This window comes from Battus philenor, unplaced genomic scaffold (genome assembly GCF_028537555.1).
Source record: "Battus philenor isolate CCGP_79_NKW_IND1 unplaced genomic scaffold, ilBatPhil1.0.hap1 SCAF_10, whole genome shotgun sequence".
Lineage (NCBI taxonomy): Eukaryota > Metazoa > Arthropoda > Insecta > Lepidoptera > Papilionidae > Battus > Battus philenor.
In genome coordinates, this window is record NW_027181662.1 from 8,179,624 (window position 1) to 8,240,571 (window position 60,948).

The 60,948-nt window shown below is 31.4% G+C and overlaps 2 protein-coding genes across 2 annotated transcripts; one reads left to right on the forward strand and one right to left on the reverse strand.

The window, feature by feature from the left end:
- Positions 1-19,015: 19,015 nt before the first annotated feature.
- Positions 19,016-42,246, reverse strand: LOC137926950 (peroxidase-like). Its single transcript, XM_068770702.1, has 13 exons — positions 42,114-42,246; positions 28,336-28,516; positions 27,259-27,443; positions 26,589-26,765; positions 25,687-25,883; positions 23,921-24,119; positions 23,374-23,571; positions 22,889-23,039; positions 21,809-21,985; positions 21,042-21,192; positions 19,969-20,170; positions 19,726-19,834; positions 19,016-19,097 (listed from the first exon to the last, which is right to left on the reverse strand). The coding sequence occupies exons 1-13, from the start codon at positions 42,244-42,246 to the stop codon at positions 19,016-19,018; spliced, it is 2,142 nt and encodes a 713-aa protein (XP_068626803.1).
- Positions 42,247-45,918: 3,672 nt separating this feature from the next.
- On the forward strand, positions 45,919-60,269 carry LOC137925947 (peroxidase-like). Its single transcript, XM_068769447.1, has 14 exons — positions 45,919-46,134; positions 46,596-46,652; positions 49,257-49,368; positions 50,314-50,522; positions 51,408-51,554; positions 52,301-52,494; positions 53,971-54,169; positions 54,994-55,191; positions 55,256-55,406; positions 55,677-55,853; positions 56,753-56,903; positions 57,923-58,124; positions 59,307-59,415; positions 60,087-60,269. The coding sequence occupies exons 3-14, from the start codon at positions 49,262-49,264 to the stop codon at positions 60,172-60,174; spliced, it is 1,932 nt and encodes a 643-aa protein (XP_068625548.1). The 5' UTR covers positions 45,919-46,134; positions 46,596-46,652; positions 49,257-49,261; the 3' UTR covers positions 60,175-60,269.
- Positions 60,270-60,948: the final 679 nt, after the last annotated feature.

Below are 60,948 nucleotides of genomic sequence, written 5' to 3' on the forward strand. Positions count from 1 at the left end.
TGCATTTTCTCTATATACATTTTCACATGCAGGTCGTAGATTTTATCCTTTTAGTTTTAAGAAAAATTTTAAAATAAAATGTCACGAGGAATTTCAAAATATAAATACACCAGTTCACTCGTAATATTAACTCACTATGTACTATTAAGTACTTTACGTACTAACAACCTATAAGCCGATAAAGACTCGTTAGCGCAGTTAATTAAGGTTTTGTCTATAAATATTACTTAACATTCTTGTAGATTATCTTAAGATTTTCACAGAGGTAAGGTTTATTACTTGAAGTTATGTTATAAATATACTACGCTTAACATAGTGCACAGTACAGATGGCTACTGGGGCTTTAAGGTTTTGGAGTGGAGATGGACGGACCGGGAAGTGCAGCTTATGATTTCCACTCACAAGGTGCAAAGATGACCTTATTAAGGTAGTCGGAAGACGCTGGAAGCAGTCAGCTTATTACCGGTATTTTATGAAATCTATGGGGAACACTCGTTCACTGCCGGACCAAAAATATGATCATAAATATGCACGAGTAGGGCATTTAGTTAATGGCAAGTAATATGGGAACGTAGACGAAGCTGTGGAGAGTATGAATTGGCCACAATCCAGATGTCGACCTTGGAGCTTTTTCTCTATTGGATTTGAATGTATCGGACTATATGAACGCTGGTCAACGACCTCCGTACTCACAATTTCTCTACAAATAATAGATAATTAATAATAAGAAGATACGATAGGTAGTCTGTAATTGTCTGGTACTAAACTGAACATCTTAGTATAATACATCTCTGCACATAAGCCTAAGCGAAGATATTATCTCATTAGACGAATAAGTTCGCTACGAATTCGCTTACTTTGTTGAATTCGTTTACTTGAATTACATTTAATGACAGATATAATCATATGTGAACTTTTACAAGGGTTTCCTATGCTTTAAAAATTGAAGTAATTTTAACACGTTAAGTTAAGGGTTTAAAACACACAGTACTTGTGATTTACTTTCAAAGTTATAGAAACGTACAAATTTCCTTTGGCGTACGAATAGGTTCAGAATGGTTCAGTAACTACTATGGTGTGTATTCACTTAATAATTGATCTTGAAATAGTAAATGTATGTTACATTACAATTTTAAGTATCATAATTTTTTTATGATTAAAGTAGTTGTGGTGAACATTTATTTTATTATATACCTTACAATATTTATTGACTTTTAATTAAGCTAAAACGATCGTTTACGAAATTAAAAGGAAATTATGAAAAAGATTTAAGGCAAAAGTGCAAAATTTCACAAGAGCTTTAAATTTTTTCATTAAATAAGAATTTGCGTTCTCCTTGATCATTTCCGCTCGTGCTTCTTTGTTTAGGGAAATTTAATTCCACCTTCACTGCTTCGAGAAGCAACACGTTCGAGTTTCCTCGTGATATTGTAATTTAGCCTAAGTTATATAAATTCTGTACATTTCAGAGCCTTTTTCTTTATCAAAAGAAAAAAAATAAGCGAGGTTTGTAATTATTTATAAAAATGTTTTGTGTCCACATTTGTATTCGACGGGAGACTTTTATTATACTAGTTAAAATGAGGATTATTCCTTTAAAATGCGACGCATCTTAGGTATAATTAACAAACAAAAACCTATACCTATATAGATATATACATATCTATTATTCCATATAATTTATAATAAATATTTTTAGTAGATAAATCAAAAAGAACTAAGTAATTTTGCATTCAAATTGCTGTTAAATATGGGGGTTAGTAGCAAAAGGGTAAAAATTAAATATTAAATGTATTAATAATGCCATACAAATGCCATAAAGTCATAAAAAGATTAAATGAACAATTTAGTCCAAAAGAAGTAAAATATATGGTTGGCTTCTCATATCACTAAGGGGTATAAAAACAGTTTACGACCTATTCTCGGACCTACATATTATGCACAAAAAAAATTCCTAAAAGTCGGTCAAGCCGTTTCAGAGGAGTACGGCTCAAACATTGTGACATGAGAATTTTTTTACATAGATAAATTTATTTGTAAACACAAGTCGATAGCTATGTAATAAAATTGAACAAAAGTTGAATTTGCATTTCTTTTCATTTGTACATTTACTAATGGTGTCTGTTTAGCTTGAGTTCCCTTGTTTCAGGAAATTGCAATTAATTCAAAGTACTCTTGGCAATTAAACGAACTGACTGCGGCGAGGGATTCTGTTTTAACTAACATTTTCTAAGTATATATTGCAAGTTGCTTTTTTACAATTAATATTATTTAAATTACTAAACAAGTAATAAATGCCTGCATTTCCTTTACGATCCTTTACAGCATAATTTAAATCGTGCATAGTGATGTTTAGCTTAACTCGAATTATCAGATTACCAGACATCTCTTCCGTCATTAATTCAGTTATGGAAATCAATACATGTATCGGGTGAGTTATTCCGGTAGTTCTCTTTGAGGCATCTCATCTTTTATCTCTCGTTTTGAGCGCATAAACGGTAATGCTCTTGAAATTGTAATGTGTGGAACATCATTATTATTTCAGGCGTAGCACTTCCACTGCTAGACACAGCCTCTGCGGTAGATTTTTAAAGGGACCGTTTGCAAGCTGCTTGCATGGAGGGTCTTTTGTCGACCCTAACATGTACATGTGTCCACTGAACATATCACTTACCATTAAATATGCGAAAAAAAAACACGAAAATATACGAAAAAGTAGAACGAGTCACAGTTCATTTTAAATGTTTAATTAGTTATTTTTAAAATGAATATCACGTTATTTAACATTACAAATCCTTTATATTAATTAAATACAATTAACTATACGAAGCTACCGTTTAAATAAGTAATGAGATTTTAGTTTTAATAAAAACATAAGAATATATTAAGAGTAGAATTTATTCTATTCAGGTATATAGTATATCCGATGGTTTTTCATTTAACAAAAAAGTAGCGGTTGGTGTGTAGCGGTCAACGACTAAGACCTACGATCGGTCGTAAATTCGATTTCCGGGATACAATCTTATGTAATTCACATTTTGTGCATTTAATAACATTATTTGTTAACATTGACATAGGATTTTGTTGCTTTTAACAAATTTGTCTTATCTTTCAATCGAATACTTTTTATTCTCGGATGAGTATGCAAACTTTTATAACATAGATCTGAACCTAACAAGATTTGAGAAACTTGTGGGAAAACAACCAACTAAAACAATATTAAAATCAAACAGTTACTTAATGAATATTATTACGTCTTACAATCAAACATCTTGAAACGCAGTGTCTGAAACTGTACTTTATAAAGATTGAATTTTATTGCTAGTTAAACACTTTTACTGTCCAAATCCATTTCACGTAAGAGATAGCGGTAGACAGTTTACCTTTAAAGTACTTGTACGTCATGTTCTAGCCGTCTCGAGAGATAATTAATATATTAAACAAACAAACCCTTCTGCCAAACCCTATATTTTTAAAATTGACTAATAATTCTTCTTAGTCGTACGCTTTTGTTATAGTGATCGTGGTTATGCTTGGGTCGGTTCTGATGCCCCAGCTACTCTCATTCTGCGTCGCCATGTAGCTTGGTGTTGAGTTAAATGAGAGCATTTATTTATTGAGTTTTTAAAAGTACTTTTGATGAGATATATCCATCTTGCTGACTATAAATTTATAGTTTTAAATTCATTTATTTACACTATCATCTATTCAGTCATCAATATATATTTTAGTTGAAAATATATTGTGTGCAAATTAATTGAATAAACTTGGAACTTTATAGAGATGTTTATAAAACGAGGAGCTGGCTAACAATTCCTGCTAGAGGTAGGTGATGAATTAGTCGCGGAACGTCCCTGAATGCAGGTAGTGTAGGCCGGTCCTCACGGCGATCTTTGAGGAAGACCTATGCCTTGTAGTGAGTGTCCATCGCCTGCAAAGGAGAAGAAGTAAGCGATCATCATGGTGTAGTAGATTAACAATTATCTGCATATATTATTAGATATATATTGAAAAGGCGGCTCAACAATATTCAACAATGCGGGGTTGTTTTACTTAGTGAATCCCTCTACTCACAATCTTTTACACAAACTTATTGCCGAATAAAAGTTTTATAGTTGAGACCCTTTTATAAAATTAAAGATTTTCTCGTATCCTCAATTACATGATTGCTTTTAACGTTCCTTTTTGTATTTGGTAATTTTAAAAAAAAGAATTATTTTTTACGTATTATAATAACAACAGTAATAAATATTCAAATATTATACATAATAATTAATAATAATGAATATAACTGTTTATTTAACAAAATACGTACCATTCATCGTTCATCATTTCAAATTAAGGACATCCACTGCTGGGGCCTTCCTCCATAGACTTGAACAAGACTGGACGGTAGTGGCCTGCTTTAAGCGTTTTCTCACCGACCTAACAAGATCATCTGTCCAGAAAAAAGAAGAGAAAAAATTAAATAGAAAAGATTCAAGTACATTTATATTTTAGGGTGAACACAAACAAAACGCATGTCCATAGAAATTGCTGTTTGTGATAATATTTATCAGAAATATATCACATTTATTTGGTATTCTTATCGGCAATTTTTTTTAATCCCAAGCTATTCGCAGCCATTATTAATAATTACCGTGAATCAAATGGTATTATTCTTCGCATAACATTAATGAGATTTGTTTCTCCGTTTGCCTTGACAAATCATAACTAATTATTAATTCGTAACTGAATTGTGAAATTTGGATCGACTGAGGTAAAGCTCGGGTCGCTGTCGAGATAAAGGCCCCTCTATGCCTTTTCAGATATAATATTAATAGATTGTTGTGCTCTTTTCATAATTTTGAACATGTATTATTGGAAATACACTTAAATTTCTTTATCAACGGAACCCTTTTACGAGATGTATTTGCATATTAGGAATTTTATTTTTGATAACCCTTTGTCCTCGTATCGTTACGAGTTATGTTTGTCTTTGTTATGCTGCAACCCCTGTTTGGCATCGTGGAACGTAGCATGAAGTTTTTCAGGTGGTGAGCTGGTTTGGTCCTCTCTAACCTTTGCTTCTTTTCAATCAGTTGTTTGAAGTCTTGTTAGTTCTACTATGCTAAGTGACATAGTTGAAAGTCTAGTTTTGATTTTCAGTAAAAAGCACTTGTTGGTGCGGAGTGTAGCCCGTAGAATTAACAGCACCTTCTTTCAGCACCACGTCTCGAAAATGTCTATACACTCTCGATTTTCCTTTTGCAAGGATCTCGTTTCTGACCCGATGATGGTTTCATGTTTCTTTATTTAAAGTAATATCTAGAGGTTCTTAAGGAGATAGTTTTTTTTATCTTTTTCTGCTTCATTTTAATTGGTCTATAAACTAGAGTTTTATATTCAGTGTTATCAGGACAGGTCCCATACGCTTTGTATATATTAATTTTTGGACATATCGTAAATGAATAAAGGTAGCAGAGCGGTAGAGTATTAAGACCTACGATCATAGGTCACGGGTTCGTTTCCCAAGACAAAATCTTTTGCAATTCACACTTTGTGCATTATTTGTATACGGTTGTCACTGCTTATAAACAATTTTTTAGAGGATGAGCAGCCATAAGTAACTTTAAGGAAGGCTTATGCTTTGGAGTAGGCGTTTAAGTGCTGACGATGACGACCGTAAATGAGTAATTAACCTATGTAAGTTAAGTGAATTAATTTGACAGTATTTTTTTCTCAAATCTAATGATTGTTAAAAAACAGCGAGGGATTTTAGTAGAATGTATAATTAAAGTATTGCACTAGACTTCTAAGTTTCTACTGTTGGAATGGAGGCATCGTACCAAGAAAAGAAAGTATGCGAATCATAATCCACCGTGGTCTCAGTGGGAATTAGTTGATGTCATATTTATTTTTAATTTTTACATCTAACACATGCCTGTTCTCTCAGGATGTTTCCTTTCTCTACGTGTGAACAGTAATGTAATAATAATATACACAAGCATATCATTTGTGAAATGTAGGGTTGTAGTGTAGGGTTGTGTTAAAGATATACGATATGACAATGTCAAAAAATGTTATAAATTCGTATCAATTTATCGAATTATCTCAACGTTCAATAATATTTTTTGCAATAAATACGAACAATAAAAAACTATAAATTTCTCAAGAAAATAAAGAAAGGTCCTTTGTATTATTTTTATGCTTGGCTGACCGGAATCCGTAATATCGATATAAAATCTACTTACAATTTTATGGCACCACGCTCGCAAACACATGACGAAAGTAAGTTATTAAAAAACTTGTATTTTTATACATCTTCTACATCAGGTTGCTAAAAGTGATTATAAAGACAAAGAGAAATTGTGAGAGAACTACTTAGTTGAAGTTTAACCTAGCCAAATGGTTCAGTTTAATCGCTATTAACAGAGTTTTGAAGTTATTTAACTAACTCTACTCTACTGAGGGTATGGCGGTTACGTTAAACTAAACTATATATCTATATACTCATAGTGAATTTACATGGCGTGACGGTAGAAGCGGGAGGTATAATTTTACTCAAAATTTAGACCCCCCAAAAGCCAATTACAGCTAATTTCTGGATCTAGATTCTATAAGGGAATTAAAAGAATAATTTTAAATTTGAAAATTTTGGAGGAGGAATCTGATGGATGAAGTTTAACACTAATGCTTGCAAGGAGAGCTCTTAAAACTTGCTATACGGATCGTCTGCCCCGAACACCATACTCGTCTTCACTCCGTACAATACAATGTAACGGGCACCCATACGGTGAAAACAGAATATTGATAAGTTTAAACTCAGTTCTATTTCATAATTTTACAATTGAATTGGTGTCATTGAAGAAAGACACAAAAGTTGTGATTATTTTAATGACAATATTATTATTTTCAATCTTGAAAAAAATATTTTAACTTGTTTATAATTCACAAATATTATTCAAAGCCAAAATATTCTAATTCGTAATAAATATTAATATTATTATATTCATTCCAAAACCGTATAATTAACCCTATTTTCGTTCCCGTGTTCCATAACCTTTTGTTTTTCTTTGAAATCCCGATAAATGTACTAGAAATCACACAGGTTTTGAAAATATTTAACGTGGTAAAGTGTTTCATTATGTCGTAAGATGGTAAAGTAGTAAACCAGATGAGAACCAGTCGAGTCATGATCTCTATTACAAACACTCCATTAAACAGGGAAAACAAGATTATCCAAATGTAGTTCAAAGTACTTTCAAGATTCAAAATGCCGTTCTTAATTTTTACTACGTGTCCTTAAACCTTCGTGGCCAGTCGTTGATGGCTCACCCTATGTTTATATCTATTGGTTATTTGGTTATTAAGAAATAATTTAAGACACTCTAGATTCTATTGTTTACCAATTTTTAATATTTATTTATTTATCGAGTATAAGTACGGACTTAAAGAGGTATAATGGACACTTATATACTCGTATATAAAGTCTGCAAAAATTAGTGCGAAAATTGTGATTTTTCATAATTATTTATTGATTCATGAGTATCCATTTTGACTCCATTAAAGTAATTCCAATCACTTCCTTACACACTGCACATGCTTGTTCCAAAATTATTTCAATCTGCGCGGTCTTTTAAAAAATCTTTTTTGTGATCTTCTTTGGTTCTCCTATTCAATGTCGTCTTTAGCTCCCAAATCGTAGCGCAGCGTCATCCCTTCATAAGCCTTTTTACCTCTGAGGGACAAAGTCTTGAAAATACGTTGACTGTAATTTATTAGGTGTTATTTCTGATCAAAAATTCGCGCACAAGCTTCATTGTGACGTAAAAGACAATTTTTGTTATTCTACAAATTTTTATTAATATCAAAAATATTTTTTTGCTTTATCATCTTTTACTGGAATTTCCTGCGATATTAGATTAATTTTTACTGAAAACATTTCAACTTAATTTGAAAAATTATAATCATTTAGCTCTTTTGAAAGTAGTTATGTTTAACACTAATAGAAGTGTTTTAATTTTTTACATGCGTGCTTAATTTCATTGTATTCACATTATGACCATTTATGTCTTCACCTTAGTGGAGGCCGACCAAACTTGTTCAAGACGAGACAAAATTCCTTAAAAGTATATTATAAGCGGGGACAAGTAAAATTATTTTAACAAGAGTAATAATATACGCGTAAACATTTATAAAATAGGACCGGACAATGACATTGACGTAGTGCTATCATAAATTTAAAATGATGCGAAATTGTTAATCTTACATACACTGTTTAATTATATATACATAAGCTATTTATCATATTTAAATGTCGTTTTAGAATTCGTACCCAGCATTTTTACCTTCTATTAAAACATAAATTGTAATAGTGTATCTTTTGCAGGCGATAAAAAACGAGTTCGAAGATCTGGTAATGTAATTTTGGAATTTATAATTGATGGCAATCGGTAGTGCCGTTAATTAACATAAGTTTGAGAGTGTAACTGTAGTAATCACTTGAGGTTTGTGAGGGGCAGGTGGGTTTAGGGGACACAAACTTGAAATAAAGTGTTCTCAAATATCTGATACGATTAAGTGTGTTAAATCTTCGTACAATATTAATTGTAGTGTTAGTTAGTAGTTAGTACAGGGCATATCTTCTCAACTGTTCACCTTTGGGTGAATACAGCGCCTTCCGACGATCTTAAAAAGGCCGTCTCTAGATGCAAGCTGCTTCCAAGCGGTTGTACTTAAATTTATAGGAGACGCCCATATCCTGAACTCCCCCCGCTTATTCTTGTCTCAGCCTACCTCTCTGCCCAGAAACCACTCCTCCCCGCGGACCTTCTAACACTTACATCTCTGGGTCCATCTGTCCTGATTGCAGGCGACTTCAACTGCAAACACGTCAGCTGGAACCCCGGATGTACCAATGTAAACGGGTCAAAGCTCCTCAGCTTATCTGAAGAACCTAATTTTGCCATAATGGCCCCGCCGGCACCCACCCGGATCCCCATACACAAACCCACTCAGAGGGCGTCTACTCTAGACTTAGCCCTTTTCAAAAACGTCGCGTTACTAGTCAGATCATTCGATGCGCTTCATAAATTGGAATCTGACCACAGGCCTGTCCTTCTTAAACTGGGCCAGTTCGCTAGCGAGGTCCCTGTTACCAAAACTTGCGTCAACTGGCATAGATATAAACTTCCAGCACCTCTCTAGTGTACCTAACTCAATCGAATCGCCGGTCGAAGCGCTTCAGGCGATCTCCTCTCTCACGAATCACATCCAATCTGCCGCCGAAGATTCCACCCGGAGGATAGTCTTCAAACGTAAATTTGTCAACGTTCTTCCGGAGAATATTCGTCGGCTTATCAGAACAAAGAATAAGGCGCTGAGACTTTATGATAGATAGGCTGGTCAAAAAACAGCTGGCGGAACATAGAAACAATAAGTGGGATGCGCTGCTTCCATGAACTCGTTTCCGATGAAGCTGTAAAAGCCGCAAGGCTAACAGCAAAAACTTCACATGAGACAGTCAATACAATCCTGAACTAAACTACGGATAAAATGTCAAAAACTACATAGTTGTCTTCAGTTTTAAATTAAAAAATAAGTTTAAATAAAATTAAGATAAGGCTGGCTGAAGGTATTTTCACAAAAAGAATAAATATGACATCTAAGCATGTACACACTCATAACGAAATCTCTTTGGCTGAACTATTTTTGTTTAACTGCAAGCTGTTTAAGTACATATTATTATTAATTAAATTACGAAAGTCTTAAATGGTGAGATGAATTATAATATAATGTATATAATGTATTCGCTATAAAAAAGAAAAAAGTGAATAAAATGTAATTTCGAGCTAAAAGCTTTTCATAATAAGCGATCTAGGGAAGAAAATTAAAACATTCAATAATCTCAAGTCAAAACAGGAAAAATAATGCAGAGCAAGCCACGGTTTTTTTTTTTAATTTGTGTGATTTATGGAACTGATGCGGTATCATTATGAACAGCATAAAGATGCTCTGCTCTGGTTGCTCAATTAATATAATCTGTAATTGGGTTTTTTGTCTGTTTGAAAATATGGAATATAATCGGCATATTAGTAATAACGACGTAGTTATAGAATTAAAAATTGACCACAAAATATTTTAAAACCTTTTTATTCTAATTTGAATAAAAGTAGGTACCTATAATATATATATAACCCAAACACAGTCGATATTCTGGTAGCTCACGAGTACTGAAAGGAATGTAATGAACCGTATACTTATTTGTAACTATTTTCAGAACTAGTAATATCGAACCAATTTAAAGAGAGAATGGGTTAGGGTTGATCAGGTTTCACACACAGACAAAACTCAAATTAACTCTCAATAAGGCGATGGTGTGTATGCTGGGATTGAAGAGACTGTTTATTTAGCTTTTACCGTCAAGCAGAACCATATAGACAGCATCAAGTTAACATCAAGAGAGGGCTATTAAAACTAATTGTCGCGTTTTTTTATTAGAAGTCAAAAATTTCTACAGCAACAGCAACATATACTTAATTCAGTTTAATTCAATCCAAAATATTTTTATTGAAGTAGGCATTTACATGAGATTTTGAATCGGAAATTATTTTAAAATTTTAAATAGTAAGCTACCACCGGCTCGGAACGCTATGAGAAATGACGGTCAGAAATTTAGCAGTTGCTCTTTTAAGAAAAATTAACAATTTTACATGTGTATATATCAATCAAGCACGCCTACAAACCAGGTTCCACATAATATTCCGATCACCAAGAAATTTTTGAATATAAAATACAATAATAATATTTATTCAACAATAAAATGAAATTTACCTTCAATTTTAGATTTAAAACTAAGAGAAGAAAGGTCTATGATACCTTATGGTGTGTTGTATACTTTGAGAAAGATTTTTTTAACTTTTTAAAGACGAAATTTGAGCGTGTCGAGTTTATTTTCATTTCTTGTATTTATCATATGTCTATCACTATTTTTCATATAAGATTTTAAATTATGGAACATAAATAAAATATTATTAAAATAAATTGCTTACAAAATGGCAAAAAGCCCTCGAACGAAATGACACAATGCATTATAGTTCAATCTAAACCCAACCTATTACTTTGTCTGTTTGTGAAAAATGAACGACCGTTAAATGATTTAAATTGGATATGAATAATACTACGACCTTAAATTTATACAGATATATAAATTATATAGATAAGTTTGAAGAAATGCTACAGGGATTTTACCTTCATTATATTTAAAAACTCAACAAAGTAGTGCAATATCATACTTAAACCTCAGTGTCGATTCAATACTCTGTGTAATCGCTGTATAGTAATACCGATACACGTCGATAGGACTATATAATAACGTTTAATAAGAGATAACGGTATATTTAAGTTATTAACACGTGCTGTATTTTATTGTCAAATTTATGTCAAAAATAAATTTTAGTAAACACTTGAACCAAACAGTCGCAAATTTCTATTTCCAGTCACGAAGTTAGATTGCGTTTGGAATTGGTAAACGGCCAAGTTATCTCATGCATTTAAGGAACGATAATTGCTCCACGATGATAACCTAAACTATACCTTTGTTGAATTGAAATTTCTTTACAGATTTGGAAACTCATAAAACTTGAATAAATAGCGAACTAATTTATTTGTTCATACAAAACAAATAAAGAAAACAGGAGATTTAGTTGGATTATTATATCTATGAGGGAATATCCAGCAGTGAACGTCTTGCGCGTTAAAAGATGATATAAGAAGTATAAACGACTATAAAAAAAAATTTACATTAAAATCCACAAAATAACATTTTCATTACAAAAATTGTGGAAGAAAATGAATCAAATTAAAACTTTCTAAATTTCTATTGACTGAATGATTAAGTATATTATCATCAAAATTAACAAAATCGTTTATTTACTTAAAACTCCCGTCTTATCATAAGATCTTTATTAAATTCTATCATAAATCACAAACTTTTCGGTTATTGTATAATGTATAATATGTAGATTGCATCGTAAATACTGATTTTGTAAAAGATTGTTGTCGGAGTTTCATAGGCTATTGAATATTATAGCATAAAATACAATGTACATTACAGATTTTACCTTTTTTTCCCTTAAAGGTGGCCTTATTCTTATGAAAATATTTGCCAACATAATATTCACCCATTCTCGAAACAAATAAATGTGGAACACACGTATAAGTAAATATCTACGACGATGGAAACAAATCGGGAGCAATCTAGGCACTTTCAGGATTAAAATCTTTTCGTATATACATGTACAAATTCCGGGTGCAACCTTTTACTCAATTAATTGGTTTTTGTATTACAGTCGTAAAATTCGATGAGTTTTTGTAAGAAGAAAATCTATGATAGGAAATAAAAGTCGTTAAATAAATGATATGTAGCGAAATAATCACAGTTGTCAAAATGCTTTCGCTTATCTGTTAATCCATCGGTCTACGTATGCGCAAAGTCTAAGGATGCGCGGCTTATGAATTGTAGGCTGTTGTCCAAACCGCGTCTCACACCAAGTGCGGCGTCAAGTAACATGTGTTGTTGTTTTGTGAATTTGTATTAAATCTTTAGTGCTTGATGGAATATTGAATTAAAGACCATCTTATATTAATTTTGAATAAATATTTAATATGTACAAATGAGTGGTGAAAGTTTTATGTAAAAATGATTTCATTCGCATAAAAAATAATTTATTACGGCGTTGGTTTGTCTGAAGTTGTAGGCGGATGACTTTTAAAATAAACTATCTTTCATCCAATCGTTTTAATTTCTCTGCTCCAGCTCGTTAGGTGTTGTCTCTAATATTGCCTACCGAACCTGTTAAACTCCACCCACAGATAAACCAGTGTAGAACGCATGGTACCACGACTCCGAGGAAAGCATAGTAACAACAACGATAGCAAAGTATCTACAACACGGACGATTAGTACATTAGTAAGGTTTATTTGAGCTTTGTCCAAATGTGAGGTCACCAATTTTGGACAAAAAGGTAAATGCTTAGAACGCATGGTATTTTTGCAGTTACCAGAAATAAGCTATGTAGCGACGATATTTTTTGAGAAACAGATGTATGTGTTGCTAGTAGCATAAAAAAGGCATCCCGTACCTGCACTCGGTTTTCATTCCGATTTTGCCCCGTGTATCGCAAGAATTATATCATTTTAATGGCCAGGAACCACAAGACAGTTTGTGTTATTTCTATACTACCAATAAAGGTTATTTACACTGTCGTTTTGGTTATATATTTTCTTAAATGTAACCATGAGAAGATATTTAATTTTGTTTCATTTTTCAAAATTCTAAACTTTGTTTACTATCAAATATATTGTTTATGTAAAATAGACGCTCTATTATGCTCGTTACGCGATATGATTTTCTGTTAAAAATGCTTAACTCTCCGCGGCGCTTTTTGTATAGAAGACATTTTGACACAAGTTGCTATTAAATGTGAAGGTTGTTATTATTATCTGTTTTCTCTCACACAGCCTTGTCAATGACACACCTAAGGGCTTTACCTACAGTTTTCACTTTTCACGGTTGACTGATTTTATTTATTTCTTGCGACATTGTTATCACGTCTGTTGGCCTTTTATAAATGATGAAAACACATACTTACAATATATTATAATTAAGAAACTGTGAATTTCATTTTTTTAAATCTTTTTTTATTTTAACAATTATTTACATAATTTTTATCATTTTGACCGAACAAAGTCTACTACTGGACAAAGGCCAATTCTATATATTTGCAATAAGACCGGTTAGAAGCAGTCTGCGTCCCGCGTTCTCTGATGACCATAACAAAGTCGTCTCCTCACGTTTTTGGTGTGTTTGCCGCTACTTAGTCTCTACTCTAGAACCCAAAAGCACCAGCGACCTTCTGATCTGCTGTGTGACCAGTTGTCAATAACAATCCGATAGGCCATGTACTGACATACTTGACACTGACATACATACTACTTACGTTAGTCTAGAGGCTTTTTCTATCTTGATTCGGTCTCGCAGAAAAATCCCGTGCATAGCCTTCTCTATAGTTTGTTGCACAGCTATGAACTTGCTGATAAGGTCCGAAATAAAATATTTATATTAATATTAAAAGTTCTTTATTTTATTTTTAGCCTGCTTCAATTTAAAAAACTTGTAAAGATTTGCTGAGTACAGTATATAATGTGTACAAAATTGGTACAAAATTGTTCGAGACAGCAAGTTCTCAGTGTAGATAAATCCATTTTTATCTAAGACATCTGCCAATTCCTTACTTGACTTTATATTACGTGCTAATGGATACCATTAGGAGTCAGGATTAAATCTTAAGTTCTTCGGTGGTTTATCAGCATAAGCCGACTTGGCTTCTAACTAGAGCTCAATACGACGTTCTATGTCTCTTTGTAAGTATATCTTTATATTAATACCAATAATTATGTGTTTATAACTTTTATTTTTACCCGTTTTATAACTTGATGCTACTTATTGAAAGGAAAAACTTCGTTTTCGTTCTTAAGGTTAAAAATTCATTTCAAACGTTTCTATAAATACATAATAAAAATAATAATACTAATTAATAATTTAAAAACTTAATAACTATTATACTTAGTAACGATTAATATATTGAATAATTTATAAGTATTTTATTGTTAAATATAACACATATTTGTATATGTGAAGAACTGTAATTTAACAAATATATATGTAAGTTAAAATACTTAAATGATAAACATAAATGATACCAGTAACAGGTAAAAGCTTTCGGGCCTTCATGCGTTCATACTTAATAAAATAAAAAAATTCTATCAACATTTTTAACTAATACATTTCATTCAGCAATTAGGTAATATAATACATGAAAATTTAAAATTTATATAAAACATAGTTCACATGTCGTTTAACCCTATAACTGTAATACATATGTTATATAAAAGTAATGTCTCTTTTTTAGTAAATCAAGTAATATCCAATAATTAATTTTATGCAGAAACTATATGACAATGGATGGAAGCCATTTTTATGAGAAATGAAAAAAATATCTGAATAGAGGATAATTATCTATTAAAAAACGACTCGTCTTTGATAAATTCAATATGCATCTGTCTTTTATCAAGCTCTCTATAAAATAAAATATATATGAACTTTAAAAATATATTAAAATGCAAACATCATATGAATTGTACCGTTTTCACAAAGAGACGAAAATAACCTTATTTGTAAAAATAATTCTAATAATAAATACCATTTTTGTTGCAAACTCTAAATTTACTTTAGTTAGACTTTATGTGGGAGCAGCTTATTTTCTAGAATATAACCTTAAACTTGTATTTAGTGTGACGCAAATAGCGTCTGGGTTCGTTTTTGAGGTACTTTTATCTACAAAATATTGAGGTAGGTGTTTTTTTATTATCTATATTCTCGTACTTTCTCACACGGTTTGAGCGAAGAGAGAACAACCGTCTTGATTTACATGTAACTCGTCTTCAAGAATGACTACGTAACAAACGATGCACTCTGAGTAACGCTGGTCCAAATGGACACTGTTGACAAACGTCGCTTCAACAAGCGGCGTGCCGATTCATACGCCTAGCATGAAGGATTCCAACAGTCAGTATTCTTGATAATATTTTTTTTGCTGAAGTATAAATCTCCATGTACTTTTGTCAATTCAAACATTGCACCGTATGTTTTATTTCAATTGGGATTGCGAACAATCTCTACTCCTAAAAAAATAATTCAGGTTGGACAGAGCACAAAGCGTCATAGTTAGAAATAGATATCGGGACCAAAGTAAATTTTATGCGAAAGTTTCTATTGAATAAAATATGAGTACTTGATACGAGTTGGTTAATTAACATCGAAAGGTATTTCGGTGACAACTATATTGCTTCTACAGATAATTAAACTAATAAACGCGTGATCTTAATGTGTAAAGTATGGTAGAGCTTGAGAAAATTTATGTACGTAAACATCAAAGTAAACATAAAATTCTAATTAACTCTTAACATGAATCTTGTCAGACCAAACAACCGACGGTTTGTGATGTTATCTACATATATATTTTAATTGTACTTGTTATCTTCTTTTATATATTACTGTACTTTAGTTGTTATCTACAGTTTAGATTGTATAACATCTAGTGCCTGTTAACCTTCATATAAAACCTACTGTCGAAAAAGCAATCAAGCATTTATCAAACTGACTTTTGTTTCAACTTTAGGATATTTAACAGCTGTTGGAAGCGGCCTGCGTCCAGCGTCTTTTGATGAGTTTAACAAGGCCTTCTGTCCACCTTGTGGATAGACATTAAAATATGCCCTTCCCAGCCCGTAGTATTTTCTTCAAAACCTTAAGGCAATAGCGGCCAGCTGTTCCGCGCGCTATATCTTGCCCACTGCTATATTATTTTGCTATTCAGCTGCGCCATGTTGGTTATTTTCGTTTAACTACGGATCTCCTCGTTTTTGTTTCCATCTCGTAAATATAGTGAAGCCCTCTCTAGAGCTCCTTGCAAAACTATGTGTTAAAGAAAGTGTTGAAGTAATTAGTATTTCACTAGATTTTTTAACAACATATTTTTGCGACGTCACTTAAAATCTTTTATGAAAACTTAAATTAAAAGTATATCATTAAATAAATGTTATAACAGCCTTCAAGAGTTTTAATTGATCGAAATGTTGGTTTTTTGACTCGTTAGTTATATTGTAGACAGAACTGTACAGAAAAACGCATATAAATGCAAACTAGAATAAAGATATTATGAATTTTTTGTAAGCTTGCCAAAAAGGACCAAAGAGAAAATTAATAAAAGTATTTTATACTTTACTTATTTTAATATGTTGTGACTATCGCATTTGTAACAGCATTTCTTTTCAAATTTGCTTTTGTTGTAGTTTTATTTTTTTAACAAAGGACTTTAGGTTCACTTACCAATTGCATAATCACAGTGGATTTTTTAACTAAAAATGTAACTTGTAGTGAGTAAATTACTAAATAATTAAAAGTTGAAATAGTTCCACGGTCATTGTTTTATAAAGATATCAATCAACTGAAGCCGTGAAGGTGGCAAATAAAAAGTACAGTCTAATTAATTTTTTACGCAAATTAAATGTTGTAGAAAATTTGAATACTATTTAAGTGAATAAAATAGACTTAATTACTCCATTTCGTTTTAATCGGTTGGCCATAATAAAGTTTACTTGTTATTTTAATCAGTTTTTACTACCAAAGCTTCGAAAGCTCGATGACTTGGTCGTTGAAAAGGACGGGGCCACTTATCATATATTTAATGCCAGCATTAATGTCGTACGCGAAATATTCCCCAGAAAAGTCATATCTTAGAGAAGTGACACTGAATGGCCACAACTATATTTGTTGCCTTTTTGGCATCTCAGAGTAGTCTGATACATGCTGTAAACAAGCAAAATTGGCGGCAGTTTCAATAGCGACTCGCAGGCATATTTTTAAAAAGCTTTAGAGTCTAGTCTTTAGGTAGGAATAATTTTTCTGAAGACACCTTGACAAAAACTTAAAAAAAACTTTGTTATTTTTTTTTTGAACTCTTTCATTCATTTGAATTAAAATTAACAATATTTAACATTTATGCTAAAACATATGTCTTCAAATTTGAAACAGTAGCAATAATAATATTACATTTACTGAGGCGTATGTGCAGCAGTGAACATTTTACAGCTGAAATTATATTGATGATAATGAACACAGATAAATAATCTACGCCGTGAAAATATGGTCTCCAACTAATATGTGTGAACTTATTATCCGGTCTTAACCGCTAACATAACACCATTGACAAAAAATTATTTTATTTATTTATTATTCTAAGGAAACCGAACTTAGCATTCATTATGACGTAATAGTTAAAAATAAAACTTTTTAGTTTTGTATGGATTTAACTGTCATTATCAGTTAATCTCCAACTAGGAGAACCGCTGGTCATCATGGCGGTCTTTAGGGGAGACCTGTGCCACGCAGTGGGCGTCTATCATATGACATAATGAAGATATTTATGATCATTTAAAGGCACGTTCACGTGTTCACGTCCCATTAATGATTCTAAAGTAAGTAAAAGGCAGGAAAATAAATACGTTATTTACAAATATCATTTATTTACAAATTCCTATTATAATATCCGATGACATGGTTTCATGGAGGTGTTTTATCTTAGTGTTAAGAATGTTATCAAAACAATAAATACTTTAACGTTTACTTAAGACCTTATCAATAAAAAATGAATAGAAATATCTTACAATTAAAGGTAGAGAGATAATGTAGAGGGCTTACGACACAGCCATAGATTGGTTTCAGATATTCACTATTGTTTAATTATTATTATTTATCTAAATTCACCTTAATTAAATATCAAACTCTAAATTAATAGATTTTTACAGTAAGAGGTAGTTGAAATGGTAGAAAAAACTTTTCTCATAAAACGTGAATTTGAAAGAAAAACTAATAATAAAACTTATAGGGTATATTTTCAACACGAATATCACGTTAGTAAATATTTTAAGGTTATATTATTTCGGGTTTTTCTAACATGGCACGCGGCTTGAAGACAAAGCCGTCCTAATGCATATTATAACAAACCCAACTAGATAGTATCGTTAATTCGTGTTTTAAAATTAACATTAATGTTTGACATAACTTTCGGGATTATTTAAAAAAATTCCTAATTTAGCTAATACTGAGCGCGAAAAAAAACGTGTAGAACATCTAGCCGTTAATTATACAATTAAACTTGTCTTATCTAATATACAACTATAGTAATCTCCTTTTTTTATAAACTAGGTGCGGAGCAGAGTGAAATTTTCGCGAAGTAAGGAGCCTAGATTCGTGACGAGTGCTTATATGTGAATTATAAAATTTCTATTAGGAGCAACGTTATTAACACAACGTTTCCTTATTCAGAGCTTATTTATTCGTTGTATATATGTTATGTGGAGTAAAATTAGCACTAAACGAGTATTGTATTCCACGATTTTATTAAATGAGCTATTTTCTATAATTATCAAAACTTTCTTGCCAAAGTGTTAAGTCAATGGATGGCAGCTCGTTGCATGGCACTAATTTATTTCTGTGAAAATAATAAAAAGTTAATTAAAATCGGGTTATTAACAGTTATTGTTATATTATATCTGTGTTGTTGTGTAATGATTATGTTATGCACATTTGGCTAAATTAATAATAATTTGAAATATATAAATAATTATATATCCATAAATCAACGTCAAGTCGACACCAGATGAACGAATAAGTAATAGCTAATCGTAAAAATTTCAATGAAAATTTCTAATTTGATTTAAACAATGACATAGAGATAGAAAAATATGAGACAGAAAAGATGAGATAGAAAATATTATTTCTTATGAAAATCAAGGCATGATTTTTCTATTGTTTTCAGAAAGGTAACTTACATTTAAAAGTGGAAAAAAGATTAGAAAAGTATACATAGTAGTCATAGTAACAAAAAGTATAGCACAGGATGCATAAATTTAATAATTTTTTTTAAGGCAAATAATTTTTCAACGTTTAGCCAATACCTTTATTATCGTTTATTTATGAGAGACTGCATTTATACATCATTAATCAAATATAATACTCAAAATGTATGAACATAACAAGACACAAATGTAAAAATTTAGAGCCTTTCTATTGAAGACACTCTGTTGAGATCAGTTATTAGTATTAAAAAGAATACTCACCCGAAACCAATTTGTTGGAACGCTCTTGGCTGCATTAATTGAATGTTATCAGCATTGTCACAAAGCAAGCGAGCCATTGAGGATCCAAGTCGAATAGACTCAAGTTGACCTTTTATTGTGAAGATGGAATTAAAATAAAAATTTAAAATTATTTGATTGTATAAATTCACACATTGTATCAGGATCTAATGCTATTTAATTTTAATAGATTTCAACACGAAGTGTTTTTAAAAAGTAACTTACTTAGCGTGAAAGCAGTCTCAGGATCGTCGCCATTTTCATAGAAATATCTATCTCCGACACGAGTACGGTAAAACTGTTCAGTGATTATGCAAAGAAAGGTCGGTCCCGTTTGTGCTTCAGGGACGTTCCGCTCTAAGGACCCTGCAACTACCAATTCCACGTCGTTTGGTGTCTCGTAAAGATTCTGTAGCATTTCTACGTTCTAAAACGATTAAATAAAATCGATATATTTTGATGTGAAATTAAAAAATATTACCAAATATCTAATACCCTATTTTCCTTTTTTAATTAATTCTATTGTTTAATATTTTAAAGAGATTATTTACAAGCACAAACGTTTTAAGTATTTATTACTTAAAACGATTGTGTTTGTTAAAAAAAAATTCTTTTATTTACCATCTCATAATCGGATCTAGTCGTACCGATAACATGGACTTAATCTTTAATTAAGGATTTTAATTTGTTTATTTACTAAATGATTCATAGATGACTTATAAAACAAGACGCTGAGAAAATTATTTCCGTTTATAATACTTTATTTTCAAATAATCACACTGCAGTTCCTATTTTACTTTTTATTGCATGTGGTGTTCACTTCTAGAAAGTATACATAAGAAAATATACTAGGAAGTATACGCAAAAAACTATACTATTATTTTCTTGTATTAACTTCCTTGATTTGCATTTTGTAGTTTGTATAATGTACTAGTTCAGTGAACGAAATTAAACAAAATCTTAACGATTTTTTTTAAATAACGATGTTTAAGAAATTAAAAATTACCTAGCTCATAAAAACACACACACATTTATACATAGCTTTAATGATTACAAAGTCATAAGATAAAATAACGCAAATATTTATTTCACACCACAATGACATACGTCCAATTACACATAAAAAATAAACTGAAGATTAAACCAAAACAAAATATTATGAAATAAACATTTATAATCAGTGTAAATATATTCTATCGTGTGATCCGTGTAAATAATTGCAATTTAAATAATAAAATATGTGAAATTCCTAAGTTTTTTTATATGTGAATTACTGTTTATTATTAATTGAATACTACCTCGTTTGAAATAAAATCCGTCATGTCTTCGAACGTTTTTGGTACAGGAAGGTTGCAAGCGGCACGTGTAGAGACATAGCTACCTAATCCGTGGTCACGGCCGCGTTGTATGTCCGCAGCTCTTAAATCTCCGCCGTATGTATTGTTACGTCTTTTATGAAACATAATTCATACAAACTATAAACACCAACATTTTTATAATTATCATTCCTCAAGCTATAACATGTTAACCGGGACAATAATCATTTCTCGAATAAAGATTTAAAATAATAATATATAAAAAGTAAACTAAACTCTGAACGTCGCTATAGGATTCATTTTGAATATCATCTTTTTACACAAGACTTCCTCTGCTGTAGATGAGCCCTTCATAGATTTCAAGTAGCAATGGTTGGAAGCGACCTGTATCCATCGTCTTTCTACAATCTTAACAAGTTCGTCTATCCACCTTGTAGATGGATGTCTTAAGCTGCCCATACCACTCTAGAACCTTAAGGTAAGAGCGGCCATCTTTATTCGGGCTATGTTGCTTGCCCTCTGCCACTTAAATTGGCCAATCCGCTGTACATGTAGTGCTTCATAAAATGTGTACAGTTTTACACAAAGTATTTCTATACAAACCAGTGAAGCTAGCATAACATTGCGATTTAAATTTCTTTGCTGCTTATTGATTGCTTACTTACTAATCTAATAAGTCACCATAAATTTAATACAGTGACTTATTTGATCATAGAGGTTTCTCTAATAACCATAGATAGTTCTCTTACCTAAAAAGAAATTGTGTAACTTCACTATCCCAATATTGATCGCTATAGTCCTGTGCCTGCGCTGTAAGACCTCTGGTCAAATCATCAAATACATCCCTGGTTTCTATCAATATCGGTCTGTTAAACCAGTCACTTAAACGCACGGCACCCACCGACTTACGGTTCTCGTTAACCAATCTGGAAAGCAAAACATAAAAAGAAAGAAAATGTTTTTACATTAAACAAAAAAAAATCTTTAATACTATCGAAGAATATAACATGCATGCACAGACAAAAGCAATCTCCTACCTTTTCGAAATACAAATTTTGTTTGAAAGCTAGGTACTGTTTGATACATATCATTAAAAACTGCTAGAATCTTTAATAGTTAATCGTAACCAATAAAAAGCAAGAAAAATAATTTCTTATTAGATAGAAATTACACAGTAATCTATAAAAACCTTAAATGATATCTTATCGAACATAGAACTTTTTGATATTAATGGATAATGTTAGTCGACAGCACTCGTGGCTTCACCTCTTTTAAATAAATATAATATGGTTGTTCGTGTAATGTATTTTTATAAGGAAAGATTACAGACCAATGACTAAACAAATATGATATAGTAGTAACAATAATTAACTAATTGCAAAATCACATAGATATGTTTACCCACTTGCACCAAGAAAAACTACTTGAATGCATAATATTATATTTTACCTAACTATAATTAATAATTATTATAAGGAAGAAAAAAATGTTAACTCACTATCATTACAGAACTACACTTATGCAGGCTAAGCGTTCAAATCGTAATTAGAGGTAAGCTTATCAAATTTTACTAATTGCACGTAGAAAAAAGGCACTAAGTCTATAATTATAACACTACCGGAACCGTTGTACCGCGCTATAGTTATGCGCGGTACGAGCCGGGGGGAACAACAGTCCGGCGTCAACGGACCACACCTCGCCTCGCTTTCTCGAGCGCGGCAGTACTTTAGTGCATAATATACATTTAGTAACATTCCGGTAATAGCAATGAAAGGCAAACAATTGAGCAGTGAATCGATAGCACTATAGTTTACGTAAAATATTCTTACTGTAAATATCCGCGAATCAACGTATGAAAATGTCTAAAGGCTGCAGTGGCATGCTCGTCAAGTACTGTAGGGTTCACGTTTGGATCGTAATCATTGACGTAATTTTGCGCTCCAGGATAGATTAGTTTGTTGTTCACCATATTGTCGTAACCTAAAATTACACTCAATATTTAGAATTCTTTTCAAAAGAAGAACCCTACTTAATTTTAATTTTCTAAATATTTAATGGCCGCTTAAATTATTATTATTTTAATCAATGTAAAAAAAATTCTAATCTCTACCTAATCTGGAATCCTCTGGGAATTTGTACCATTTTTTAATTTTAATAAAAATTTATTCTGAAAAAGGGACTTTAATAAATAGCGACAGCATTGTTTCAATTTTAGGGTATTTGTAAAGATTTTGTATGTTTGAAAATAAATAAATCTTTAAAAAATGTAAACAAAATTCAAGAAATTATAAAAAAAAAATATTTCGTTACTGACCAAGTAATACAGGTAGATACTCATAATAGTTAATGTGTTGTATCTCTGCTATGTGTATACGGCGCGCCTCTTGATAGATAGTCTCATCGTCCCAGTGGCGGTTCAGTCGGGCCAAAATATTAGCTATACGATTGTGTTCACGCAATAAAATAATTTGCAATATCGTTAGCTGTGGATTTTGATTAACTCGTAAGTCACCTATAACAAACAGAAATTTATTTATTTTTGTTTATTTCTATATACAATTCCAACAATACGAATTATCGCTAACCAACACTAATCATAATTACTTCTGCCGTAAAACAACCTCTGTTGAAAATGGGCTTTTGATTTCATTTGATGCGACCTGTCGGTGAATTCCGATAATTACTAACCATGATGCATTAAAATTATAATTAACCTTTGGGTAAGATATAAATTTTGATAAATATATGATACTTATATCTTATATCAACAAATAACATTCAAAAGGCTTGAAACCGTCAAACATTATTTAACAAATAAAAGCAATAGTGAAAGTTGTAAAAACACTTTTTATCAAACTTACCAGTTAAATAACACGGTTCGTTAGGTGTAAGGGCAGATTCGCAAGTTAAGCTGACGTTTCCTTCCTGCGGTGGCCATTGACGACCTCTTCTTGTAACGGTCGTTAAACGACCTCCGATATATGCCCTGAGCGACGCAGCCTGCGTGTCGTTAGCGCCATATACCATTGACAGATCCATGTAAGAGGACACTATTGAAATCTGTCAAAAATTATACGTAAATGAAATACATTTAATCTATCAATTTACATAGAATACATATGAGATTCCCTCCTATGTGCTATCTCATCAGGATATATAGGGGCAAAAGTAATTGCCCCTATATATCCTGATGAGATAGCACACCAATTTGTTTAAAAACCGACATTAAGAAATTTAGATTGATGAGATTCTATAGTCGAGGGAGTTATTAAAGCAAGCATATTTTAAAACTATAAATCTTATTGGATGGATTTTATGAAGAATCAAAAATTGCAGTGCGGGCTATGATAAGCGGGCGTGGGACAGCTAGTTGTCGTGAATAATTGCTCTCTTTGAGTACAATAACATATATTAATAATTGTGTTTGTACGATTGGAAAACATTATGTAATAACCTAAGCTAAAATATAAATAATAAATTAATATTAGTAATAAATATAAGATAGGCGAGATTATGATGATTCAACAACCTTTTTGTCCTAAAGATTTTTAGGCTTTCTATATTTATTCAAGAAGGCATTTACATACGCTTTTGAGTCGTCTACTAGTTTAACATTTTTTTCATTTAAGACTCTGTACTCTGATTTGTTGAGAAGAAACCATTTAACAATTTTAATGTGTACATTATCATTTCAATATCAACCAGGTGAACAAACGAAGTTCCTTATATTTTGATCATCTAAAAATATTGAATGTAATAATAAGATTGATTTAATGATATGCTTCTAATTTTAGATTTAAAACTAATAAAAGGATAGCCTAAGGTATATTGTGAAACTTTTACATATGAGTATACTCAGACCCGTGCAGGATTTGTTAAATTTTTGAAGACTAAATTTATGCGTTAAGAGTTGTTTATTTCTTGTATTTATCGTGTGTCTGTCATTATTTTTCATATAACATTTTAAATTATGGCGTATAAATAATATTTATTTAAAAATGTACAGCGAAGCAAACGTTACAATATCAATTTCTTTCAAAAAATCTATCGCGGAATCTCTAGCTCCTAAGTTATAAATAGCTCGTATAACTCTTTTCCAATAAGTATAAAATTGGCATCGGCGGCATAGCCTTAAAATACCGTAAGAGAGAACGCTATAAAAATAAATAAAACGTATGAGTCGAGTTGTATTAATGCCTGGTAATTGTCTAACTTTTTTTTTAGCAAAAACACCAGAACTAAGTTTACCTGCGAATTTTGAGAGAGATGAGGGTTCTACTGAAGCTTTTTATCCAAAGTAATGCTCAAGAAAACCATTGAGTCAGCCAGCTCTAAAACTTTTTTGTTAATAAATATGCCAAAACTTTCACTTTTTACATTAGGAAACGTGAATTTAAGACTATATTATTAATTTAGAACCAAAGAAAACCATGTGACAATGCATTGTTTACTTCAACTGGGTGAATGTCAATTGAACTGATCAATCAGTTCTGTAGTTTTAATTTTCTGGCTTGTCGTTAAGGATATTTATTTTCCATTTTATCTTTATTATCTATTGTTTGCTTAAAAAGCTATTTAATTTAATTTTAATAAAGTACAACTGGAATCGACTACGGTAAAGGTGTACCTGTTGGGCGGGAGCTTTTGGCGGTGTACAACCTCTATCCCTTGTGGTTCCTGTTCTTACGAAATTAATGCACTGAGTTCCTTGTGGAGCATGAATGACATCAGTAGGAGGAATGATAATCGGAGCACATGATGGATTAAACGCAGCGTCGGGTGCTAAACGGCCATTATCATCGCAACATGTTAATAAATCCTTATCTAAAGCAAAACAAAATAAAATTAAATATATGTACTCTTTGTACACGTGGTGAATTTTTGATCTTAATTTCTTTTAGGTGTTCTCTACCACTGAACTTAGGGTAGCGCATAAATAACTAGTAGATCCATGTAAATGAGATAGGAAAATAACATAAAATATATGAAATATTATGTACTAGGTATATATGATAATTACTAATAAACACAAAATTAAATAGGAGGATAGACAATTTGAAGATATACACAATGCACACTGTATATCATATAACTAGACAGATTTCACGTCAGTTCATCCACCAATAAGTCTCGAACCATCCTTTTAAACATGTTTGACGGTTTTGCTGATTTTCCGACTCTGAGTGGTAGTTTATTTTAAAGTATAATGCTTTGAATAGGAAAAGAAGAATAAAAGAAGTCAAATTTGTGACATGGACAAAGTAATAGAAGATTGTAAACTCCTCACTTGAGACGTAGTAGTATTTTCGAAAATGAAAAACGAATACAAAAAAAATATTCAATCAAATATTTTTTTAAATAGTCTTATATTGTCGACGAAATGTACAAAATGTTGAATGGTGTATACAAATTATCTACACATTTTTCTGATAAATTCAGTAAGTTTATCAAGTGACAAAAATGGAAATTATTTAAAATTATGCAAAGAGATTGTAGTGCAATCAAAGTAACAATGTGAAACATACTTACGTGATTGTGCTACGCCAGCTGTAAGCGACATATCGTGAGTTAAAACCTGACCCCATTGTTGGGTATTCAAATTCCAAACGGGATCAATTAAATGCTTGTCGTTGAAGAGCCTCAAGCTAATTTCACGGGGATTGGGTAATTGGCCACCCGACGAAGAAATTGGCATTGCACTGATACCTAAAATAATTAAAGAGAATATTGTTAAATAAAATAGACATGTATGTAGCCACGAATTTTATTTCCTTGTACATATAGTGGAATGATGTCAATTTAACTCGACCCACACTCAGGAATAAGTCACAAAGGTACAATAAGTGTAACTAAAATAGCACTTTTTTCGACTTGATCTGTACTGCTGATCAAGCGGCATTTGCAAGTGGCGCTGAGGGTACTATGCCCAAAACCTCTTTTAAGGTAGCGAAGCTCGAGGACTCCCTGGGAAGCCTTGTTCGGATCGCTACTTATTACAATTTCACCGGAGTCTGCGAACTCTGTATGTATGCAATCATCGCTTTGGCGGACACTCAATGTGATTAGGTTCAAAAGACCTCACAAGAGTACCTCAGCTTGAGCTAACACTCGTCCACGACCGATACATTAATCCTAGTTTACTATTCTCGAATAATAATTGTAAAAATAAAGGTATTAAAAGTTTATTTAAAAAGCTTACCATCAGCATAATTATACTTTATCAAACGACCATAAGGAGTCTGGGCCATACCCCAAGTTGGGTTATGTAAATTATTACAGGACCCATCAATGGTTCTGTATCTAGAATTTACACAAAATTTTGGAGCTGCGCCACAGGTTCTCACTTCCGGTTTTCGTCCAAAAATGTGTGGATGCGGAATTTTACTATAACCAACATATTACAATAAATAAATAAGCAATCACTTAAGTTATTGTTTTTTTTTTCATGTTATGTTAAGTATTCTATAATAGCCGTACCGGTACATTAATATCCGTAATGTACCTTTAAGGAGTACGTAAGGGTTTGCATAATCCTTTGTTATTGTTAGTGGTTTTGTATGTCTAGGACTCGCCTATAAAGAGAATTATTGCCATATCAGTTATTAAAATTAGTACATGAACTTAGTTAATATTGTAGTGCACAAACAAAACAATAACAAGAAACTTAGGACATAAATTCTGAGTTAAGATTATTTCTTCTCACTATGTTTGCTGTGGATAAATTTACCAGCGAAACAACGAAAGTCCAGCTATAACCAGATGTGTACAGTAATCCTGTGTTTTAATAGAACAGGTGATCAAGGTGTATTCAACACATGTGTTTTTCCTTCATTTTTAACCGCATGGATCATTAAGTAATCCAGAAGCTCGAGGAATGGGATCATGATAGACAAAAAGTACATCTCATTAGTTCAGTAGCTTTTCTAACTTCTGCACTCTAACCATATACTAATAATGTTGGCTATAACAATTGTTTGGCAGCGTAAATAAGCACCAGGTTTATACCTAGCTAGATAAACTTATTAGAGCCCTACAAGCTGGTAGGAAATACATATTTACTAATATATTATTCGTTGAGAATCGAAGATTACGTCAAATTACTGAAATGCTTAAAGTTTTAAATGCACACGGAACACGGTACAGGTATACATACACGGTACAACGATACAGATTCGATCACGTAGTGAAAACCGAGAGTAGTTCTCTCCATCGCGCGTTGAGCGACTATAAAGTTGCTCATAATTCTTCGTAATATTTTATTGTTTGTTAATCTTACCTAAACCTGCTTTTGATAAGCCTTTTACCAGATACTCCATTACTTCCAGAAAATAGAAAGTTGAAAATTTTGGCGTCTTTTATGAACGATGGAAGATTTTCATTTAAGTAGTTAAGATAACCTCCATGGACGGCAGTACAAAACACCAACATAAAAATAGTCGCCGATTTAATCATTGTACCTGAAACAAAATTAACGGCACATAAAATTTTTATGCAAACTCTTCTATTAAACACGGATACTTAAATTTGGTTAATTAAACACATCCGTCCGTCGGATCTATAAACAGATACTACACTTGCTTCTAGAATCTATTAGCTTGCACTTACAAAAGAAACACTAAAATTTCACATATATATATATATATATATATATATATATATATATATATATGTGTGTGTGTGTATATATGTACATATATTTATGTATATATATGTATGTATGTATGTATATTTATATAACCTTAAATATATATCCATACATATACAGGGTGGAATTTTTTAACGCCAGCTATAGGGAAAGTTAAAAATAAACAGAACTGCATTCACAGATTTTCGATTCGCATTAAATCCAAACAAATAACACCCTGCACTTTTGAGGCATCGATCGATAGGGTTAATTATAAGGATCACATCTCTTTCATCAGATATATATATATATATATATATATATATACACATATTTATATATATATATATAAATATTAGGTTAGGTTTTGTAAGTAAACTGACTTTGTAAGTATTACAAATAAGTCTTACTTCACACCTTAAATACCACGAGTCACCTTTCACCGATCTATTATTTCTTAGATTTTGACTTATCGTAAATAAAAAAACGATCATTAGCAATCAAGTAAGCCAATATCAAATTTATTATTGTTATATATACATAATACATAAAATACCGCAATAATAATTTTTCGAAATTATCTCTCGTTTATATTCATATTCTTTATTGAACCACGAGAGTCGCTATTAATGTTAATTCGATTCTATCATTACAACTTTATTAACGTAATATTTTAGCCAGTGTAAGATTAGGCCTTTGATCATCAGATAGCGTCTTGAATTAATGTAATCTTTACCTTTTGTTTGTCAGTCTTTTGTTATAAACTTCTCTATGAAGTCACGTAAAGTTGCTATCAGAAACAATACATCAACATTAACTTCATGTTTACCGTACCTAAAATATAGCTTTATTTTACAGAGCTTGCTGAAATGGCATGTTTAATGGACAGAATACGACATAACGTTAATTTATTGAAGACTGTTAGGAATAGTGGCTTCTTTAAGAAGAACAGTAAGGGCAATTTTTTTTAAATCACTTTAAATTATATTTATTGCACTATCTCTTATTAAGATGAATCTTTTTGATCATATTAATACAAAATTAACAAGAATTTAAAAATTCATTTTAGTACTTGTAATTTTATGAGAATAGCCTGTAGTTAAGAAATAATAACCTAATATACCAATTTTGGAAAGAATACGAAGTTTCATCGCGAAGACGGTGGCGTGACATAAGGAAAAGTGAAAAAACATAAAAAAAGGCCTGCGCCTAATTTATTATAGAGGAAGGCGGAAAAGAATGGAAGAGAAGTAATGCTTTCGCATAACCGCTATTCCAGGTTCAAAGACGGGTTTTGTCAGACCTGCACCGACTAAAATTCTCATGACGTTCTTCCATCATCTTTATATGACTTCGAGAACACTTCGGCTTTCGCAGGCCTTCGATTCCTCCTTCTGCTAAAGAAATGCAAGCCGCAACGTAGTTTGCTTTACTTCTCAACGACCTTCCTTGAGTCCCTTATGAAGGTCAAACAGATCATGAGCGCAATTACTTACAAGTACAAGTTTATTTCTACTCTTTGCGGCAGTTATTAATTTTTGGCTCGACCATAACTGAGCAGTGGAAGAGGATGATCATTCCTAACCCCAAAGGCACCGAATTCGTGATGCAAGAGACTTTACTCAAATCATCCGCCTTACTCTAGCCGTAAACTTTGGACTGGACATGTAAGTGCCTCTTAGAGCGAGTCAGGCCACGGCTACTGAACCACCATTATAAGGCAGAGTACAGTTTAAGGGTGATGTACTAGGATTCTTGGTTGATAACTTTATAAGCAAGTTAGTTGTAGTTTAACATTCAATAACCAATCCGCAGACGTTTTGGTATTTAGTTGCAACAATTGCAGCCTTGGCCTCAGTTCACTCAACTGCTTGATTTCCTAAACCAATTTTTTAGTTTTAGCTGTAACGGGTTTGTCATACTTTTTTTATTTAGATCTTTTTCTATAATTAATGTAATATTGTATTTTATGTTAATCACTGGCCTGATATTCTAATTACTAATGCAACTAGCGTTAAATCCTTAATAGGTTTTTTAACAGACGGCGCATTAAAAATTTGTATTAGACATTTATCTTTGGCACTTGAAAATCGACATTTGGTGCTATTTATTCAAAGTTAAGAAATAAATATTATATCACATTGGTTATATTTCTTCAGAAAACGGTTGTCATACTCGTAAATATCGATCGGTTTCTTTCGTAATAAGATATTTACATATTAGTTGGTAAATCTAAACGAATACTAGAACAGTAAGAATGAAATCAATAAAAGCTTCGTGCAAACATATACGGGTTTGTTACATAAATACACTTATTGAATGGGCCAAGCTAGAAAGCACATGATAAACGTTCACATGCACTATAAGTTGCACAATGCTACTTTTAAGATTATGAAAGCAAAACCAGACATGTTTTTAATTTTGCCATAGGAAGGAATAACATATTATATCTGCAAAAATTACAAAAAAACTATTTGAAAAAAGATTTGTAAAGATTATGTTCTTTTAAGGAAAACTTGAAAAAAAATATGTTATCTCATTCTTAGAGCTGCAAGAGCAGTAAAAAAATATATTTTATTTTATTAAAAATAGTCAAAGAAAGAAACATTAGTTTTTTGATTCGTTATAATTAATTTAAGTCTTAGGTTACAATAGCAATTTGAATTGCGTGCTGTTATTTATGAGATTTTAATTAGAAATAATAGGTTACACATAACAATTGTAATGGTTTTAAGGCAATATTCATAAATAGCAAAATAATAGTACAAAACATCAAACAAACTTCAAAGATCTTGCTAATTATGTTATTATCGTAAAAGTTCATTGAAAGATAACTTACACTTATACATAAACATACACCCTTCAGTGCTAATGTTGCCGTCAGAAAAGATATCGTCAGGGTTTTCCTTGAAGTTAAGGGTTTGTTATCATAAGCAATTATACGGTCACTGGATTAAATATGTCTTATTATTTCCTGTAGAATTTATCATTTCCTTGCCACTTGTAATTTGTGAAAACACTATAAATTCTATGTATCACAATATATTCCTATGTTAAGTCACTAATTATTTTGTAATAAATTAAGGAAAAACCTTATTAAATTAAAATTTGCAAAGAATTCCATTACATGTGTAAATAATGTATTAAGTGCTTATAAAGATTGAAAATAAAAAAAACTATGTTTGAGTATTCAGAGTATTGTAAGAGTGACGACCAAACAACCGGTCTAAATTTGTTATGGGCTATCCTCAGATTAGGGCGTATAAGGAACCCTCGTTCCGATGGCTTCCTGTAATGAGGAGAGTTCAACCTGATTCTAATTTCTATAAAATTGGGCTCTTCCGGCATTCTTATCATAACGTACTCAAAGTAACACTGTAGATAATCCTCTGTGAATAATTATATGAATAAATTATTAAATGAGTAAAATGAAGCTAACTTTTGTGAGTAATTTATCGTTTAACTTGGCTTAACTAAACTAACTAATATTTTGCAATTACGATACTAATATTCGCATCCGTATTCTGGGCATCAAAAGTATTTCCTTATTCCATTACCTGCATATACGTTATTAAAATTGTAGATGTACTCAAGCATATCCCTTACATTATTCAATGAATAAATTTTGAGGTCGATGTATGGTATGCGAACTAAATTGTGCGTGTTAAAACAAGTGTTGATTACATAAATTAATAGGTAATATCGTTCATACAAGATTGTTATAATCAAATAACAAGTGATTGTACGCGATGTACTTATCGAACCTTGGTTAATTTGAAACATGTTAGCGATAACACAATACTTATTATTACATTATATCAGAAATATAACGTAAAGAAACGTAGTATTAATTTTTTATTTAATTAAACACTTTAAAAATGCAGCGATAGTTTAATCCACCGATTGAACGAATGGCTAATTTTTAATGCCCTACTTACATAAATATTTTACCTTCAATATTGAATCATAAGTACAACCTATACAACAAACACGTGATCCGATGTTTGACAATCTCTCAAAATCTATGACCGATATTAAATACTTTCTGAACCCACTCGTTATACTTTTACGTAATGTTATATTTGTTATTTATATGGTCACAAAACAAAATAATTTCAAAATTGTTTAACCATCATGTCATATCTTTCAAAATTTATAAATGATATGTAATGTTATATTTATTATCATTGTGTACGATCACTTTATAAATAAAACAAATTCCAAGCCATTTGAACATCATACAATTTACATTTGCATGAAATAGTCATGGATAAAAATTGATATTATCGTCATATCTTTCGTTTACATACTTACAGTAAATTCGCTCATATTGAAGAAACACTTTAGCTAAAAGTACTACATATACATAGTAAGAATGAAAAAAAATGTCTAGTAGTGGATACTGTTTCATCTTTAGAAGTTATACAAGTGATTTGAAGTTGTGTTAGTGTCCCTAATACTTCTTTTTTCAAACTTTTTAAGTTTATGCCTTAAAAATATTTTAGAACACATATGGATATACAATCGTGGAAAGTCTACTAAACGTGTTATATAAGCATGCAGACCTGCAACACACGTGACAAACTTACGAGTTTGCTCGCGGGCAAGCAATGTCACTTCCAAGATTTTGTCACTGATAAAAAAAAAAACATTTTAACATAACTTAGTCTGAATATTGTTGCAAAATATTAAAAAACACGATAATGATGTTTTTAACCTTGATATAGACACAGCAGATAGCTAACTGGAGATTAATGCGCGAGATATGGAAGCCGTAAATAATTTCATAAACTTTAAAAGAGTGTTTAATATTTTTTTAAAGCAGAATTCAGTTAAAAGAGTAATGAAACTGTCTAGTTTGGGTACAAAAGTGATATGATCAACAAAAACGAGAAGTAAATTATTTACTATATATACATATACATTCAATTCAAGTCTCTAAGACTTGTTGTCTTTAAGGCTTATTAGCGATCGCAGTGTAGTTATGGCACGCTGGTAGCTGTGTTACACAGAAGACGCTGCTACTCATCTTCTGGATACTTGTTTGTACGCAGTGGAACCCTATATAATACACAAAGTGTGAACTGTATAAGATTGTATCCGTGGAATCGAAATTGTGACCTACAATTACAAATCTCAGTCCTCTACCGCTGGGCTGCCACTACTCATTTAGTTAATTAATTAAAAATCGTAAGAAGAATAGTAAAGTTCATGTAGTAACAATCAATACAACAAAACTTCGACCAAACCTTATGGCATAAAAAAATTACGCTTATATTAAGCTCTACATTATGTAATAATTTCATTGACATTGATTTTTACGTAACCGTTTACGTTATCATGTATAATATATTCTTCTAATTTACCAAACTATAGCGTTTACAATACCGACGGGATGTGGGAAGGATGGATCAAACGTATTCCGAAATAAAATTAATAAGGCCTCCAAAATATTTGTGGATAAAATATATTTATCAAAAGCTAAGCATTATTCATTCAGTCTCCCATATTAAAAAGAAAATCTGTAGCAAAATTCTTGAGAAAATCGTAGCTAGTTTTTAAAACATCTTTTTCGTGTGCTCTTAGTAGAGAAGCGATGAACACAGATGCATGATTTTTCTCACAATATCAGTCAATCTTTTCTTGATTAAAGCACTTTGACGCATTCGTTCAAGATCCAATCCGTCACGACCGACATCTGCTCTGTCCATTGCAAAGCTCGAAAACAATTGTTTATATAGCTATCTACTCTACCCTGGACCACGTATCTCTGCATAGCGGTAAAATATTTAAAATATGTTAAACGTTATTAAGGTAAAAATACAGATGTTATATAGAATATGAAATATTATTCTAACCTAAATGAATCACTAATTTTAATTAATTTAAAAAAAAAAAACAGCTGTTTTCTTTTAGTTTTTAACATATATTTATTATAAATACTAGCCGTTAACTTTGATAAAAGTTCTCATTGAACGTTAGTTTTTCATAAAAAATTATGTTGTACATGTATTGTTATTCTGCATACGATTTTTTTTTAGTTTATCTTGTTGTTCCATTTTAATAATAACAGTAACTTTATCGGTGAATAATAAATTAATAAATTAATTAGAAAAAATTGATGTGTTTCAGTGATAAAATGTTATGTCAACCACTGGAGGTTTTACGGCTTTGAGTATACGATCATAAAAATATTGTACAAGCACTATAACGCTGTGCATATATGTTTCAAAACTTTATAGGTATCGTCATGATTATAAAAATCGATGTTTTGATAAAATTACACAATTAATAAATAATAATAATCAATAATGTATCCTTACAACAACTATCGATTTTACAATGCACAAGTTGTACAAACTTAAGTTTACTTATAAACTATAATTAAACAAATAACATTGAATGAAACTTCTCCATAATCTCCCTATGAATTTTGTTTTTAACTTTATCACGATGAAAAGTTAAGACATAACAATTTGTTCAACAGCTCAATCTTAGAATAGCGCCTTAAAGTCAGTAAGTTTCTAGAACCGTTTCACTTAATAGCATATCTTATGGACTTAAAAAACCGTTCCAAAAACAAAGACATAACAAATTAAGATATACCAAAACACATTAAATTACTAATTTAGTCCTGTTAATAAAATCTAATTTCAACGAATCTGAATCCTAACTGAATAAAATTAAAAAAAAATATTTTGGTAATTTTTGTTTTTTTATTATTTGAATGTGATTTTCAAAACATTTCGAAATTATATCCATTCGTACTTACGTTCTACTAGTTGTTCTGTTGTAAAATTTGTTATCGGAAGGTCCTTATTACGTGACTTGGAAACTGTGAATAACTTTCTCTTTCAACTCTTAAGAGAGTACGGAAGCAATAGTTGGCTCTAATCAAAATACGCATTTCAAGTAGTCATTATGATAAATGATGATGTATGATGTATGAAGTATTTGTAATTCAATAAACTGAAAAGAAATGTTGGAGTCTTACTTTTTACTTACACGAATTAATAAAGACTAAGTTTATAAGTGTTAGTTACTTTAAGCTCCTTCGTACTATTTTCAATTTTTTCTTAATAAATGAACTTTAAACAAATGTTATATTCTTTTTAGTGTTTCCTCGTCGTTAAAGTAGGGTACGACTAGGATAGCGCTAGTTAGGTAATTTATTACCGTAGGTCGCTGATTCTACCAATTTTTCTACCAACGCTACCGAAACCGCTGTACCGCAGCTTAGTGAAGCGAGGGCCGGTAGGAACCTATGGCAAAGAACATAAGTGCCGCCACGCGCGTTAGACATGAGCATACAGACGAAACGAAAGGTCCGATAGTCACCCCATCTCATCACGCACATACTTAAGGTGTGGTACAGGGATATCGGTAGCGGACAATGTATTCATTACGTCATACGTTTATATATATATATATATATATATATATATATATGTGTGTGTGTGTGTATATTAGTAATGTGTATAAAAATTCATAAGTGTTGTAGCTATTTTTTATTTTGCCAATATATTGTTACTGTGTAAATAAAAAATAATAATATCTGTACATATAAATAAGTCTGAAAAACTGATATTTAAAATAAAATCTTATCGTTAGGTGATTTTATGTCATTTATTTCTCAAAAAATTATTCCTAATTTCGGCGATGATTAATTTGAAAATAAATTTACAAGAAAAATTCTATTTCTGTATTAGTTGTGAAAGAATTTTGTATCAAAGTGATATTGTATCTCCTGTACATGTATATGTATCGCACATACCCACCCGCACGCTTATATACATTTTTTTATACGTTACAGTGCAAATAAAAGTGTATTTTTTGCATTTTTATTTAAACTTACTTATTTATAATTAACATTGCACTTTTTATATGTCAAAAAAATCTTTATTATATGAAAATAGCTCAAAAAGTTAAAATAACAACGAGAAAAATGAAACAGTAATCCCTAAGCACACTTACCGTTAAAAATAACAAATCTTATTGCACTGAATACTATAACATAACATAAATAACTTTTGTATATTTTTTGGCGCCAAAATACATCTCAAAAATGATGCTATAGCCGCTTGCTGCAACACAGCGTGTGAACTAAACCGCGCGAAGGGAAGACATTGCATTTTATAGGTGATAAAGTGCAGAGGGGATGGAATTTTAGGAAATCAGTTACGAATTCAAGCTTCAATAGCTGTAATAGGTAACATCAAAGCAGTCTTTGATATTTAAATTTTGTCATCGATCGTTTAAATAATAATATTAAATATTGTATGGGTAAAATTATATTATAATTCCTATTTTTTTAACATGACTGAAGCAAATAAGTTTGTACGTTTGTATTAAATGTTTCAATTATTGCCAAAATGTATACTGCATCTGTACAACTACATCATGACTGCAAGTTTAAAAAAATTCTGATGTTTCAGTTTTGCAAAGATAACAATTGCAAAGAGAAATTCGAGTTTCAAACAATGAATCGTTATGTGATTAAAAGGACATATTTTAATGAGTATTAAAAAGATATCTATATATATACTATATATAACTTCAATCATTAATCAAACACACACAACACACATACTCCACACACACTAAACCTTTGTGCACACTGTCAATATAATACACACCGTTCTGAGTTAATTTCTTCTATTTATTTTATGTCTGCTTCGGTGATTTTTAATTTGAATCCTTAATGATATGTATTTACTAATTGGCAGAGTTTATCTGTTAATGTATATATTTTGTTGTGTATGAACCTACAAGCCGTGAAAGATCTTGAAATAAATAAAAAAATACATGTCTTTTTTTCCGAATACACAATACGTACGTACATTTCAAACTGAGGGGTTTTTGATATAAATTGATGCCAACTATCGTGAATATAAAACCTTCAAGCCAAAAATCTCCAATTCTACAAACCTATATCTGATATATATATCTAGTCAAATTTACCATGAAATAAAAAAATCATTATATCAATGTTACATTTATGGCGTTTTCCTGAAGGCAACAGTTTTTTTGTAACGCTGACAGGACTTTCGAATTTTAGTTATTATTTTCGTCACGGCTGGATAGAACATTTTTCTGTAGTAACGCTCTGTATTTACCGTGTACCATTTAATATATTAATTTAAGTACATCAAAGCACTCGTTTCATTCCGGCGGTAATCCTTCAAGATTAATTGGAACATAAAAGGATTCCCAAACATTGCTATCATTTTATCTAAAAGATTTTTTGGCAGGCACACAATTTTTGTAACTTTAATAACAGAGATACCCTAACTTTCTAATAATAGAGCCTTGTGATGTTTGAGATCGCTTTTATTTTAATTTAGGAATATGCTACAATTTACGGTTTTCGTAAAAATTTACTAAACAGTTTTTTGATTCGTTAAATAAATAAACTATTAACAAAATGAAAGTGTTTTAATTTAATACCAAGCTAATTCTACTTTGTGTGGTAAAATTAAGAGCCATGTTAAGTTTTACTAATCTTCTTATGCACCATAAGATATGATGAAGGATGGAAATAAGTTTTCAAAGACACATATATTTTTATACACAGGGTTTTTATAAGTATTGTATAGTTACTAAAGCATTATTACCTTCATTAATTAAAATTTTTGGTGGTCATTTCAGCCGAATCCTTCCGGCCCACATCCGGCGACTTCCCGCGACCTTTACTACGTGCCAGTGAGTGATCTACCCATGCCGCGTCCACCAGCTCGTGGTCATCCTGTATAACATCAATACAGCCGGTAAACTGTGAAAGAAAATTTTTCGAAGAAACTTAGATCTTAAATCATTTCTGCTGCAACTTTAACGCTATACCCAGAAATCAAAATCTTATTCGGTGCCATTATTCCACCTACCGTCACGATATAGGAAAGGTAATTAACATGTAGTATCCCATAGCCCGCAGAGCTTTTAGGTCATGTGTATTGACGCTCCATAAATTGACTTAGCGTGAAGACTCAGATAAGAGAGACGTCTTAGACTGTCCAATACGTCTTTAGAATTCCGATTCAAAGGTCCCGCACGTACTGAAGCCCGGTTTAATCGATTGATATTGTCAAGCTTACTATAATTAAACCATTGTTTGCTTGCACCGGCTTAGCAATTAATCATAATAATACCAATATTATCAATTTATAAACGTCAACGTAAATGTCATTTAATATTGGCACAGGTATTCTTTCGATATATTGATTAATTAGCCATTTCTTTCGTCGTCATACTAAAAATTGTTTTATCCAAATATACATCAAATCTTGCATAATAACCGTTAATCGTTATCATTTGAGCCACAGCATGTCTAATACTGGACATAAATCTTCACCATTAATTTCCAATAATACCTGTTACAAGAGACCTTTAATAAAGTCATATGTCCACATTGTGAGTGGACATCCTACGCTGTGCTTGCTAACACGTGGTCCCCATTTCGAACTTTCAGGGCCTCAGAGGCCATCCGTATGGAGCGCTATAATGCCTAGCCATTGCCAATACATTTACTTTATTACTAACTCGCTGAACTGCCGGTTACTTTCGTTCACCTACAACTTTTCTCATTTCGGATTCTATCTCGTAAATAAATCCAAAGCATAGCCCTCATCAACGCTGTTTGAGCGACTGTACACTTACTGATGAGGTACAGAGGTCCAATAATACTTTATAAAAATATCTATCTATTTAATAAGAGACTAAACCACTTTAAATTTATATCAACACGCAAATTCCATTCAATTTTTTGAGAATTGATGAAGACGTTTTATTTCACGAGTTTATTTTACAACACAGTTAACACGGAGATTTAATTAGTAGAACAATATAACAATAAAAATGCTCTAACAAAAGTAGCTTGACGACGAACCTGGTTGGAAGATCGAAAGAGAATTCCCGACGTTATCAAACATAAGGAAGAATGTAAGCATCCTTTGAAATAATTTTGTTAAAGCGATATTAAAAACGGTTGTTAAGCTGACTTTCTTTGAAAACAACAATTCTTACAATACATTCCTACGAAATTTGGAAGAAATGGTGGTAACTAAGCTACACACGGTACCCGAAAAGCAAATTAAGAAAAAAAAATCGTAAATTATTTTTTGTAGAACGAGTGCCGTTTCCAATCCAGATCCCAAGATATACTGCGTCATAACTGTTTATAAATATTTATTTCACAACTTGTGCGACCTTTAATGTGTGTATGTCTGTTTACCTAGGCACACATTTAAGATGAAGCTAGATTAAACGTTATGTTTATTTTTGATAATATGTGGTATTGTTATCTGTGATAGGCCATTTACCTTATAGACTGAAATAATAGTATAATGATAATGTTTCATCGTATTAGACACAGAAATTTAACCTAATTCATTTTGACTGATTTTAACCAACTAATAATTTATTATACCTGATATGTATTGCCCGGTACAAATTCATGTTTGCAGTAAGTTTGCATCTTCTTCGTTCGGCTCGTGGTCGCCACTCGAAAATCTTTCGGCTGCAAAGCCCATCGACACAAACGATGTGCCCTCCCACTGCATTTTAGAGGAGCAATTCTTCGAGCTACGTCGGTGAATTTCGTTCCTCTACGGATCTTCTCATTTCTAATTCGATCTCACAGCGCAATTTCGAGCTTAGTTCTCTTCATTGCTCACGGGATGACCTTGAGCATTCTTATGAAGCACACCATAAGCTTCTATCATTCTTCTATAGTTCCTACTCGTAATAAATTTAGACATAAAGTGTGTCTCATAAATCAACGACAAACCGTATGCATCTGATGGAGCGGCAAGTGGCGAACCCTAGAAATTATTTTTAATATTATTGCTGTTAAAATAAATAAATTTATTTTATGCTCCGTATGATGTTTTTTCTATTACTCTGACTGTACACCATTACACTTCCGCGTGGCAAACCATGCTGTAAACGGCAGTACATAATTCCTCCTGCAGTGGCCTGACTTGAAGAAAATATCAATATATGTTTTATCCAACTGTAGCCACCACAAACATTTATGGTTAGCCTCAACTAGTTCGATTACCCAATTTCTCAAAACTCGTAATAAAAACTTAAACAGTACTTTTTACGTACAATGAAATATAACTGTTTCCGCCAAAAACTGATATTTCAAATACATATTACACATTGTGATCGATCAAAATTAGGTATTTTAACAAAAAGTTAATTTGAACATTACACAAATCATAATTAATCTTAACATTTTCGTTACGGTATTTGATACTACCTTTCATATTACATTTCACGTCATAACATTTGCTAATTATCTATTGCAGGCGCATCGTAATGTTAATACTTATAAACACAACAAGGGACAACTGAAACTTCAGTTTTGGCTTATTAAAAACTGAAAATGTAATAATTTTATAATTATGTCATTCACATTGTAGGCACGAACAATTTAAACCAAGTTAAATCAACATATGCATGTTCAAGAACGCTCAGTGAATTTATTTATATGATAGTCAACTTAATTGCCTCTATTCTTGCTGTTGCTTTTTAAAATATTTCTTATATTTCATCCCCGCTTTTTTCTTTTTATGGATGTTATAAAGTGCATTGTTTGAAAAATGTTTATTGAATTGAATATTTATTTATATACAAATAACAATGGTTAAAGACAGCATTTTAATGGAAATATAATTTTTATTCATGTATAGTTTTTGTCGCAGTTATTTTAATCTTATTTTTAAGTATTGCCTGAAAACTAATAGTGCAAATACACATCTAATAAAAAATAAAGGGCTATTTGCAATTATAATAATAGACTACTACAACATGCGCTAGGTTAATAGAAAAAATGTTTTTGAAAATTAAAATCAGTTCCGCAATTAATCTATTTACTTTTCGTGTTTATTACAACATAAATAATACATACTAATAAGTTATAACAATTGCCAAAAGATATAAAAGAAAATGCTACATATATACATAATATGACCAACATAATAGGATCTAATATGAAACAATTATTCTAGAAAAACAGGAGTAACAGCTAAGTAGTACGCAAGATATTTTTGGTGTTGCCACCATGTCAACGCGTTAAACAAACAACCTAATATTTGAATAATATAGCATATTATTTTTGAATCCGTTTGTTAAATTTTGGGACATTCGCATTACAGTTTCGACAATACGTCTTTTATTTATTGCAAAAAATAAAAGTGCAACTTCTTGGAAAACGGTTTCAAGATGTCGAGAAACAAAGCGCATCTTTAAATAAAAACATGAAATATCGCGTAACCACAATCAAATATAGCAATATTATCAAAAAAAATAAAAGTAAGATATCGAAATTCTATAGTGCTAATCGAAACGGATGTACTGCATCTTAGGAAAGCACGACGAGGTAAAGACCAAAGAAAAAGGAACATGTGCGCCGGCGCAGCGGGAGTTACCAGCGGAGTGAAGGAAAGAAGCGGCCGATGCTCTCTCTGTCTCGCTGCGTGTTACCGGTACTAGTACTAGTACAATGGTTTCCGAAGTACTAGATAAACCAGGCCCAAGTTTTCTATCGAGGTCTTTGCCCATTTACTTCATGAAACAGCCACCAAAGCGACCTAAAACATTGGCGGCCTCCTAAGGGAGCTCTAAATCTTAGATAATGTAAAGAAGTCGAGAATAACCTCAAGAGCTCCGTAACCTCAAACCATTAAAGTAATAAACAACATTATCTGTAATCAACATTTAACATTAATGAAAAACAAACACAAAGTCAGTGGAAAGATAGATTTAAGGGCAGCAAAAACAAACAAAACTATTTAATATTTTACAAGGTTTGAAATTAATTTTGAACATTGTTATTGGTATGAACGCTGGTAAAACTTATTTAATCTTAACATATCATTACCATCTCAAAATAAAATGTTTACACAGTAAACACGAAGCATATGTTTAGAGGTCACCATAACATTGCAATGACTTTAAACTACTTTATTTCAAGTATGGATATAAGTCAAGCAGTCGCTCTACAAGACTGCTGTGCTCATAATTTATTTCCGAGATCGAATAAGGGACGTGGCCATCCTTAGCACACAAGTAACAAATGTAGCGCAGCTGATTGGCAAATTTAAGCGACGATAGACAGGCCAAATGGCGTGCAAAACGAGTACCTGTTGGGGCTTTTAATTTCTGGAGTGGAGACCACGTACTGGCATACAACCATGTAAAGGTCGCAGGAACACCTTCGTGGACGCAAGTTATATTCAACCAGTCCTATTGGAAATCTAAGAGAGAGGACTATTTCCGGCAGTGTATACCCTATGGTTTAATGATGATTATGATAACTGAATGTGCCTTCCTAGTCTTGTAACTCTTGTAAAAAAAAAGAATTATTTCATTAGAGGTTATTGATCTTATTCATTAATATTCCTAAAACGATTATACTTTTTTATGGTATTCCGATTAAAATACAGTCAAAAAATTAATATTAACATTAAACAAGTACATTAACTTATAATTGCATGACGAGCTAAAATTTACTGATATTGAGTTAATTAGTCTGAATATTTAGTAAAATGCGTACCAGGTACGCTGGATTAAACAAAAATATGTTATATTGACCAAAAAATATTTTCATAAATTAATTATGTTTACCACGAGTAACTAAAATTAAAACGGAGAGTATCTTTTTTATTTGTGAGTAGGACAGGCACCCTCTTTATTCGAAACATAACAGATAATTGATACAAACGATCCTATAACGCTGATTTAATTTAGTCGTACTAAACGAGAACAGACCCAGCTTTGCTGTCATGTGAGTTAACTGGCAGCTAAAAATTGACACAATTGTATCAATCGTTCGGATACGTCAAACTGAAATGAATATTAATATGACAAATTTTCTTTCGCTTAAAATAGTCGCTTTTTTCTTTTGTTTAGTAATTATTCTGACCTTGAAAATATGTGTACACCGAGAAATAGAACGTATTAAATTACTTTAATTTAATATGTCATAAGGGTTATTTCGAGGTAGTTTTACAAGATATTCATCATTCAGCTCTGTTTTATAATTAGTCGTTACAGTTTAATATTATTAATATTTAATATTCTTTCAACTGAAATTTTGTTAGTAAATGACAGGGATAGATACAATTAAAAAAAAATTAATGATGGATTTGCACGCAGCTTATTTTTAAATTTGTGCAAACAATAATTTATATATTCTTTTTTTTATACCATCACTAAAACCACACCAAGTTCAGTTTGAGCATGAATCGACGCAAACATACGCTAGATAAGGAGATAATAAAAAATCATCCCAAAAACCATGACCGTAATAAGCTGTACAGGTCCAAACAACGTGAGTGTAAAAGAAAACAAACACATTGTGTAAACGTCAGATGCTTGTTACCTATTATTAGTTCATCGGTAACCCATGGAAAATTAATTTTCTCGCATTAACTTTGTTCAAGGTTTACTGTTTATTTATTTATTATTAGTCTCATATTTAACATTTTTCTATTACTAAGCAGTAGTTATAAACTATGACAGACGCATGGCTATGATACTATCGAAACAGAGCATGAGCATCGCCGCCGCGAGCGTTGACGACGGACTATTAGAACGGATTGGCTGATACTAACCGGTCTTTCTGCGCGCGTACCTACCCGCGGTAATGCAATTTCGGTAGCACTATAGTCAATATGTTATAGTTTCAAAGTGACGAATACGAAGACTATGCTACACAACAAAAAATTTTATAATATTTAATATCTGTAGCAAAGCGCTGTTGTAGGAAATGTTTATCAAGAGGTGAATGCCCTACTCGAGTCGAAATTGCTTGGTAACGAAATATCCATGTAAACCCGTTTTAAAATTCATTTTTCATGTCAATGGAACCTTCCATTATTAAACGACTTAATTTCAATGAAGATAAAATTAATTAATGGTTTAGACTACACTTGTGCCGAAAAAAACGGTAATGCTATATAAGTTAACCAAATGCCCAAGCGTTGTAGTGATAAAAGTGTTTGATTTTAATACAAAATCGAGGATAACAATAGTCTCCTTAAAATATTAATTATTGCTAGATTATTCGCGGGTGTTAAGGATTTTGTATCATAAATACGTCGGACAGACTACCAAACAAACGTCTTACTTGTATAGATTTATAATAATATTAAACTGCAATTAAGCCTTTCATTAAAATTTTAATTTATCGTTATCATGTAAGCCGATAAACGTTCTCTGTTTGACATAAACAACACTCAAAGATCGCTGCGATAACCGGTCATGCGCTGCCCGCATACATCAACTTTCCTCAAACTTGACCATGTCGTTAGTCCATCTATATGTTCCCTACGCTAGTCTACTAGCTCATCATCAATATATTAGTTGTTAAATATGTATATATAAGAAAGGTAATGTAAATAAATGAAACTAATAAACTCGTCTATTCTTATAAACACTGTGAACTTAACTGTGGCGATTGTCTACAGAAAGTACACTAAGCAGCAAAAATAGAGGGTCGTATAGAAAAATCACAATGTACTCAAAATAGTTCAAGTATGTAAGAGGATATAAATTCTAAGTCATACATGAATTAGTAATACTTATTGTAAATAATAAAAAAATATTCTGGTTTTTAAAAAATTGCAAATTGATTTTTTAAACAAATTTTTTGTGGCGTTTTCTTTTAAAGTTTGTTGGTTTGCCCGCTACACTCACCTCATTATCTTCCGCTCGAAAAAGAAATGTCCATGGATTATTTTGTTACAGGAAGGAAAGATGCCTTGGAGGACAAAGAAAATGGTATAGCTGATGTTGTTTTATAGAAAAGGTATCAATGTAATCATCATTAATGATTCAATGGATCTTCAATGATGTAGGCTGGAATATCTTAAAAACTAGTATGGAGGTAGCGTAAAACAGAACCCGCGTGGAGAAGATATTATATCAACATTTAAGTCCTTTCTTAGCACAAATGGGTAAAAATTTCACGGTAGCTGCAGCTAAGCTCACCTTGCAAAATCTATTAGAAGACGCTTTGGAGCTGAATACCATCTGTTTGATTTCCTGACAGTAGAAGTCGAAAAATTAACAAACGTGCCCAAATCCAAATCGAGTTGAATACTTCGACTCGTAAAGGAAGTATTTAAAATGATTTTGATGTTAGTTTTTAATGTTTTTGTGAGTTTATATATTTAAATAGCAAGACATTTTTATGTGTTAATAATTTTTTTTAAACATTCTATAGTGCCATGATTAAATTTTAGAATTTTCGTTACTTTTATGGTTTTTTTTTTAGTAGCCAATTATTTTTGCCGCCCAGTTTATTATGCAACAGCTTGTGTACACAAATGTACATCAGTACTTCCATACGCTCAGAAGTTTCACATATATCGGTTGCTCTTAAGGTAATTCTCTATTTAATTACGATCGTAGCTGCGCTTACATCGTGTACATGAATTACATAATGTAAGTATTCAATTTTTATATAATTAAAATAAAAGACTTAAATTTTAAAAGGGACAAAAGGTTAATTTAAATAAAACATTTGCGAAGTTTATTCAACGTAAAATGTAATTATAAAATTACGTTTGTAGTTCAATGAAATTTGTACTAACATACCGTTACACGGCAACTCAAACATTTATTCAGTTTATCAGCAGTGTTCGGTATATGAAGTTTTAAATAAAAATGTAAAAATCTATAGTGTTTTCTCTGTTTTCATTTTTGCTTAATATTTTAGTTATACAGAAAAAGTAAATATCGACCTCTTCTCTTAAGTTACACTTTCTTCCAAAATAACTTCATATGATAATATGTCCTCTTTCATCACAAGTCCAGGTGATAAATAATATGCAGTTCGTTTATTTGACAATCACAGATTTCTTTTTACAATTCAATAATTTCATACTCATGTTTGATTTTTTCAGAGGCTTAGGTGATGATTCTATTACGGTCGCGTCGAGAAACATTTAAAAAACTTTAAGGTAATTGATTTCTATTTATTCTTATAATTTAATTACAAATACGAAAAAATGAACTTATCATCGTCATTATTTTAGCCGTAAAAGGTCCACCGTCGGATATGGCGATATCTTAAGCGTAGGTTTGTAATAGACGTAGTTAAAAGCGGCCGAAAAAAGACAAAAAACAGGATTTTTTTTATAGAAACTTGGCTTCATTTTACGAGTATGTATACATCATGAGTACAACTTCATTGGGACGATGCAGAAAACTAATACTTAACAGGATTTGGGTGTATATTTGTAAATTTTTTCCACTAACGCTGTGAAGCAATCAAATTCTTAGATAGTAGCGAAAGTTCCACGGCATCTTCTAACACTTTTCCATGCGGATTTTTAAAGAAATTTCGATTTTTATTAAATTAGTATCTTTAACAAAATTATTCATATACAAAAGCCTTATATAAAAGTGGTTCAATTTCTATTACTTTATTATCGGAAAATTATTAATTATGTAATACATCAAATAATTATAAATTATTTTTTGTTGTACTTTGAACGTAAGTATTGTTTTTATTCTTCTTAATAAAAAAGGAATTGTTTTTCCGTGTAACACTTTTCTTTAAAGGTTTTTTGTTATAAATTTCAGATAAATATTTTCTATTCTCCTGTTCTAATCTGTTATTAATTAATTCATTTTCTTTGGCTAAAGAAATCGTAGTTTTTTCTTGATTAATAATATTATCTTCTGGGTGATAAGGATTTTTGAATTCGGTTTTTATTGTCCTTTTATAACTTTGTAACGCAAATTTTCTAAAGATCTCTGAGCTCATAAATTTATTTACAAGTTGCGTTAAATCATTTGTATCTACTTGTATAGTGATAGATTCAGCACCGATTAAGTAGTTTATACCAAGAACTAAAAATATAAGCAATTTAGTATAAATTTATAATAAATATCTTACATATCTTTTTTATATTAAATTACAATCAGAAAGGAAATACATTATTTCATTTCTCAAGAATAATTTCAGTAAAAATATAGCCTTGATGCCACAGCGATGATTCACATTTAACTCAGTTGCGTAATTAATTGTCCAAACAACAAAGAATATTATTTTTTAAAACTTCATGTTTAAGTAAAAAAAAATTAAACAACTTAAAAGTTAAGTCTTTTCAATAACTTACCGATAATATGCATTAATAGAAGCATTGTTGTTGCTTTCTCAAATTTATAAAGTTCTCTAAAATGGCTATATCGTAATGCGCGTTGAGTTAACTGAACGTATTTAAAATTTAATTAATCAATTTCAAAATTAATTACTTGTGAAATTAACAGCATCGAATGTGAAACAGTAAATGCATTGTATTAAAAACAAAAATTATTTTTAAGTTGTTGGTATACATATATGGACTGTAATGTGCGCTGATGAAATCAATAAAAATCTATACGATAGGATTTTATAACGTTTGAAACACTATTGGGTATAACGGATACTTAACAGGCATTTATTTATCTATGCATTTCGCGGATATATACAAAATTGACTGTTTTTTGTGTTTAGTAATAAAAATAAACAAAAACCACCGAGCGTGTATTATATACCAAAAATAAACGAAATTATTACCAAAAATAAGAACCAAATACAGCTATTTTACAATTTAAGCATGTCATATCAATAACAAATATTACTTATTTTGTATCTAAAGACACGGTAGTATTGGTAAACTTGAAATAGCGATCATACAAAATATACTCCATTGTTTGTACGTATCCTTTGCTTCTTTTTCGGCAATTCCTGAACTCCAGGCAAACACCAATCTTAACTTTGCTCTGAACAATTAATCACTAAGTCTTTAATTAAAAATCAGGGAAGAAAACAAGCCACAAGGTTCGTTTTGTCTAATGGAAAAATATTTCGTCATGTTCGTAATGATTGTGTATGCCTATGTTAAGCTCCATCGTACCGTTTATGCTTTCTTTATGTTCGCTCATATCAAAAGAACTATTTGTGTTAATACGTTCCACCAATGTTTGATTTTTTTTTTATTGTTAAAAGACTGATTGATTACTATACTTATATATTTCCAAATTTACAGCACACTTTTTACGTTACGTTTTTATGTTTTTTTATGTTCGGTGTAAGCCTTTATTGGCTTGATTTTTGTAACTTGACAATTCCAGTAGTTACATTTTTACATCACATATTATTCACGTTTCAATGTCACACACATGCCTTATGGAGACTCCTAAACTATGTCTAGAAACGAATTGGATTTGAAGCAGCATTCTGTCCCTTTTTATGTAAAATAATACTGTAAGACTACAAGTCAACTGTATTTTATAGCATTACTAATTAATTAATAACACACAAACTGCGGATAATTAACAGCATGAGTTGTAATTTAAAGTCGTAATTTAATTACTATCTATTTAGGTTATAAATAATTAAGACAAACAAACATTTATTTAAGTAGTTACAAAGCCTGTACACATATTTTAACAAACAAAACATTAATACGACCTGTAGAGAAAGTGTAAGACGTTGAAACAATTCTTGAACATTTTATTTTCTTTTCGGGTTACTCTGCTTCATTAATTAATTTTTAATTTTTTTTTTTTTACAGACATCATGGCCAATGTGAGAATACTTATTTTACACGCAATCTGTATATTTGTATTTAATGAAAACAAGTCTTTTTCGTCTGGCGAATTAACAAGTAGACTTCAACACAATGGGTTAGTAAAATTATATTTTATGATGTATTTGACTACGTTTTTTTGGCTTAATATTGTCAAAAAAGCTTAGCTTTTATTTAAAATATTTTAAGAAAAGGTCAATTACCAAGATAACTTTGAAAAGGATTTGTTTTATGTGAAAAAGATAATTTCGCGGAATTTGATATTTTTTATGGTTTTGACATTTAATTAATTGTCATACCGCATGAAGTCGTCATCCGTATTTTGGAATGACTGAACCTTCCACGAATTCCGTTGCGCTACAGCAAAAGGATGGTTGGTTTCACCAAATTCCCGAATCACTGCTATGAAAACCTAATAATTAAAAACATAAATATGATTTCTTAAGGGTAAATCAGATGTCACCTACGCCAGAGGTCGACAACCTGTGACTCGTGATCCACATGTGGCACTATAGTTCCACACCAAAATGTTCTCTTTCTCTCTCTTTTTAGCCGATAGGCGCCCTCTGCAAGACATAGGCTTCGCTCAAAGATAGATAGGTCCTAAATCATAATTACCGCGCTTGGTAGGCGAGTTTGCGATTGTAGTGTGATATTATGGTGTGCAGAGATCGCGGCTGGCCGTCTTCTGGAAATTTGTTTGTGAGCAGTGGCAAACGTATAAAATTAGTGCAAAAAGTGTTATTTATATAAGATAGTGTCCTGAGAATCGAACCCAAAACCTACAATCGCGTCTTGGTTCTCTTTTGCTGGGTTACCACTACTAGTACTACTATGCATTAATGCAGGCAACGAAAGACCGATCACTGTGACGATCTTTGGAGGGTAAATGTCTTGTAGTGGGCGTTCATCGGCTTATGAAATGATGATCATAAAATGATATAATATCATAATGATAAATTAAACGTTCTCTTGCATTAAAAGTAACTGAATAATAGAACTAGTGAAATATTTTGTACACTCTATTTTTCCATCACTGCAGCTGTTCACTAGACAAAAACGACACCCCAGAAAACGAAATAGATCTAGGATCGGGATACATAACACCGATTTGTGATTTGATGGAAATTAAGTGTCAGGAATCACGCTATCGCTCTTACGATGGCACATGCAACAACTTACAAAATCCTTACTGGGGTGCAACTAAACAACCTTTTGCTGAACTGGAAATAGACAGAAGTGAAGATAGTAGTAAGTATAAATTATTTTATATTAAAAATTATAAAATAAAAGTTATCTAAAAAAGAAAGTTTTGTTAGATGTATCAACCTTTATCGCACGCACTCAACATCACAAATTAAAAAATTAGAGTTATAATAACTAAAAAAATTTAATAGGCGGTCTAATCACTGGAGGTAATTTCATAAAGACAACTGTACACGACGTCTACATTGTACAAAGTGGTTTATAACATTAAGTATATAACAGACTCAAAGAGACAAACGTTTATGTTTACTTATAATAAATTAATAATTATACATAAATACTAATATATTCAAATTAATAAGTATATTTACTTATCCGTATTTATAAATATTATATTTATAGTATATGTATAATTATAAATGTATATAAGCTTTCCACTTACGTACTATCTTATGAGGAACACCAGGCATAGAGATTTCAAACTAGACAGTAATATCCTTTCAGCAGAGTATCAGTCAGAAAAGAAAAAAAATCATTACAGTATATTTATTTTACCGAATGGAAAAGTTACCAAGCTCTTAGATTGGTTAGGCGAATTTTCCATGGAGATACCGGGCGCAAGAAGTCGTTATTTGTATTAAAGTTTAAGAGTGCCCTAATTTTTCCTTTGTTTGTTATTATATTTTGATTACTGAACACTTAATTTTAACTAATTATTCTATTACAATCTTATAGTGTGCAATATGTATCTGATAGTAACTGAGTATTGTAAAAACAGTTAAAATTTGTGAACACAATTTTTAATACAAATATTTCGTAATTTGTATTTTTATCTACAGGTAAAATTGAGGTAAAAATAAAATTAACATTAAAAGTTATCTTACCAAAAATCATAGCTAATTTTAAAAATAAAAAAAATACAAATTTCAGCGTTAAACTCGAGTTTGCCGAACCCACGGACAATAAGTCTTAAAGTTTTTTATGACAAAAATTTAATTGACAAGAAATGGACCCTCCTTACAATGCAGTGGGGACAAGTTGTAGCGCACGATATGGCTCTATCTCTTCCAATTCCCGGTACGTACCAATATTACATTATTCTCACGATCGACAAGGTATACGCAATTAGTGCATGTATTTGCCACGCAGAGATAATGCGCTTGGATGCTGGATGTTTACATAGTACGAACACGGGCTCCTGCACTAGTCTATTGTTACTATGTTCCCTACGACTTATCGTATTTTTGGACTCCTGTGTTTAAAACATTTCATAATAGGAAAAAACAGTGCAGTGAATCAGAATATGGCAACAATGACATTTTTTTTATTATTGTAAGTATCCCAAGGTACTGATTGACCTGTAAAAATACAGTACACAACAGCGACTCAAGAAATGACAATTTTTGGTTTATTTAACATACTTTTAATTTCCTTTTAAAAAAGTAACAATGGGTGAAATCATCTTTAAGATTTTTTTATAATTGTTGATAATCAACAGTTCATTTTATTCGATTAAGAAATTGGCTTTTAAAGAGCTGTATCAATATAATATGTTATAACGCTAAATCTCCTTTGAAATATTTATCGCCAAAGAGGCTAATACGTAAACATTTTAGTGTTTCGATATTTTCTGTTTTGTGGTAACTTAGTTGTAAGCCTTTCAAAAGTTAGTACAAACAGCAAGTATCTTTACTTTTGTGTTATAAAAATAACCTTTATTGGATAGAAATTGGTAACAATAACTTTTCTAAACATGTACACAATATTTTTTGAAATTTGTATTTTAGAATGAAAATTTGTGTAACTGTATTTTTTTTTCAAAGCCGATGGCGTAGTATGTTGCGACGCAAACGGCAAGTTTACTGAAGATTCTTTCACAAATCCGATCTGTGCTCCTATACCAATACCAGATATAGACGTCGTGAACAAGGCAGACGGAACGGAGTGTATTGACTTTGTCAGAGCGACTACTTCAAGGAATATAAATTGCACTGGACCGAGTGAACCTAATTACGCGGTAATACTTTGACGTCTGAATAGCTTTAGATATAATTAGATTATAAAATAAGGATTAATATTGCATAATTGATTTCTGATCTAGTCTATGCCGTCACTGACGAAAATATTAGACTATCAAAAGATAATTCTTTATACAACATCAGTTTCGTTAACTAACAATTTTAGATATCAACCCTTCCAATAAAACAACGACCCACCACCGAGACTATTAAATGCCAAATACAAATTTATAACGCGACTAAAAATGTGTTACTCTATTACCAAAAACAGAATACCCCAATTCCACAGGGTAGTTCGATTTACTTCTTAGGTAGTCATAATACCTACACTATTATCATCATTTTTCGCTGCTGAACACAGGTCTGAGGTTAAGCAACTTATTTTGCCAATGAGGCTCAAAGTACGACACACACAACACGATAGACACATTTTATTCTTCAAATTATAGCTATTAGTACGAATAACATGTTCTATACACAATAGAGAGGTACAGATCCCATTATTTAAATCAACACCACACTAGACTAGACAGATGATGCGTTGTTATGTTTATACATGCTATTCTCTCATCATCAGCCAGGGCCGGTGTTCAGGGTCGTGATTAAAAATCAGTATTACGTTTTCTGAATAAACATGGTCACTGAATCATAATCATATTAACAATTATACTCAATTATAGTTGCAGAAGTACATTACTGACTTATTAATCTTTATTTTGCCATGTTTTATTTTAGTGTAGCACACTTCTTTTATTTTCTTTTCTAACATAGTAAATTTTAAATTATGTTGTCTACGTAATGCAATGTGTGTTGTTATGGTAAAGAATAAGTGTTTATTTATCTATAAAACCTTATTAAATCTTTAGATAACAAACCTGGGCGGTCCTTCAGTGATATGATTAAAAAGAAATATTATAAGTTATCTACGACAATATAAAAGTCATAGGATACATTTAATGGTATCTGCTAATAATGAAATACAGGTCAGCGTTTAAGTTGATATAACAAGTCGATACACTACTGTTAATCCTCATCAGTATCTATAGAATGATATGGAAAAATTATTTTGGTGTTTCCGTGGTCACCGCATTTTATGCCCTAAAGATATTTAGCCCAAACTTTTTTTAACAATAGCAAAGCTTGAAAGCTACCTCTTTATAATGATTTTTTTTTTATTTCGTACTGAGAATGCTCTTTAATCATTACGACAGAAGTGTCATGACATGAATGACATAAATGTACTGGATGCAAGGGCTCCCGAGGGGAAACACAATTTGAAGTGTGAGAAGCCGAAATCTCACAACGATTGGGAACTATAGACAAAAACAATAACTAATTATTTTTGCGTTTATATTTAGTCTGTTGATTGAATTAATTTTTTTATAATCAAAATATTTTTTTGATTAATTATAACATAATTTTTTTAACAAATATAACGCATCGATAACACGACTATGACTTTCCATTACTTTTAGATAAACGATATCAATTCTTACATGGATCTCTCGCTAACTTATGGCAACGATAACAAACAAGCCCAAGCTTTGCGCGAAGGTAAAGGGGGGCGTTTGCTAACAACAGAACGCAATGGAGGAATTTGGCCTCCTCAAGCTCCTGATATCGCAGTTAGCTGTCCCGATGCAATGAGTGAAAAGGAACCTTGCTATAATACTGGTCAGTTATTTTTTTATACTTTATTTAAAAGAATACTGAACAGAATTGATGACAGAAAGATAACGGCTGTCTGTTGGCCGACAATGGTAGTTCACTGCCATTACTAAAACAAATACTTTCGGTAAAATCATCATAAATAAATATACAAAAACTAAATTCTACTTCTCACTGTTCATTACTTATGCAATGCAAGGAATAATCTATTAAATAATGCAGAAATAAGGGAGTCTGGTGGCGGATGGTTATGCTATCAAACACAAATAAAAAATGTAACATTTGATACGTAGTTTTAAAAATGCATTGAACAGAAGAAAATACATATCTTAGATGACATTAACTTTAATAAATGTAGTCATTTCAAAAAAAAATCTGAAAGGAAAAAAAAAATAAACTTTACATTTTTTTTTATTCACGCGGACGAAGTCACGGACACTGATAACCTCATTTAAAATTGGGTTTAAATCAGTCCTTTGACTATATTCGATTGGTTTTGGGCGCTATTACCTACCTTTTCTATCTTTTACCACTTCGTCGGGCACGGGGTTAAAGATTTGTGAGCTAATTAAAAAACTAATATTTTAAAAAAAAACTATGTATTGTATTAACTAGCTGATGTCTACACGATTTTCAGAGACAGTCCTTTAAACGTTGAGACCAACTATGATTATACACTCTTTTCATGGGAAAATTCATCGTTGCCCATGTTAAGATTGTTTTAGGGACTTTAAAATTATCATGGCGTTTAGAACATGCATATACTCTATGAATTAATTAAGATCGAGACTAGAGGATGGCCATTTTAATGTTGTTAGTTACATTTACAGGTGACATAAGAGGAAATCAAAATACGCAATTGTCAGCATTGCAAGTCATTCTGCTTAAAGAACATAATCGCGTAGCGGACATTTTGTCCAAATATAATAAGCATTGGGACGACGAAACCATATTCCAGGAGACACGACGCATTCTCATCGCTCAAATACAACAAATTAACTACTACCACTTTTTCCCAATATTACTTGGTAAGTGTTACTTGATAATACCTGATAATAGAAACAATTTGAATCTAGTTTAAACTTTTGATAGGTGAAGAAAGAATGAGAAGACACAAGCTAATTTATAAAAACTGTACATCATATATCAATGATTACGACCCTAAAATCAGTGCCGCCGTTCTGAAGGTATTTACTACCGGGTCATACAGATTTTTCCATACACTAATCCGTGGACTTTTACAGTAAGTATATTTTCTTTATTTAGGTAAATTAATGATAACTTTGAAATATATATACATCAAAAGTCATTCAAAATTATGTTTTTGTTTAATAACGACTTATAAGTTCATTTTACTATTAAATTTTGCTAGTATTATTATAATTTATCCAACTTTAGTAATCCATTTACCAACCAAAGTGACATTTTATTTCCGGACCATTTTTTTACATAACGGCTCTGGGACTGCCTAAAGTAGGTAGAATCCTTAGTTAAATTTTGGCGACGGTTTCAGGGTAATTAATGAAAACCGCAAATTAGAAAATGAAATTAGAATCAGCGATTGGTTTAACAGACCAGTGATACTTGAGGAAAAAGACAACTTTGATGGCTTAGTAAGAGGTTTATCATTCCAGCCTGAAGATCGCAGTGATCAATATTTCAATATTGAAATAACGCAATACTTATTCAAGTGAGTAAACCTTTATATAGTGAGCAAAGGTATTGTTATAATGAAACATCAAAAACCTCTTCGCGCAGTAAGTTATTTATTTTGAAATTCGAATCCTGTAAACTAACACATTATTAAATGGAACACCATTTAATGTGACCATGTGAATAATGTGACCCATTTATACCAAAATACGCAATGCCTTAAGCCGAAAGATTTTAACCAGTGTATGTTGCTGGAGATAACTTACGGATCCGAGACATGATCGTTTACGGTAGGCCTTATTAGAAAGCTCAAGATCGCCCAAAGAGCAATGGAGGGAACTATGCTTGAAGTTTTGCAGTGAGATCGAATCAGAAATGAGGAGATCTGCAGAAGAACCAAGGTTACCGATATAGGTCGAAGAATTAATTGCTCGTCTGGAGTACTTCGCCACATCGCTCGAGCACTTGGTCGATGGGGTCGAAAGGTTCTTGAGAGGCTACCACGATCATGTGGATGCCACATGGATAGGCCCCTTACTACGTAGACTGATGACACAGTAAGGTTGCTGGAAATCGTGGCACTCTTTGATGAAGCCTTTGCTTTGTAGTAAGCGTTTATATTAGATTATAAGTTATCATTATAAATTGGCTAATCTTATTAATTCTAAATATATACTTATATTCAATAACTAAAAAGCATGAAAAAATAATGAAACACTATTACATCTCCCTAGCTCGGTGCATTTTAAATATAAAATAATTATGTTACGTATTGGAAAACGATTATTTTTTTTCCATGGATACTTTTTCTACATTGCATTATAAGAATGGGTCCATAAATAGATATTTAAGACTTTAGTAAGTAAACTTAATTCGATTTGTCTTATAATTATACAGCTAAATTTTTCTAACTTAATTTGTTGTTTACTTACTCAGAGGAAACAGAACTAACGGTCAAGATTTGCGAGCTATTGACATCCAACGTGGTCGAGATCATAGGGTGCCGAAATACGTCGCAGTAAGACGTTATTGCGGTCTTTCTGTTCCAAAAAAATTTAAAGACCTCAGTGGCGATATTTCTCATAAGGTAATATAAGCTTACCTATAATTATTTATAAAAACATCACTTTTGAAATAATCGTGTCACTCGAACTATAATGCTACGAAAATCGCAGTACCGCATTTAAGAGGCAGGGGTAGCATTGACCGTTGCTTTCCGTCTTTCCATGCTCTTTTATCTTTGATCCCCAGCTCGCTACACTTTCCTAAGATGCAGTGCAGAAGTCTCATATAAAACAGGCTAACGTAAACATACTCACGGAAGATTCTTTTGTTAGAACTGCTCACTAATAATGCAGTTTTATGTTATCGTTTTCTTTATTTTCTCATTTTATAAGATGGTCTATAGAGACCCTCTCTTCAGTTATTGAAATAAAAAAATTGACAAACATTAATACCTCTAATTACAATATGATCTTATAACATACTTGTGTACTGTAATTCAAGAATGACATATTTATAATGCGTCACCTAGTAAAGTATACACACATTACCAACTGATATTGTCGTCATGAATTTCGTGTTGATTTAAACAGATTTGCACTATTTTTCTGAATTTATAGTTAAAACGAAAAATAGTAAATAAATATGATAAACATACTTTAATGTTTTTTAACGGCAAAACGCCACTGAAACGGGATCTTTCATTTGGACAAACTTATATCGCTTCAACGAGCCATGGAAAGGGCTATATCCGAGACTTCTCTTTGAGCTCGTATCAAGACTGGGGACATTGCCCAGCGGTTTAGCAAGTTAAAAAAGTGAGTGCCAGAGAGATAAGCACAACCTAAAGCAACTATCCACAAAGTGGACATACTACTGAATCTAGTTAATTACATCGGAAGAGGCTGTACACAGGCCGCTTTCAAACAAAATCAATGGGGTATACCTGTCCAGCTGTGGACGTCATACGACTAAAATGTTCATGATAGTAGCAAAATAATGTCTATTAGTAATAAAAGAAATCATCATAATCGTTACACTATTCATAAAATATGAACTTTATAAAAAAGACGAATAATAGTAATGTTACATTTATATCCACAGAACATAGAAGCGCTGAAGTGTCTGTATAAAAAAGTAGAAGACATAGACTTCGCAGTTGGTGGGTCATTAGAAAAACATAAGCCTGGCGCATTAGCAGGGCCCACCAACCTTTGTATTCTGATTAAACAGCTTTACATAACACGCGTTGGCGACCGATTATTCTTTGAAAACGGGTTCGACGAAAAAATTCGTTTTACACCAAGTAAGTAAAAACAAAAATTGAAGAGTATTAAATTTTACCGCAATGTATTGCATTCTAATGATTTCAATACTAGTGCACGAACATGAATATTATACTGTCAGAAAGGTCTTTTACTGAAACTTATACAATAATTGCTTAAGGATTTATGAGGGTTATCTTTACGTAACTCGTCAATAAGCTAACAGTCGCTGATCCAATCATGGAGAGGCCTATGCTAGGATTTTCTTTGGGATCTTAAAGTTTGTGGAGTGAAGACTACTGACCGGCAAGCGCAACGTTATATGACCCCCCCAAAGGTGGCTACGACCTTTTTAAGATTAATACCAGATGCAGGTCTTCCACCAGTCTTTTAAATTGGGTATTGGAAATTATAAAGGTATATATATCCTTTGTCCTATGTGCAGTGAATATTCTACGATTGGCATAATGATCTTTATGTATCTGTTTATAAAAATACAAATGGGTTTACGCAAGATAAATTTCAAAAATACACTGCAATATTATAAACAGCTTGAATCTATACAACGTTAATATCCTTTGTAAAATACGAGAAAGTGGTAAACTTTTAAGTGCTTTTACAACTTTGTTAATATTTATGTTGAGAATTAAGTGTTTGAAAGGCTAACTGACATCAACATTGACTATATGTTGATGTCATTCGATTATTATAGATAACGTATGCGAAAGGTATTTTTATTGTTATAACGAAATAATATTTTGTTCGTTTGGAGCAAAGTATTTTTTATTCAAACATTTTCTTGCGCTTTACTATCGTTAAGTAGGTTTTATACTTATAGAAAAATTTTCTTACTTACAAAATAGTCGCTCAGGATTTTTTTAGTACCCTAGTTTAATTAATGTTAAATAGATATATTTAAATATATTAAATCGTGTAAATAAAAATTTTCTTTGTCATAATTTATTGTCATCGCTTAAATGTAATGTTATTGTATTAGATTCAAACATTAATTTAAAATTACTTTTAATTATTTTTACTTAGACTGTCAAAGTTATAAATAAAGTTTCGTAGTTAAAAAAGAATCAGTTATAGTGATTAGGAAATATTACTTAAATTTCTATGGATTAAATCAAAGCTCAAAAACTGTTATTTGATGTGCTAATCATTTTTAATAATAAACTAAATGTATATATAACATAAACAAAATTCTTAAACATTTGTAGGTCAACTGGAAACTATACGTAAGAATTCTTCGCTTGCTCGACTTTTATGCGATAATGGAATAAACATTAAGAAAATGCAACCCAATGCATTTCTGCAGGTGTTTTCGAAGTAAGATTCTATTTTTTTTTGTATTTTCTTCATAATTGATAGCCGTCTCAATCCTCAATCATTAATTGCTTTGTGGTTAATTTGAAAACTATTGCGCGGCAACTAGTTATTCATAAATACTAAGTTAATACTTTAAGTAACAAAATTTTAAGTTAATTTATAGTGACACTTTTAAGCATATCCATCATAAATAAGAAAGTAATTTAAGCCATCTAGGGCTTTTTACTATTCATGATACATCTAATACAAGTTGTATGAAGCGTTAATAATCTACTAATCGCTATAAATGAAATGCTCATTCTATTAACTATTATATTAGAACGTTATTTGGGATTACGAGGAGGTGCCCCTTACCCTTGGATTTAAAGCTTTTACAAATGTCTATTAACAATAATTCATTTATTAATGATTATAAAATGAACTTCAGGATAAGGCCATAGATATACCATTCAAATTATTAAAGTTCATCCTATGATCCTTAACTTTATTAAGGATTAACCGTGAATTCTACATGTTTTAAAATTATATCAATCTGAATATATATAAGGTCAATTTTTGTTTATTTTTGATAGCGTAAAGTAATTATTATTACCTGTTATTAACACAAAACAAACACTGTTAAATTATTAATAGAATCATAGAAATAAATTGACTTTGGTCATTTCTTTCAGGAATAAAGTAGTGCCGTGTTCTGAGCTGCCTGCAATTGATTTAAGTCTATGGAAAGAAGAAAAGGACGAAAAGAAAGACGAGATTTAGCCCATGACAAATATTCCATAACTAAGCAGTAAATTAGAATTCATGTTTAAACTATATAGGCTATTTTTACTTTAAAAGTAAACTTATCAATATAATACTTTGGACTTTTAATATACCTATTTTTGTTTTACCACCGACAGCATTTAAATTCATTAACATATACTGAAAATTCAGAATTATGAAAGAATGTGACTGTACCAGTCGCTACTATGTATACCATTTGTGATACACTTATTAACACTATTGTTCAACAATATTTAAAAAAAAACGTGATGAAGACAAAAACTTAAACTAAACCATTATACCATAAACAGGAGATAAGTAATAATTAACCATTAAGAATTTTAAAGAGAATTTACACAACAAACACCGGGTATAACACCAAAATCATATGAACAAACCAAGAAAAATTCATAGAAACATTAATTGACCCCAATGAATAATTTCCAACATTAAAATTAACAAACTGGAGACTAGCTCTGAAATTTATATGGGTAATTTTCCTTCCCAAAATTGCCAGATTGTTAACTGAATCCCCGTTTTTGGTTACTTCCGCAAACCTGGGTATGGAGCTGATCAGAAACGTTGTTTCGGTGTAAGCAAAGCATATGTTACATAAGATGATTTTTAAACATGTATAAAACAACAGTTACTGTATATAAAGTAAAGTAATGAAAAGTATTTTACATAAACATAAATAGATACCTAAACATTATTTAAACCACTCTCGCGAAGTTTTCATTGGTTATTATTGCGAGATCGAGGAATGAGACT

Bases quoted from the DNA above. Each gene is read 5' to 3' on its own strand.
- LOC137925947 (XM_068769447.1), top strand. From the start codon at position 49,262: ATGGCCAATGTGAGAATACTTATTTTACACGCAATCTGTATATTTGTA. The intron at 55,192-55,255 runs GTAAGTGTTACT...AACTTTTGATAG, and splicing joins CTTTTTCCCAATATTACTTG to GTGAAGAAAGAATGAGAAGA. The intron at 59,416-60,086 runs GTAAGATTCTAT...CATTTCTTTCAG, and splicing joins TTTCTGCAGGTGTTTTCGAA to GAATAAAGTAGTGCCGTGTT.
- LOC137926950 (XM_068770702.1), bottom strand. From the start codon at position 42,246: ATGGGCAAAGACCTCGATAGAAAACTTGGGCCTGGTTTATCTAGTACT. The intron at 25,884-26,588 runs GTAAGTATGTTT...GTTTTGCTTTAG, and splicing joins AGCTGGCGTAGCACAATCAC to ATAAGGATTTATTAACATGT. The intron at 23,040-23,373 runs GTCAGTAACGAA...GTGTAATTTTAG, and splicing joins GTATCTACCTGTATTACTTG to GTTACGACAATATGGTGAAC.